At 33.8% G+C, this 72,089-nt stretch overlaps 5 protein-coding genes and 2 pseudogenes across 5 annotated transcripts in view; all 7 read right to left on the bottom strand.

Annotated features, from left to right (window-relative positions):
- Window positions 1–2,465: 2,465 nt before the first annotated feature.
- LOC145624064 (glutathione S-transferase-like) lies at window positions 2,466–4,352 on the bottom strand. Its single transcript, XM_081677001.1, has 3 exons — window positions 4,074–4,352; window positions 3,384–3,432; window positions 2,466–3,196 (listed from the first exon to the last, which is right to left on the bottom strand). The coding sequence occupies exons 1-3, from the start codon at window positions 4,218–4,220 to the stop codon at window positions 2,748–2,750; spliced, it is 645 nt and encodes a 214-aa protein (XP_081533127.1). The 5' UTR covers window positions 4,221–4,352; the 3' UTR covers window positions 2,466–2,747.
- A 4,623-nt stretch (window positions 4,353–8,975) lies between these two features.
- On the bottom strand, window positions 8,976–11,901 carry LOC145615052 (glutathione S-transferase-like; annotated as a pseudogene).
- Window positions 11,902–25,464: 13,563 nt separating this feature from the next.
- LOC145625250 (protein FAR-RED IMPAIRED RESPONSE 1-like) lies at window positions 25,465–27,659 on the bottom strand. Its single transcript, XM_081678316.1, has 2 exons — window positions 27,104–27,659; window positions 25,465–26,789 (listed from the first exon to the last, which is right to left on the bottom strand). The coding sequence occupies exons 1-2, from the start codon at window positions 27,657–27,659 to the stop codon at window positions 25,465–25,467; spliced, it is 1,881 nt and encodes a 626-aa protein (XP_081534442.1).
- A 3,978-nt stretch (window positions 27,660–31,637) lies between these two features.
- On the bottom strand, window positions 31,638–33,482 carry LOC145615041 (glutathione S-transferase-like). Its single transcript, XM_081670122.1, has 3 exons — window positions 33,199–33,482; window positions 33,064–33,112; window positions 31,638–32,194 (listed from the first exon to the last, which is right to left on the bottom strand). Exons 1-3 carry the CDS (start codon window positions 33,340–33,342, stop codon window positions 31,740–31,742), a joined length of 648 nt encoding a protein of 215 aa, XP_081526248.1. The 5' UTR covers window positions 33,343–33,482; the 3' UTR covers window positions 31,638–31,739.
- Window positions 33,483–35,076: 1,594 nt separating this feature from the next.
- Window positions 35,077–38,191, bottom strand: LOC145615029 (glutathione S-transferase pseudogene; annotated as a pseudogene).
- Window positions 38,192–42,840: 4,649 nt separating this feature from the next.
- LOC145625249 (uncharacterized) lies at window positions 42,841–44,764 on the bottom strand. Its single transcript, XM_081678315.1, has 4 exons — window positions 44,309–44,764; window positions 43,860–44,214; window positions 43,262–43,777; window positions 42,841–43,085 (listed from the first exon to the last, which is right to left on the bottom strand). Exons 1-4 carry the CDS (start codon window positions 44,762–44,764, stop codon window positions 42,841–42,843), a joined length of 1,572 nt encoding a protein of 523 aa, XP_081534441.1.
- A 23,441-nt stretch (window positions 44,765–68,205) lies between these two features.
- LOC145615020 (glutathione S-transferase-like) overlaps window positions 68,206–72,089 on the bottom strand; it is a 4,017-nt gene continuing 133 nt past the window's right edge. The window contains exons 1-3 of the mRNA XM_081670103.1: window positions 72,027–72,089; window positions 69,131–69,179; window positions 68,206–68,762 (exon numbers count right to left, since the gene is read on the bottom strand). The exon at window positions 72,027–72,089 is cut by the window's right edge and continues 133 nt beyond it. Coding sequence (XP_081526229.1) covers window positions 68,299–68,762; window positions 69,131–69,179; window positions 72,027–72,089 — 576 coding nt within the window. The 3' untranslated portion in view covers window positions 68,206–68,298. The remainder of the gene's footprint in view (window positions 68,763–69,130; window positions 69,180–72,026) is intronic.

The raw sequence follows: 72,089 nt of genomic DNA, 5'->3' as shown, positions 1-72,089 counted from the left end.
ACACTCTCAGTGGTACAAAATATAATTTTAGTGGTATTTAAAAAAAGGTTCAAATGTCTAATTAGGTTGTCAAATAATACCATTACATCTCAATTGTACAAAATACACTCCCAATGGTACTCAATGCGGTTTTAGTGGTACTTATAAAAATTCTCAGTGGTACAAAATATACTCTCAGTAGATGTGGTCCCAATTTTTTTTTTTTTGTCGTTTTTGCACGTGAAATCATTTCTGACTCCAAAAGTGGGCCCTACCTCACCTTTTTTTCACTCTCTCTATCTCTCTCTTCCTTTCTCCTTCTTGCTAGTACATTTGCTATATTATTTTATGTTGTGAGACATTTTATTTTGTCTCACAACCCTTGAAATATACTTCCTCCATTTTTTCCCTTTACAACATGGAATAATACTTCCTCCGTTACGCATTATGTGCAACATTTTTCATTTTGGGATGTTACAAGTTATGTGCAACAAAAAAAAAGTTTCCTTATATGGTAAATTTTTTTGAGTAAATTTACTAAAAAAACCCTTACTTTTTTTTTTACACAAAAAAAAAAAAAAAAACCCTTACTTCAATCCAATTAACACATTAACTACATGTTATTAACTTAATAACCTAACTTGATTAACCCTCAATAATAACACTAACACTCAATCTCTCTCCTCCCTCACAAGCACACCACCATATTTTCTATCTCAAGCCACCCTTACCTCCACTCTCTTTTCTCTAACAACCACCACTCCACCACCACCCTATTTTCTCTCTCCTCTCTTTCAAGCCACCCTCACCACCAATCTTCTCTCTCTTCTTTCACAATCACCACACCACCGCCACCATAAGATTGGGTCGCCGCTACTTCCTCCATTAAAGTTGCCGCCGCCACTTCCTCCTCCATTAAAGTCGTCGCCGTCACTTCCTCTTCCATTAAAGCTTAAAGTTGAGATTTTTATGGTAAAATATAACCTTGAAAACTCTATATCTAGAGTTTTCATGGTCAAATTTGACCAAATAAACCCCAAATTAGCGATGAGGAGGTAATACTTTCCAAATTAAGCTTTTTTTTCTTCATATTTTAGGGTGGTTGGTGTTAAACTAGTAAGCAATAAAACAGAAAATTACTTATCTCTTGATGCGTGAACCAAAGTGACAATAGCCGCGTCGTGGAAAACCACTGACCTAAAAGACGATTCCGCGCTACCTCCCGGTGCAGTAGACTATAAGCGGTCGCCCTCCAGGATAAGCACGGCGCCGGAGTTTATGTGCACTCACAAACCCGACTAGAACTCAGAATATTTGCCCAGAAAACAGAACAGAAGAAACTCGTGTTTAGATAATTTTAGAGAGGAGAGACAACTGAATGTGTTGTGTGTTTTTTACTGGAAAAAGCAACGAGTATATATAGGCAGTAGAAGGGAGACATGAAACGTAAAACGAGGTACGAATCTGGCTAAGAAAACGGCCAGATTCATTCAACCAGTCAACAACGGAAGCAAGAAACAAGGAATTAATTAGTCAGCTATAATCAAGGGATTAATGACTGACTTAATTCCGTAATCCCAACAGTCAGAAAAGAATATTTCCAACAGACAGAAAAGAATATTCCCAACAGACAAAAATAGAATATTCTGTTTAACAAGGAAAAGGAAATAAAATTTCTCCAAAAAGATAACAAGGACCCACGCCCGCGCATCGCATTCCCCAAGACCCAAGTCCCGAGGCCCGAGGCCGGCCCGGCTCGGCGCGCGCGTGTGTGTGTGTGTGTGGAGTAACACTTAACTCCCACTCACTCAACTAAGTAGTGTTAAGACACTACAATATAAAAACAAGGAAAAACCTTTCCCCTCAACCAATGTGGGATTTTCCCCTTTCATTTGTTTTTCTCTCTCTCTTGTTTTCCCCAACCCTCTTATTTTATATCAAGAACTTCCAACAGTTGGTAGTGATTTCGAGGAGAGGGGAGGGCGGTGGGTGGTTGTTGACTTCGAGCGGAGGGGAAGGTGAGTGGATGGTTGTGGGTTTTGGTGATTGGGGAGATGGTGGGACAGGTGGGTGGTTGGTGGTTGGCTGGGTGGGAGAGGGAAGGACCGAGGTTACGAGGTTGCGAGTTTGGTGGTTGCGCTGCTCGGTTCTAGGTAGGTGGTTGTAAGTCTGGTTGGTTTTGGATGGTTATGGGTCTGGGCGGTTGCAGGTCTGGGTGGTTTCGGGTCTGTGGGTGGTTGTGTGTCTGGTCGGTTTTGGTGGTTGTGGGTCTGGACAGGTTTGGGTGGTTGTGGGTCTAGTCTGGTGGTGGTGTACTGGTGGTGGTGTTCTTTTATGACTTTAATTATTTGAGCTTTCCTTAATTAATCCCCCTTAAAAGTTTCTTCTTGAAAAACGTGTAACCCATTTTGTTGCAAGGAAGTAATTTTTACCATTGATTACACGTATTAAACCTGACACAATGTATAAGTCTTTAAGAAATCAAATCAAAACAAACAACTAGAAGTATTGTAATATAAGTACTCAAATAACAAGACCATTGTGTAGGATGCATTCTCCTAATACAGTACATGATTATAATGCACAAAACTTTCATTTAGGGTCAACATTTTTATTTTCGACACCATTACCAAGAAAAAAAAATAAAGAACAAAATCTCATATAAAGTAACACACCAAGCATATAATTTAACATGGTACACATTACAACAATTATCACGTACATTAGGGAAAGATTAATTAAAATCGGGATAACATTAATCGTACATTTCAAGCTTGTTTCTGCAAAGCCATAACCTTTTCCCAAGCAGGCCTAGCTAAGATATCCTTGCACCAAGCACTCACGTGAGGACGTTCATCAAACAAATGCTTCAATTTTGTACCATTTAAGTATTGAAGTCCAGGCAAGTGATGAAGATCAGCTAAAGTGAACGAGTCACCAGCTAGGTACTTGGACTTAGCCAAACGTACCTCATAAACATCTAGGACCTTAGCCAACTTAGCCTCGTTCTCCTCGACAATAGCATTGTCAATTTCCATACCGAAAAAACCCTTGTAAACTAGCTCCCATGAGAGTTTGGTAGACACTGGATCAAATTGGTGAGCCTCGACCTCCATCCACACGGCTAAGTTAGCCATTTCCTTTTCTTGTTTTGATATAAGAGAGGTTCCTTTGCCTTCGTTGGTGTATGCAATATATTTTGTAATTGCCCTTGATTCTGTTTAAGATTATTTTTTAATTAATTCATTTTGATTACCAAAAAAAAAAAAAAAAAAAAAAGCAATCAAATTGTAAATGTAAATAAATTTGATCTTCTTACAATATTGCTTTTGGTCATTATTATTAATTTTTTTTTTTAGTAACCATTTAATAATTAAATTTTAGTTTAAGGTGTCTTAGCTTACCAAATAGCGTTAGATCTCCATCTTCAAAAGCTGGAATTTGTCCAAATGGCTGAAATTACAAGACAAAATAAAAACATTAAATTTGTTAGCAAAGAAACTAATCTAACTCTATAATGTATAGTGATACTTAATTTTATATCCTCCACATCCATTAGTTGATGGATCACAATTATAAGATAATGATATCACGCATATATCACGTTCTTTATTGAATATATAGTTTTTAAATTATAAAGTTGCATTTTTAATTATTTTGTACTTTACATACTATATTTATATCATATGCTACTACATATTAGACAATGTTTTTTTTTTCTTCCGGTAATAATAGTACTATAAAAAAATTCTTAATACGTTGCAATGGTGTGATATCCTTACAAACGACGACTATTCTAAAATCATCTATTCAACTCGATCTTATATCAAAATAAACCCTATAACCTTATAATTGTACGTAGTCCTAATATGTACATACACACATACAACTAGCTATGTTTTAGCATAAATAGATTGAATGGGATGGTGAATAATGATATACTTAGTATCAATTAATTAAAGAAAGTACACTCACTTTCGAGTAAGCAATAATGTAACTTAACTAAATCAAATAAATTTAAAATAGAAATGTATTCTAATAAAATGGACAAGCGATTCTATAATTTATAATAAGCTAATATTAATAAAACTTACGTTGATGGAAATAAAAGGTTCTTGCTTGTGAGCACCGGATCTCAAGTCGACGAGGACCAATTCGTACTCAAGCTCCTTCTCATGAATCGCGGCTAAAACTCGAAGAGTGGCGGTTGAGTGAGGGATCCCGTAAACCTTGACTCCCATGGCTATGGCTTAATTAGCTAGATAAAGAGAAAAGCAAATAGATGAAGTAGGCAATCAATAATTTTACTCAAAAAATTATCAATGAGATACTTTGAGTTGTTTAATTAGATGATGAAATCTCTTATATATTACGTAAACTATTTATAGTAGGAGTAATATTCCTTAATAGAAGAATTTGTCCATATAATAATAATATGTAACACCCCTTTTCTTGACTTTGACTCTTTGTTTTTTAAATTTAATTAAATTAAAAAATTAAAAATAAAAATAAAAAATTGGATGAGAATATTGACTTTCTTAACTACGTCTACAGTGACGTTCTATTCTTTGGGACTTTGGGTGGGGCTTCCAGTTGCCGTCCTAGCCGTTTTTCATTTAAATTAAAGTTTTCAAAAAATATTGTAATTCTGGTAATTTTTATTATATAATTGATTGGTTGTAATCGATGAACAAATGTATTTCTTATTTTGATCAAATGAGCAAATTAAATTAAATTTTCGAGTAAATGAGTAATGTAAACCCGAGTAGCTTATTTGTGTAAGATGGGAAAAACTTATTTACTCATTCTTGCTAGAGCAAAATTGATTTGTTGATTCGTGCATATAGAACAAAATGAGAAATTAGTTTAACCTTGTAACATACTCCCTTCGCCCCTTAATTAGATTCTACTTTTACCATTATTCCCCACTTATTTGAGAGAATTATGAATCTAATTAAGGGTCTGCTCACATTTACTGAACTGAGCTGAAGTGAACTGAATTGAACCGATTGGAGCTGAAATGAACTGAACTGATTGGAGCTGAACTGAACTGAACTGAGCTGAAATGAATGTCTTATGAGAGAGTGATATTAAGAGCTGAACTGAAATGAACTGAATTGATTTGAGCTGAACTGAACTGATTAGAATTGAACTGAATTGAACTGAACTGAAATTAAGTAAATGTGAACAGGAGGAAAAGGGGGAGTACAATTAATTGTATACTTGTATGTAAAGATTTTGAATAATATAACCTCAACTTTTTTTTTTTTTTTTTTTTTTATAATTTTGACTTAATTTTTTTTCCAGATATACTTCCTTCCTTTCAAATTAGATTACACACACTTTGACTTAATGCACTATTCAAATAACTTGCTTTGACTTTTTTTGTGATTCGTGTTGAATAAAATATAGTCATGTAGGGGTCTTATTAGATTCGTCTCAACATCAATTTTTTTTAAAAAATATATTTTATGTTTATGAGTATTTAAGGATATACACTTGCATTAGAAAGTGTGCACTTTGACCTAAATAAAATATGTCATCTAATATGAAACGGAGAAAGTATATATTATTTTAAAATTGCAAAAAATTGATATTATTCATCTTTGCCGGCAAACATTGATAATAAATTATTAATTACTAGTACATTTAATAATCATTCAACAAAACTACAAAAAGTAGGGGCCTTGTTCACTTTGTGGTTAAACTAAAATTATTTTTACTAAATTGAAATTATTTTAAATAAATCTAGCTAATTTAATTTTAGTTTTGCTAAACTGAAATTATTTTGATTGAATTGCAATTATTTTTTACCGAGTCCTTATTATATTTCTTTTGTATACTTAGCTTATTGATTTTTTACTAAACTAAACCTATTTATACTTACTAAACAAAACTTATTTTTACTTAATACTCCGTAGTAATTATTTGAAGTGAACAAGGTCCTAGCAGATAATTTTACAAAATTTTACTTACTACCTTTGTTTCATATTATGTGCAACATTAACTAAATACAGTTGCTATACACGCATTATGTGCAACAAATCCTTCCTTTTTATATTTTCAATATATTCTCTGTATCTCTCTTCATTACATGCATCTACATTAGGGGCAAAAGGGGTGCGGCACAACTTGGGTGACCGCACAAGCCCTCAAAATATTGGGGTCCCAAAATAAGATTAAATGTTATTATGATTACAAAGTTAAATAAAGATCTCCTTGGTTCACAAGTTGGACAAATTGGTTTTGAAGGAAAGTCACGGGTTCGATTTGCTTATTTTAGGAGTAACTTTATAACGAATGTACAATATATATTGTACATCCGATTTATTTAAAAGTTGTCTATTAATGTATCTTTGTTTCTCTCTCATTCTTATGTCTTTATTTTTCATAATTTTTTACATATAAACACCTAATTTTGCTAATACAATGATCATTTAAAGAATCTATAGGTAAGTATTATTTTTTTCCTTTTACTTTCTATTGTATCTTGCCTACAAACAGGGCCTGAGATTTTGGTGGCTTAAGGGCAAATAATAAAATGGGGCCCTTATAAGTTAATGCTTAAATTTATTAATTAATTGGAAAAAAATAATTCGGGTATGCGATAAAATTTTCGCAATACTTTTTTTAGATACAATACTATTTTTAATACAATAATAATACTTGTATATACAAATCATATACTTCGTATTACGCAACACTTTGTAAAGTACAGTACGGAGTATTATTTTACAAGTAAATTAAAACGTTTATACGGGAAAAAAAAAACATTCTTTTAATCAACAATATCACAATCTAATACGGAGTACTAATTAATTTATTAATTATTATTATTGTTAATCTATTTATCGATCTTATACAAGTATCACTTAATCAATTTATCTTCATCTAAGAAAAAATTTTCAATTTTAGATTTTAAAAAATGAGTTACTGGACATTAGTAAAAACAAAAAATTTGACGAAGTTAAAAAAAAAAAAAAAAAACTTCTGAATGATTGAATAAAGTAGTATATTAAAACTACTACGTAATTGACAAACTAGGAGTATATCTAACAATTAGATAATTCATATGATTTCATTTAAAGACTAAAACTAAATATTTAGGATACTTTCATGTAAATTTAATAATTCAATGCCTTAATTTTGGGAAAAATCAATGAACAACATTTGAAACAAAAAAATTAAATTAAACTAAAGAGCTTTTCAATGATTTAGGATAATTTGTCCCGTTGAAACCTATTGAGATTTGAAGCTAGAGAAGAACGTTTATAGGATTCATTTTTTTGGCAATTATAATTGGGAAAGAAGATGAAAAATTAGAAATATAAAAGTAATGATGGAGAATTGGAGATAAATAATTTCATAGAAGAAGGAAGGTTATACATTTTTTTTTTTTGGAAATTCAATATTATACGGATGAAATTGATATAAAGGGGAATGTAGGAAAGTTGGAATATTAAACTTCCAAAATTGAAGGTGATTATTTCTAGGAGAAGATTTACTCTAGACAGAAGTTTCAAGAAGTAGGTTTAATGATGCATTTATGTGATTAGCGTGTTACAGTACATAATTTATTTTGTTCCTGGGCTTGCATTAAAAAAATCTGGGCTTCAAATTTTGGAGCCCTGGGCGGCCGCCCCGGCTGCCCTGGGTCAGATACGGCTCTGCCTACAAATTTAATTATTTTTTTGGCAGGGTGTATAAATTTAATCAACAAAGTTATAAAAACAACGTGCTAACTTTTGATGATAATATCTTTTGCTATATGATTGAATTATTAAGATAATTGGCCTTGAAAGTACTTGTGAAAAAGTTAAGAGTTTTATTTCTTGTAATTTAACTTGTAATGTGACAATTGAAATTAATATTTATGAAGTGTACGTTGTTAAATCGAAACCGCTTTTTGAATTATGAAAAAGGGCCCAATTTTAAAAATTATACATGACCTCGAAATTCTTTGCCCCCCACTCCTAATCTATATCTCTCTCTCCATGTAACACTTACAAACAAATTATTCCTAAGATTTCGTGTTAAGGCTTTTAATGCACATAATGTGAAACAATGTTAGTAATTTATATATATTATTTTCTCTGTTCTTAATTGTTTGCTTCATGCCTATTTTCTACTTTATTAAATTTTGGTTCAATGAATCGATGAAAAATGAGATTAAAGAGAAAAGTGGCGAGTCTTAAATTTAAGTAACTTATGAGAGTAAAATTGTGATCTCATAAACATTTGTAGTAAAGCTTATTTGGAAAATAGGGAAAACAAATATACTCAATTTGGGGGTCAAATAAAGTTTATAGATAATGTTCAGATAGAAATTATATACTTGTATGCACCTAAATTGAAGGATTGGACATGATTCTAAGATTATCTACAAGCTAAAGTCTTAGATTTCAGATATATCATAGGACGTGTTCGGCGCTAGCTTTTGAGTAGCTTTTAGGTAGCTTTTAGTGGTTTGACCAAGTCAAATCACTACTTGACAAAAAATATGGGTGTTTGGCAAAGTAGTGGTTAAGATAGCTGTTAGTGGTGGATGTAGCTTTTATGAAAAGTTAGAAATAGTAGCTTTTGAAATTGGAGGTAGCTTTTGAGGTAGCTTTTGAAAATTTAATCTATAGTTCTAAAAATAAAATGTTTATTTTTATATGTAACAGCTAGTCAACCGCTACTTTACCGAACACTCATATGTAAATTATTTATCTTCACAGCTAACAGATTATTGACAGCTCACAGCTATATACACAGCTCACAGTTACTTCCACAACTACAGCTACCTTCACAGCTATATTTTGCCGAACATGCCCATAATCTATCTTCTAATATAATGCACTTAGAGCATGTTTGGTAAGGGTGTATAATTTTCCTTATTGGAAATGGATTCAATTAAATTAAAATAAACAAGCCAATATGACAAACATCAGATATAGGCTTGTTACTAAGAAAGAAAAACAGGGAAATTAAAAATGTTTATCACATCAATTCACAGTACATATATATACTACCTCTATTTCATATTATTTATAATTTTAGTATATTTTAAATTTAAATCTCATAAATAATACCTAAAAATTGCAAATAATATAAAACAGGAGTAGTAATAGATTTCTCGCTTTAGCTCCTTAAACTCGTTTCTGCAAGCTCAATAGTCTTCTTCCAAGCAGGTCTAGCCAAGATATCCGAACACCAAGCACTCACATGAGATCTCTCATCGAATAGTTTTTTGACTCGGGTGCTCATTAATCTATTCATTTGAGGCAAGTGATGAAGATCAGCTAAGGTGAATGTTTCACCAGCTAAGTACCTTGTTTGACTTAAACGAGCCTCGTATACATCAAGGACTTTAGCCAACTTCGCCTCGTTCTCCTCGACTATAGCCATGTCGGGTGGTTGCATTCCAAACATGCCCTTGAACACAAGCTCCCAAACGAGCTTGGTAGCAGTTGGATCAAATTGATGAGCCTCGACTTCCATCCAAACGGCTTGGATCGCCTTTTGTTTCATGTCTTGGCTTATCAATGTAGTTCCATTTGTTTCGTAGGTGTGTGTTATGTAATTTGTAATTGCTCTTGATTCTGAGGCATAATATTTTCTTGTTAAAACAGAACATTTTCAAAATAATGAATGAAGATTGATAAAAATTAGTTTTCACATGCATGTATATGAATTGGTGCAAAAATTAGCCATTGTCAAAGATTGTAGACTTCAAGCAAATTGATATACGAAGTACAAGTTTGTTTTGATCACCATAATAATTTAATTAAGGATTTTTTTTGAAAAACTTCTTTATGTATTTTTGAACTTTTGTGAAAACTACCTTATATAAAAATTGTTGTAAAAAACTACCTTATACAAACTAAATGTTATAAGTTGCTATCATATGCTTGATTTTGTTGGGTTAATCTCCCAAATCACATATTAGTAGTATTATTGTTTATTATATTGTAAAAGAAAATAATAATAAAATAAAAAAAAATAATAAGATGGAAAGTGACGTGTATATTTACCTTGGCCCTCCAAGGTGTTAAACTAGGAAAATAGGCCTTGACTTTTTGGTACTAGCATTAATATAGAGGCTCGGAGGGCAAGCATCTTTTGCCTATATAATTGGCAATTGACATATGTGCACAACAAGGGAGAAGTAAAGAAAACTTGGAGTGAAAAGAAATATTAGTGTGAGTGTATTGGTGTTGAAGAATACACAAACAAAAGTGTGACATGGAGTAATCGGTGTGAGTTAAACACAATAAGTGTGAGGGTGATTAGGATGATTAGTGGAAGTACCATTGTAAAGGGTACTAAGAGAGTAAGAGCCTCTTCTCATTGACTGAATTGAGCTGAAATGAACTAAACTGAACTTATTATAGATGAATTGAACTAAACTGAAATGAACTTATTAGAGATGAACTGAACTTATTAGAGCTGAACTGAACTGAAATGAAATGAATATTTTATAAGAGAAGGAAATTAGGAGCTGAACTGAACTGAACTTATTAGAGCTGAACTGAACTGAAAATAATCGTATCAGAACAAGCCCTAAGTAGCACTTTGTCCTAAACAGTAAACACATATTGTCTAATATTGTAGTTATAGTTATATCCTTGGTACTCCCAAAAATATTATAGTGTCGTTTCATCCCTTGATCTGAGATTGGAACCGTGATTTTTCCGTAGTTCAACAGGATTTTCCACGTAAAAATATTTTGTCTAATTTTTCTTTATTTTTGTACTTTATTTTCCTTTCGTCGTTATTATTTTTATCTGTTACTCGATTCCCAACATATTTGAAAATGAAAGAGAAGGATAATTAGGAGTTATATCGGGGCTATGAAGAAATTGGGTGGGAAAAGGAGAAAAAATGATTAAAAATGAGTCATTAAACTGTTATTCAATGCAATAATCCGGCAAAAGATAGCTTCTTACAACATTTAATGTTTATTAGGTAGTTTTTTACAACATCTAAATTTTATAAAATAGTTTCTTACAACATTTTTATAATAAGGTAGTTTTTTACAAAAAATTGAAATGTATAAGATAGTTTTTCACAAAAAGTCCTTTAGTTTAATGAACAACATATATAGCTAGAAATAACACAACCTTAATTCAATAGCAAATCAAGCTAGTAAACTCACCAAAAAGTTGGAGATCTCCATCTTCAAAAGCAGTACTTGACCAAATGGCTAGTATTATATGATAGTTAAAAAAAGAATGAGTTATAACACTTCTCATCGATTGTTAATGTATTATTTCAAGCACAAAAAGTAATATTTATCAATAAGTAAAAATTATAATAACTTGATATTATGAATACTACCTCCGATTTTTTTTTTAATTGCAACTTTGGAATATTTTATATCTTTCAACTAATACCCCAAAGTTGCAACTAATTAAAAAAAAAAAATCAGAGTTAGTATATGTAATTGGGACAAACTTAAAAAATCTTACGTGACTATATTGTTTTTCACTATGAATCATCAAATAGTTTCCCTTATGTTATTGATTATCAAGACTATCACATAACACCCATCAAATATATTATGTAATTCAGATCCTTTTTTTCATTTATAATAAAATTATTCCCTCAATCTCATAATATGATGTCTCATGTTTGTATTTCTATTTTGGGTCTCTCTGAGATGTGATTCATGTTTGCAATTTTTCTATTATTACTTACAATTTTTTTTTTTTTAATCCGACAATTTATTATTTGAAGCAAAGAAAACAAAATCAAAGCTCAATACACTAAGATCATAAATTATAAACTTACATTAAGGGCAAGATGAGGAGGTTGCTTGTGAGCACCAGATTCAAAGTCAACGTGAACAAATTCAAAGTCAAGCTCCTTTTCATAAGCAGCTGCCACGACTCGGAGGGTCGGGCTGGAGAGTGGGCTTCCATGAACCTTGACCACCATGGCTTACGCTAATTTGTTTGACTTTGATTGAACCAGTCAAAGGAGAGAGAAAGATAGGAGAAGATATGAATGAGTAGTCTTCGCCAATAATGTAGTGAAGTAGTGCGTGCTAGTCTTGCAAACATGGTCTTTTATTATGTAGTTACGTGGGATCATATTCGACCTACAAAATAGGATTTTTTGGAGTCGGTCTGGGCGCATAGCAACTATGGGTGAAGGAAGCATATAGGAGGGCAAAAGAGGAATAAACTCTTGTTTGCTGGAATAAAAAATCACATGCCTTGCACGTGCCTCCGTTATTTTTTGAATTGTAACGGGGCCTCGTTTTTGGCAATCTTACAAAGCAAGTGAAATTTAATTATCTCTCTCTGTTCTCGTCTTCCCTCTCTTCTCTCTCTCTCTCTCTTCACTTCATCTTCACTCCTCTCTCTGTCTTCTCATCTTCTCCAGTCCGACGAAGGGCGATCGTAGGGTTTTGGTGCTCAATTTACCGGCGCAGTGAAGTGTGGTTGTTTCCGGACAAAGAAGTTCCCAATTCAGAATTAAATTGTGTTGCTTGTAAAAGGTATGACAAAAATCTCGCTACTCGAATGACGAAGGATTATATGTGTTTGTAGATGTAATTTGAGTGGGTAATTAGTTAGAATTTCAATTAAATTGCGAATTTTTACTTAAATTAGGGTTACGGTGAAGTATAATTGATTCGATTTAGGGTTTATGTTAAAATAATTGAAATATCGTTTTTTTCTGGTGTGGTTATGTTGAAATTTGGTTATGTATTGAAAGTAGAGTAAGCAATTATGCGAGTTGGATTAAATGAATTATTTTAGTAGGGTTTTTTGCGAGTTGAATGTACTGAGTTCATGCAACTGTGGGCTGTTTGATTTAGCTTTGTTAGGGGTGGGTTGATGTAGGTTCTTATCAGTGTTTCTTTGTTTGATTCTGAATTATTTGTGGCATGTTAAACATACGGTTCTTTGGTTTTCGAGAGGATTTGATATTGTGTAATTATATGGATGGTCCCTGTAATTGTAACCATTTTATTGTGTGCTTGCATGATTTAATGAATAATTGAAAATCAAATATTGAAGTAAGTAATGGAAATATTTATTTGTTTATTTTTACATGTAATAAGAGTTAAATGCGTTATTGTTTAGGTTGTTTGGTTTTGGTATTTCATTATTGGTGAATGTGAAGTTATTTTGTGTTGATTAGGCCATTCAAAGATGGATTTTACAAGGCTTGTTGTTTTTTTTGGTTGATTGTGGTTCCAATTGGTCGCCTTATGTGTTTTTTATTACCTTGTTTGATACAATCATCCGTTGTTGGCATGTGATGGGGATATCAATTGGTGACTGTGTTGTGTTCTTTGTTTTTGGGGGTGTATGCTTTAGATTAATGAAGCCAGTATAATTTTGTGGTTAAAATGAATTTTGGTGATTTGAAATGTGGTTTTCTTTTGGTTGTCATTTAATTATATATTTTATCCTGGGATTCGTTTCTGGTTCTTTGGTGTTTCCTTTGATATTTATTTGGCACCAACTAGCCCTTTGTGTACTTTATCAGACTGTAGTGCTGTATGATTTTCACCCACGCATGGTCACTATGTTTAACTTTTGTCATCGGCTCTTGCATAATTCTGCATTCTTTTGTTTACCAATTTGGGTTAGATTGTGCAATTAGTAGTATTGATATTGGAAGGGGAATTTAAATTGTTTAATAATTATAAGGGTAGTCCTTGTAATTGAAATCAATATTTTGTGTGCATACATGCTTAATTTTTTTTTTTTTGTTTTTTTTTTTTTTTTTTTTTTTTTTTTTTGTGTATAGATGATGGATTGAAGACTAAGTAAGAGAAATAGTCATTGATTTATGCATGTGCTATTTGAATGTGGATATAGTATATGCTTTTCTTGTTGCAGTGTTTAGGTAGGTGTAGTTAAAGGTCCTTAATGTTATCCATGGCAGGATTCAAAGAAATGAAGCGGAAGCATGGATCTGATTTGGTCAAGGGAAAACAAGGAAATTCTGATGCTGATGAGATCTCTAAAAAGAAAAATATTGCGAAAGGGAAGAAGAAGATGAAGGCTTCTAATCCTGATTTTGAGCGTGAGGAACTAGAAGATACGGAGGAAGAGGGTACAGAAGAAAGTGGTTTTGGTACCTCTGGTGACTCTGGTTCTGAGTCAGGTGAGGATGACCATCCTGAGTCAGATGAGGTGGAGGAGGTTGATTCAAAAAAAGAGCTGTGGGAGACTTTGTTGGCGAAGTTGTTGGCAGACAAAATAACAACTGGAAAGCAGAAGGGAGGTCCTTCTGTTAAAAGTAAAGGAAAGCAGAAGCAAAAGGTATGGCTATATAACTATATTATGTTCCTTCTAAGGCTATGTCATGTTCCTTATAAGTACAGCTTGCATTGGTGATATTGAGTATATCAAGGATTAAATGTTTATAATGGTATTGTATGGGCAGGTAAAGAAGAGCAAGGGGGAGTTGGTGGTCGAGAAAGGGGAGGTGATTAAAACCCAATCAAGAAAAACGCAGAAGGTATGCTCATAGTTTTGTGTCATGTAACTTGTAGGTTTTTTTTTCTATCTTAATATAGGTGATTTGGGTGTAAATTAGTTAGTGGTTAAATTAGGCATCGTAAAAAGTAGTGACTGGATGTGGTTAATGGATGTGTTGAGCTTATTGTTTTTTCTTACCGCTGTAGGCCCTTAACCTGAATGGTGTGAAGGCTGTGTCTACTGTGGTTAGGTTGTTTGATTCTTCTAGGCAGAAGGTTGTGACGGAGATGGGTTTTGGAGGTTTGTTAAGCATTCCTCTAACGACTTTGCCACGCAAATTTTCATATTGGTTGTTGACAAGGGTATTAGGTGATGGCTCCATAGCATTTGGAGATAACTATGTGCAATCCATGAGTCCTGTTTCAATTCAATGTGTAATGGGAATTCCAATGGGGTCCAAGGCAGTCCCTACTACTATTCCTGATGATGATCCGGTGAAGCAGGCAGAAGTGATGATATTAAGGGGGCTGTATGCCAAAGGAGAAAGTGTTTCACTTGCCAATGCATTGGGAGCATTGATTGTTAGGGATAAGGATGGGTATGTGCTGCCTCTGCCAGATGCAGAGAAGCCTAATTTCAAGGTTGCTTTTCTTATTGTGATACTGGGTTACTTGTTGTGTGCTACGACAAACACAACAAATCTGGGAGTAAAGCTATATCCAGCTTTACTTACTTATGATGAATCGTCGGAGTATGACTGGTGCACTTTTGTGCATATGTGGATGTGTAATGCTGCAAGGAATTTCCAGAAGAAATTTGTTGAGGATGGATATGTTGCTGGATCAGGCGGATGCATTTTGTTCGTCTTGGTAAGTAATGTCTGTTGCATAAATTGAGTTGTTATGTTAAATTGAGTTGTTAGTTTAAATTGAGTTGTTAGTCTTTAGTTGGTATTGTGTTAGTTTGGGTTGCATTTGAGTGTCTTGTCTTGGACTGATTGAAATATTCTTCATCTTTGTGTCCATTATACAGATTTGTTATCTTGATCACCTTAGTCGTGTTCCTGAGTCATGGGGTATGAGACCGAGGTTGAAGGCTTGGTCGCAGGAAAAAATTAATGCAACTATAAAAGATGACAAAAAAACACGAAAGGGGGACTATGGACGGCTCCTGGTGAGTTATTTCGTTTTTGTATTGTTTCGGGTTATTATTTCAGATTCAAGTTAAGTGAAGAGTGTTAACATTCTGTGGTTTTATTTTGTAGTCGCTGGATGTTGCTTATGGAGAACCACATCCATTGGACAGTCGGGATGTCCCTTCAGATGGCTGTTATTTGGATCAGGTTGCTCAGCAGGTACGACTTACTAATTCTTGTTATGTCTAAATTATTTGTATAATAGGTGATAAGAATTTATATGTGAATGCAAAGTTTGAGTTTCATGTGTTTTACTTGTGTTCCTCGTTAGGTGATTGATAAGGTAACTCCATAGCTACTGGCTGTTATAGACAGCAAGTGTGATGAGGTCCTCCGTCAGTTCTATGGGATGATGTGTATGGGTATTGATCGTGCAAAAGGCACAAGAAAAGCAAACATGCCCAAGGAAGTTGTTAGGGAAGTAACAAATCCTGTTGGTGAGGAGAGTGCTGGTGGAACGGTTGTTGCTGGATCGATATCAATCATCGATTCAACAACAGTAGAGGAGGGGCTTCCTGGGAAGGAAGTCGTTGGGGCAGAAGCCAAGGGTGGTGTTGATAGGGCAGAAGCCATGGGAGGTCTTGATGGGGCAGGAGCCAAGGAGGGTGTTATTGGGGCAGAAGCCAAGGAGGGTTTGGGAGCCATGGAGGGGCCAGAGTTTAAAAGCGCTTCCGAAGCAGAATTGGAAGATGAAAAAAATGACGACATGGAGCCTGGACCACAAATAGTTGTGGGGTTGTTAGGAACTAGGGGAACAACTGTTTTGGTTGATGCTCAGTGTACTTCTGCAAGCTACTCTTCATGTGATGAGGAAGATGATTGTGATGGGATTGGGGAGAAAAGTGGTGACAAGAGGGTGGTGAAGCCTACACAGGCAGCCTTGTTTAGCAACGCGGCAAAGAGTAGGAGGCATACATCGTGCGAGGCACGTTTGATCAAGTTTGTTAAGGACTGGAAGCTTCAGAAGGATCCACTCAGGTAATTGAGTACCCCTTCATGATGTTCAAATTATAACTGATGTCCATTTTCTTAATCGCAAATGTTAATCAATCATTCTAATCATATTATCTGCTTATTTGATGTTATGTTGGTGATTCTTAGCCCTGGTACTGTGTTGATAAAGTGTGATCACCAAGAGGCGAGCCAGAGGGATTGCTATGAAGTGGTGCACTATAAGTCGCGGGTTTCAACAGATTATGTTAGAATGGCCAGCGTCCTATACAACAAGCAATGGGCCACCAGGGACTTTGTCAACAGAAGAAAGCGTATTATTCTTGATCCAAGCTATTCGGTACGTTTTAAATAGGTTGTTTTACTGTTAATCATACATAGCAGCAAGTACACTTGAATGTTGTTAATGGTTATTGCAAAAAATTTGTAGAATCGATTAATGTTGAATGAAGGAAAAGAAGAGCACATTGCTGACAAGTATTGCAAACTTCTTCTTAGCTATAAGCTACCGCAGATTCAAGCGGTAAGTTATATACTTTGATAAATTCATTATGTTGTTTCAGGAACATATTCTAAACTTGGTTATGGCGTACTTGTCGTATTAGGTCTTCGTCCCTGTGCTGGAAGTTCCCAAGGATTCCCCAGACGAGTCCCATTGGTGGTGCTTGGCTTTGGATATGAAGGGTCAACAGTTGTGGATGATAGATTCTTTGTACCCTGATCCATTCACCAAACATGCTGAAGTGTTTGAACTTCTGGTAGATTAATATAGAGTGTGTCGAGTTATTGTGCTTGCTCTTTGACGGTACAGTATTGGCTTAATGTTTTTTTCTATAACTATACAGGTTAGTGGTCTCGACGCACTGTTTGAAATTTGTGATCCTCAGTGGACAAGTGGTCAGCTAAAATCGTGGACACGATGCACTGTTGAGGTCCTTGAGCCCCGGGATAAGTAAGCACTTCTTTAATTATTTGGTTAGTAGTGTAAAAGTTTGAGATTGTTGTGTGTGTTGATTTTGGTCCTCCATTGGTGCAGCACATACTGTGGAGTGTTTATGCTGGCATGTATTAAGTTCTTTGCCAGAAGATTCACCACTAAATTTGGAGTGGTAAGTCGCGTATGTTTATACATTGGTGTTGTTGTTGGGTTAGCTTTTGTGAAAAGTTGTTTAATGGGTGTGATCTTACATTGCAGGGGAGGATCACGCCTGCTCGAGAGAATCTGTTTCTGGACGACGTGCAGTGTGAATGCAACGAGCTCAAAGACGTCCTGGGGGATTTGACCGCTGGTTCTAGGATGTCAACGCGGAATCATTGACGATTCAGTCAACTTTGTGATGATTTATTATATTTTTTGAAGTGTTGGTAAACATTAGCTGTAATTATTTTGGGAGGTCTGATGGATAGTTAGTAGTGCACATTTCCTCTTTCTGGTGGTACAATTAGTGGGTTTGGTACCATTTTTGAGTACTTGTATGCTATTCGTTGTTATTTGCTTCCAATGGTATTTTACAAGTCCCAAAGGTACACTCGAAAGCTGTTTTGTGAAATTATGCTATGAATGGTGCACTGCATGTGAATCATCAATGTGATCACTTCAAATTGGTACAATATTGGTGGAATTTGGTAATGAATGGTAATCAATGGACAATAAAAGTACCACTGGGAAATTGAATCTACAAAATGCTACAGAATGCACCACACTCTATAAGTAGGGCTGTAGGGGACAGAGCTGTCTTGTCATAACAAACACAAGCACTCTGGGAATGTTACAAAATGTACCATCTTAAATAATTTATATACTAACGGGAGTTAAAAGTACCACTGAAAAATTTTGCAACAAAATGCTTTGCGAATGGACTTCAGGATTAAAATTACAACATTAAAGGGAGTAATTATTTGCAGTTATTATCCAACTACCAATCTCACACTTACCCCTTGGTAAAAGTACAAGATTAATTGCGTGGTGAGTGGATGAAAACCAGTGGTACATTATTATATAAGATAGTAGTAAGTCACAAAGTAGGTGGGAAATCACTTATTGTTTCTTTAGAGTATGAATAAACGATCACAAAGGACTATTTTGATCATACACCCCTTTCTTCTTGAGTGTATACACTAGTAGTATTATGGGGGGAAATAGGAGCAAGAGGGTGGTAGCTAAGAAGGTGAGGGATGCAAACAAAGGGGTTTCTCATAAGACCCCAAAGGGACTTATGAAGCGGTTGGAATTTATGAAAAAAAAATGGATATCATGATCCAAATGGTGTCGTTCGAGACTTCTTTCTACCTAAAAGAGGTAGAGAGATGATGTTCTTGCACCAATCGGCGACGATAGCCCGTGGTGGGCTTCAAAATCCCGTAACTGGGATCGATTTCCATCCCGAGTTCCCATTCCTATCGCCTTTCAAAATAGGAGGTACTGCACACTTTCGGAAAGAGGCATATTGTTTCATGCACTACCTAGTAGATGCTCACAAGATTGCGGTTAGTGTCAACCTCCGAGAATTCAATGAGTTACTGATTGATTGTGGGCGTTCTCCATGGTACTGTCGCCATTGGATTCGATTTTGGGAGCTCTTTATGTCCTACTATGATTAGGCTACTAATCTGGAGTACATGCTCAACAACCACTGTAAGGAAGGTGAGACATTTTGCCTTCTACTACTTGGCCATGATTTCACGTCCGACTATGACAAAGACGTGGTTCATGTCACTGTAGAGTGGATGAATTTCTCTCAAGAGGATCCTTATGATATCAACCACTCCAGTGAGGAGCAATGCATGTACTTTAGGAGCAAGATGTTGGCTGAAAATGGGTACGATGAGATGCAACACCTTGATCTCATTACTAGGGAGCCTTTTGACTATGAAGACTACCCACAATGGTATGTCAATAGGTTGAAGGAGGCAAAGCAAAGGTATGACAACAAGGTCAACCCGGATTCCGGATCTTTTTGGGACGGACATGCGCCTGACTACAATGACCCCTACGTGGATCCGTGGGAAGGATACCAAGATTTCGGGTTAGACGATGACTGATTGCTGCTAGGTTATTCATTTCCGGGTTACTCCTGCTACTTGTCTGCTTTTTATTATGTTGTTTTTTATATTGATGTTCATGTAACGTTGTTAGGCATGTTTTATGTATCATCCAACGTGAGGTGGTACAATCTCTCCTTTCTTTTCATGACATTATGTACTATTTTATATTCAGTAGCACATTTACCTCTGCATAGATGTACCTTTACAAATCTTATGTGCTTTCAATACGCTAGGACTAACAACATGCTAAAAAACCGGTTGCCCATGTTGTAGGACACCCAAGTCATCAAGTAACGAGGTAATCACATTTTTGTACGCATAATTCTAAATAGACTTTGTTTGTGGTACATTTTGGGGTTCTTGTTTGTACCATTGATGGTACAACGCTAAGTTATTGTAGTTACTTGGTAGTTAGTGGGACATATTTGTATATATATTAGACAGTGGTACAATATTTTGACATGTACATACATGAATGTACCACTTATTAAGTTGTTCATGATATTTTACCTTTACTCATCTTTAACTTAAGGATTAAATAAGTTAATTTACTACTACAAATGCCTCACTAGGAAATGATTGTTAAATAAGTTAATTTACTACTACATAAGATGTCCAAACATTTGATCCTTAACCAAAAGAAATACATGACCTGCTTAAAGTAGAACCCAAAATAAAACAAGAGCTAGTACCCAAAGACAACTTCAACCAGGATCACCTACACATCAAAGGTCCTTCTCGAACTGTTCGTGGTGCGACCCATCAAAAGCCAAGCCTGAAGCGAACCAGTGGGTGTTTATGTCAGGCTCCTCGTCTGAGCTGGTTGGGTCGTTGTTCAGTTGTGGTTGCTGCTGGGGTGGGATGTAAGTCCATGTTGGTGGTGGCGGCTTCCAATTTAAAAATATTTTTGTTAATATAACTTAAAAACACCGTAATTAGTTAAAAGTAAGAAGTTGTACGAACTATGTGAAGCTAATAGAGGACATACCCGAAAAACGGCATCCAAAACCATTCCCTCCGGCCTTGTTGATGTGTACGAGAAACTAGCAGTAAGTGCCCTTGGCCTCCAGAACACCAAAACTCCCCCTGGGTTGTTGTCTAGACCTGCTGCCTCAACTTCATAGTCACCTGGGATATCACCAAACAGCTCTGTCTTCGCGTAGTGGTTGCCTACACGAGCTTCCAATATGATTAGTAAAATTGGGTTAAAATGATGATGCAGGGTTGTGAAGTTACGAAAAAACGAAGGCCTTGTGCATCCTCTGGCATTCCAACACAAAGAGAACGAGCCAATCTGTATGGTAGTCTCGTAGCTACGGCTTGAGGCCAGATACTCTCCTGTGTAACTGACAAGGTTGTATCTCTTTCTGATAGGCAGAATTTGGTGGATCTTGGGCTTAATTGTGCAACCAGATATGTTGAGCCTCATGTGGGTATGTTTGTCAACGTTCTTCCATACGTGGAGCGTATCCGTGTATGACCCAACAAATATATTACGCCACATCATAGGGAAGGCATATATGGGTGCCTCGAATATGTTCAGAACGGGCTCCAAATCAATTGCTTCAGCCAATTCACAGGGTATCGTGCGTAACGAAGAAGAGGAATAGAAGGCTTGGAGCAGCCAAAATATCAATACAACAGCTCCTTCATTGTAGCAGCCCACTAAATCCTCTACTAGCGGTAAATGACCAAGTACAGGGCTACCGTCTTCGAGAAGCATGAATTGAGTTGGGGAGCTCATTCCTTGTAGCAGCCGTGCCCTCAAATTTTGGATAGGGTGGAAAGAACCACTCACTAAGTGGTCAGTTGTCTTGAAATAATTCACAAGATTTAAGTTCACCTCGTTGTATTCCCGCTCCGATTTCTGGAAGTACATTATGGGCGAATGTGGGTGGGGAACGTCATGAACAAATGAAACAGGAAGTGGATGAAAGCTTTCCATTATTGTGAAGAAAGGTTGGAAGATGGAGAATTAATTACTTTAGAGAATTGGTTGGAGCCCTAGTACTCTCTTATTCTACTAAATTCAAGTTCGTGGGAGGGAAAGGAAAATGAAAATGCAATTTTCAAAATTTGCCACCATTTACCGTGGTAAACCTAGTACAGTAGCCTCACTAGGTGAAGGACTAGGCCACAGAGATGTCTTGTCAAAAGAAGCACTAACTAGAAGAAAATGGTATATGTATGTACCATTGCCCAACTGAGTAGTTTAGTGGTACATTTTGTAAAGTTAAATGTACCATTTAGTTAACCTTAAACCAAATGTACTTCAATGTTCAAATAAATATGAAATTTGCACCATTAATAATATAAATGGTACATTGAAAAAGCCAAATGGATGGTTTTTTTCCAGATGGTACAAATAATGTAATTGAATATAGATGAAAAACCGACCAAAAAACAGAAGCCAGAACTAAAGAAAGTGTTCATAATAATTACCATCATCACAGTTAATCACATGTAATATAATTACAGTGCACAAAAAGCTAAACTGTGATTGAGTACTTAAAACAGAAGCCAAAACTAAACTAAGTGTTCAAAAGCAGCGTGATTAAACAAAGTGTTCATCTTCAAACATATCAAACCAAAGAAAGAGATACTAAGCCAATTACATAAGAAGAGTAAAGCATTGAAATGAGAAATTAGTTAAAAAATTAGTTTCCCTCTTAATGGTACCCTAACAAAATATCGGTGTACCATATCGTACAGAATGGTACGATACTGACCGTTAAATGTACCACTTGTTAAGTGGTTATGGTTAGGCTCATTGAGATTAGGGTGAATACAACATGTTTAGGGTATTATTTAGAGACCTTATTGCCCCTAAACATGTTTATAGGAGTAGGGTATAACATCGAAGCACTAAAATTGGATTCCGATAAGTGACAAGCATAGGGTGCGTACTAGCTGAATAACTACCTACACAAGGGTTGATGGAAGTGTATGTTGTCTTACAAAGTAACTCAATACAAGGATAAGATAGTGATTTCGATTTGTATTTGTTTCGATTTAAGGTAGACGTAACTCCATCCTCTACCGAACCACCAAGGACTCGTAACGCCATAATATATACTACATAAACCTCTAAACCATGGAATACTCAAGGTTTTTTTGTGCACTTCGCGATTTAAAGCACACTAACTCACTACTCAAAGGGCCTGCAATTTCTACCATTATATTAAACAGTGGTACAAAAAATCATATATTTTACACCATTAATACTGAAGTGGTACAATATAGAATCAAGTGGTACCCTAAACGTGTTTCCCTCTTAATGGTACCCTAACAAAATATCGGTGTACCATATCGTACAGAATGGTACGATACTGACCGTTAAATGTACCACTTGTTAAGTGGTTATGGTTAGGCTCATTGAGATTAAGGTGAATACAACATGTTTAGGGTATTATTTAGAGACCTTATTGCCCCTAAACATGTTTATAGGAGTAGGGTATAACATCGAAGCACTAAAATTGGATTCCGATAAGCGACAAGCATAGGGTGCGTACTAGCTGAATAACTACCTACACAAGGGTTGATGGAAGTGTATGTTTTCTTACAAAGTAACTCAATACAAGGATAAGATAGTGATTTCGATTCGTATATGTTTCAATTTAAGGTAGACGTAACTCCATCCTCTACCAAACCACCAAGGACTCGTAACGCCATAATATATACTACATAAACCTCTAAACCATGGAATACTCAAGGTTTTTTTTGTGCACTTCACAATTTTAACCACACTAACTCACTACTCAAAGGGCCTGCAATTTCTACCATTTTATTAGACAGTGGTACAAAAAATCATATATTTTACACCATTAATACTGAAGTGGTACAATATAGAATCAAGTGGTACCCTAAACGTGTACCACTGGTTAATATGGAATTAGTGGGGTGAGAATGTGAGCTAAGTTTAAAAAAATATAGGAAGGGAACTAGTTTTGTGGGAGGGAAAAGTTAAATTTGAATATTTGATCCTATTTACCATGTTACCGTGGTAATCCTACTACTGTAGGTGACAGCGTGACGCAATAGGTGCAGCACTAGGCCAGAGAACTGTCTTGTCAAAAGAAACACTAAATCGAATACAATGGTACATATATGTACCATTGACTAACTAACTGGTTTTATTTGTACCACTATATGGTCTTCATAGGTATCATTGTGACAAAGCTAAACTACCCAAGTGTGCACTCCCTCTTAATGTGAAGATTGAATTTCATTTGGTGGAACACACATACAAGTGCATTGAAGGACTCTCAGTGGTACAAATCATATGGTAACATGTACCACTATTAACAGGTTAATAACCATTTGCATTACAACGGTACCTTTACTAGTGTTAATGGCATCCATTGTGTAAAAGCATATAAACTCGAATAGTAAAGGGATGTTAACTAATTGTGCCCTTGCATTGATTATGAATTTATATGCCACATTCAAAACACATGTTACGTCACACAATACATCGCTGAAGTTATCAGTTGTTACGAGTAATTAACAATATCAATTACTCGTAATAACTATTTTGCATACAGCCTACACAAGTACGCAGACTAGGTAGCTAACTCATAAAAACTTTGTAAACAATGTCAGTTGTAACAAAAGAGATTACGTTGCGTATGATAAGTACGTTATACATAAAAACATTACTCAACAGCGTCCAAAGGTTTGTCCATACATTATGCTATTTTGGGAAACGTACTTAGAACTCACTAGTTTTTTGGGCCAAGTAATTAAAAATCAGAAGCTATTTTGGAAATTTACTTAAGACTCACTAGATAATTATAACTTTGCACAGTGGTACCCTAGACTTTGCCCTCATAAATGGTACGTCTTATAATTCTATAATGTGCCATTAAATATTCAGTGGTACAATAGGTGAAAATCAAAGTACCAATTATGTAGTACCTTAATCCCTTTGTTTGTTGTGTCAAGTAAGAGATTGAGGAAGTCATAACTATGAAGGCATTGTTGATGTATTAAGCCCGCAAGTGCATACAAATGATATATTGTACTAAGAGTTGATATATTAAGTCTATAATTGGATCAATACTACGAATAGTCTTTTTACTTTGTAAAGCATGTATTCCAAATGGTTGCCATTACAATTATGAAGATCCCTATAGACGGTATATGAATGATTATGCGCGGTACCCGTATGATATACGACCAACGAATAATCACTACATGAGTAAAAGAACCACTTTTATATATGATATAAGACATTTAAAATCTTATATCACTACATGAATGCTTTCCATACATTTTAAATGTCTTTCCTTTCTTTGTCTACTATGGAATCCTAATTCACGTTACGTACCGCTATGCCTGCAGCGAAACAATCCTTTATTTGTTGTGGTAAATTATATAACTTAATTATACCACCTTGTTATGAACGGTACATCTTGTTGTCGATTCTGTTTTTTTTTTTTTTTTTTTTTTTTTTTGAAAGAAGTTGTCGATTCTTATATCACTACATGACTGCTTTCCACATTTTAAATGCCTTTCATTTCTTGTCCTTCGACATTTTAAGTGTCTTTCTTTTTTTGTCCTACTATGGAATCCTACTTCAATCATGTTATTTTTGTTAGTCGCCATTGAATATATTGATATCATTAAACATAGAGTAGTACCCTTGGAACTACTAAGTGGTACTTTTATGTGTGCTCATTATAAGCAAAATAGATGCCAGTGGTACTTTTATGTGTACCAATTATATTCAAAATAGATGCCAGGGATACATTTGATATGCTACTAGTTGTGCTGTTAAATTGTACCAATTGCTAAATTGTACCGTTGTTACAAAGCAGCGCAAATAATATAGTTATACGTAGTAAAAAGTTTGAAAAGAATAGATTAATTGTGAATGGATCCAGATGTGCCAGGAGTGAGGCCAAGGAGAGAAGCAAACACTCCACCAGAGTGTCCTCCCCTAACCGTAGTAAAGTATCCTAACGACCCATCCAAATCCCTCATTTGTATTCCCCCGACAGATCGAATATACTCACTGGTTCCTAATGATATGCTGGTTGGGGTCTGACCAGCTTTCTTCCGAGCATCATTTTTCGCCTTATTAGCAGCCCTTTCTTTTCCTTTCTTCTCTGTGCAGGACGGGTATCTAACACTTGTAGTGCGATGTGCTTTCTTCTTGGGTAAGGGTGGATCCTTAATCCTACCTGGGGCAGATCCTTCGTAGCTTCCTTGGAATCCACTAACTGGAGTAGTGTTGTTATTACGAATTCCTGATGCCACTGTCATTGGTGTGTTTGTCCCCTCGGGCCCCTTGTTCTGTGCCACAGAAGACGGCGTTCGGGCAACACCATGTACACCTTCATCCTCACTAGGACCATTCTCATTCCCTCCTGCAAGCTGCCTTTTCGCAACCATTGCTAGAACTTCATCCACTCTCAGATCCATGAGCTGCAACATCTCTTTGACAGCCTGCACTTCCTCCTTACAAATGGAAGCCTTAGAGCAAATAGGTTCGTACGTCCCCATAAGATTGTGATAATTCCTCACTTCATCACTAGTCAATGGATCATGGTAAGCAACTTTTACTCGTGTGTGTTTCTGTTGTACGTCCTTCCTCCAACGACGGAGTACATACTTCTCAGGAACAACAGTTACTCCATTAAGGTCATACACAAGAATCATATGTCGACAAATGATCCCATGACACTCAAAGTGTTTACAGTCACATGCAACTTCATACGTACTACTATCATATACAACCCGGTAGCATCTACGAATCTTTGTCACTTCATCCTTCTTCGCATTTTTAGGCTTGATCCAAACACGGTCTTCGATAATAAACTCAATTAGATTAGTACCAATTTCATACTGATCTAGGGGACGAACATACAACATCTTCTTGCACTGTCCCTGCACTTCTTTGAATTTTGCATCCGTATAGCATTTTTGAAACAACACCTCCGCTGGGAAGTCAGTCACTAAATGCCTCTCATACCGTTGTATGTTCGAGTCTGCCATTCTTTCGGCCTCGACCCTTACTGTCATAGCATTGCAATACCGAATAACAAACTGAGACAACGTTGTCTGCTTGTCAACATACCCTTTAAAAAAATGATTGAAACTCTCTGAACGTTGAGTCGTTTTCATCCCAGCCCAGAATAAATGTTTCAAATACGCGGGAATCCACATTACTCGTTCCTCATAGAGCCCTATTCAATATAACTGCAATTATTAGTTTCATCCAATATACACTAGTTTACGACAAATACTAAGTGACACAAACAAAGACAGCTACAAAAGCTTCTGCTACCTGTACGTACTAATTGCAGTGGTACATTAAAATTGTTAGTGGCAAAACAAAAATAACCATTGGAACAATGCTACTACTTAGTGGTACATAACGCACAGACCAATATATTTACTCAAATATTCAGATCATCAACACCCCAAAAACACATACAAAATCATGAGTAACTTTACTAAGAAACGATAAAGTATAAACCATTGAGTGAAAGAAACTAACCCTCTAGCCAAGCATTGTCTTGTAGCTCGTAATGCTGAATTGCATCACACCATCGAGCTTCAAATTCATCAGCATCTAAACTACCGTATATGAGGCTATCAAAGTCACCCTTTAAAACTTCGTAATCATCATCACGCTTCACATACTTACCAAATTTCTGCAGGATGTGCCATATGCACCACCTATGGGTCGTTTCAGCCATTGTACAATGCATAGCTTTCCTAATTGCCGGATCTTGATCCGTCAGAATAGCTGTAGGGGCTTTACCGCCCATACAATGCAGCCATGTCCTCATCACCCACTCATACGTTTCTGCTGTCTCTCGAGAGATCAATGCACAACCAAACAATATACTCTGTCCGTGGTGATTCACACCAAGAAATACAACAAAGGGCAAATGGAATTTGTTAGTCAAGTACGTACTATCAAAACAGACAACATCGCCAAACTTCTCATAGGCAGCTCTGCTCCTCGCATCCACCCATACAACATCTTGTAAGGAACCATCCTTCCCAAACCTACACAGATGGAAAAAATTTTGATTATCTGCACTCATTTTGTTGAATTACTCAATCATCCCATTTGCATCACCCTCGGTAAGCTCCAGCCTCTTTTTCTCCTCCTCAGCCACTGCATTCGTCAAGTCTTTTTGAGTAAAAGTCAACTGATCCACTCCATTCACCTGCCTACCAAAACAACCGTACATCTGGGAAACCTTCACCCTTGACTTCTTCGCAGAAACCACCTGTTTCACCAAGTGCTTATGTTTGGTAACCAAATCGTGCTTCCTGTACATGGAAACATCCTTGGACTTTCCTGGTGTAACTGGATGACCAGTGTGCTCCAAGTTCACCCTACGAACAACCCAATTCCCTTCTGCATTAACACTTGCATACAACTCCACCTCACATCCACACTTTTTTGTTTTCCTTTGTACAACTGTCTCCTCGTCCTGAATCAAACCTTCCTTCAGTGGATCAACTTTACGCTTCCTAGAAGGTCTTCCGTAACAGTCACAGGTCCACTTAGCATTCCTCCGCTGCTTACAACACTTTCCAGTACCCAATTTCTTCTTCACCTTCACCCATCCAGAAGCAGCCCTCACTATTCCAAACCCCTTTTGCCTAGCATAGCTCCCAAAGTAAGTATCTAACTCATCCCAGCTACCAAATACCATGCCCAAAATTGGGGGTGGTATTTCCTCTTCAACACCGAACACAGTTTGCACCATTTGCCTGCCCTTCTTTGGTGTTGTGAACCCTTCACCATCAACTACGTTTTCACCATGAACTGACTCATAATCTGACCCCAGATTTTCTCCACCATGAACTGACTCATAATCTGACACCTGATTTTCTCCATCATCTCCTTCTCCCATTTCATTCTCCTCCTCCTCCTCCTCATCCCATTCTGTAAATGCATCCTCACTCCCTAACCCCTCATCATACACATATACATCATCCTCACTATCATCTCCAACTGTCTCAAAACCAACCTACAACACATATACATCCACATCTCATTGTAGTGGATCATTATAGAACCAAACAAGACAATATAACCAACAAAAATATCATGCATTCTGCCCATATTCGAAATCACACAACCCACAAAACCAAAATTTTAGAACAAATGCCATCACAAAATACATAAAAAAGGAAAAATCAACATTAATATACATCTACTCCATCAATTGAAACTACATTAGCCTACCATCAATTGCAAACAACAACAACAAAAACGATTACAATTGAAAAACAAACTAACCCCTACTCCAAATTCATTACCCACATTACAATATACACAATACTTACTCAGTTAAATACTACCCCTACCAATAACCCCCAACATGATTACTCAATTTCAAAATACTCAATACAAACCCTAACCTCTCCTTACCCAAGCTTTACTTTTTAAATTTCACAATTGCTTTCATTCATTACCCCATTCTCGCTAAGAAACTAACAACAACGCTTTAGAATACATAACTTGCCATCTCAGAGTCGAATCTCAGCTCCCTTGCGCAACCATGCCCATCTTCTCCATCTTCCCGAATTGCTTCCGCCAGATCGACACCCAAAATATCTTCTACCCGATTTCTCATTCTACTAATCCACTGCTGCACTTACGAATTCACAATTTGACAAAAAAAAATTTGTCTTGCTGAGCTACATTCTTCGTCTCCATTGATGAAGAGCTTCCATTTTTTTTTAATAAAATTAACTGACATGCAAGTCATTTTTACCTTAGTGAAAATGTTTTCCCGATTCTTCTTTTCACTCCCCGTTACACTTCAGTTGTCCCGTTATACTAATGGCCCACTTGCATGATATAAAGTTACAGCTAATTACAAAATTGTCATCCTATATGTTCCTTCACCCATAGGTGCTATGCGCCAAGACTTAACCGATTTTTTGTAAATTATTACCCTAAAATTTAACATGTGTTGAAATAACCACACATTTTTATTAAAATTAAAAATAACCACCCATATTTTATAAAATTGTAGGTTTTACCACCCCTATCTATACTCCGGTCAATTTTCCGAGCATGTGCCCCACAATTTCATTATGAAAAACCCTAATTTTCAATTCAAGTTATATAATTGAATGAATTAAACAACGATAACATCATTAAATTCCTAATAAAACACATTCCAATTCTACTTCATTAAAACATTGCAAAATAACTATATAAAAAAAAATTAAGTGCGATCTTCAATTACCTTGTTGTACAAATTGGTGTAAAAAATTTTAAGTGCGTTCTTCAAAGGATTCGCTTGTCAATTTGCAAAATTTGGAGTAAAAATTGGTAGAAATTATGGGAAAAATGAAGATTTTAAGTTTAAGAGTATTTCGTGAAACAAGGGAGGAAATAAATCGAGAAACAACTTTTATAAAAATAAAAACAGCCGTTATGTGGGGCCCATGCTCAAAAAACTGGTCGGAGTATAGGTCGGGTGGTAAAATCTACATTTTTTGTAAAATATGGGTGGTTAATTTTAATTTCAAAAAAAATGGGTGGTTATTTCAATACAGGGTACATTTTGGGGTGGTAATTTACAAAAAATCCTACAAAATAACATAAAATGTAATTTTGTACACTTAAGGATCTGTTCACTTCAGTTCATTTTAGCTTCAATCACTTCACTTCACTTCAGTTCAGCTCCTAATTTCCTTCTCTCATAAGATATTCATTTCAATTCAGTTCAGTTCATTTCAGCTCCAATCAATTCAGTTCAGTTCAGCTCAATTCAGTAAATGTGAATAGGCCCTTAGTTGATTGCTTGGTCCAAGACATTTTTCTTAACTAAAAATCAATGAATTTAGTAATTTAAGGGGTTTTTTTTTTTTTTTTATAGAAAATTTGTAATTTACTTCATTACAAAATTATGTTATCAATCTATTATTACTTTCAAATTACCTTATTTCTACTTATACTAACATCAATATTAAGGCATAAAGGGTAATTCTCAAAAGAACTTAACTTTTATTTTTATGCTTATTTGTAACACAACATACATTGCACCACATATGCAATGGGCCAATGGCATATAGTCTTCTTATGAAAATGAAATTTATTTAATAGATTAAGAATAAAAGCCTAAAGTAATTTCAATAGTTAAAACTGTTATGAAGATTGCAACAAAAAAGAATTAAACTCAACATACAGTATCTTAAATTTACATGAGTCACTAACGATGAACTAGGTTAGCTAGGCCAGAGAAGAGAAGAGAATTATTAATCTTTCGGATCGTAAATAAATTAGACAAATTACTAAATAGTCACTACTCGCTAGACAACTTGTACAGTACTTTCACAATTTAATTTATACAAAAAAAGGCCAAATTAAAATCTTTTACCTCAGTAAATTAGTTCTAGTTGTTGAAAGCTTTACAACATTACAGCAGTAGATAATTAATTGAACACTGTTATTTTATTTATTCGTTGATGGATTAGTTGATTGATTAACGTAATATTTTTTTCACCACTACCGACATTTTCAACAACTTTAAATTATGCTTGAAAAAATATACTTGGACAAGCTAAGCTACTTGTCAATTTCTACCATTTATTAATGTTTCTAAAATTTCTAGTATATTAGGACTGCAAAACAAGTGGTAACAAACTAACAACTAAAGGGAGTGCACGACTTGACTCACTATTTTTCGTTTAAGTAATTGTACAAGTTTGCACAATAATGGTTATTGGCTCAAATTAACTTTTTTATTTCTTAATTTTTGTCGCTATATGAACTATGAAGTCAATGGAACACACATATCTTAGGTCATATATTATTCAATTACAATAATAATTACTCGTTTCATCACAGACATATAGACGTTATAGGTTCATGTAAAAAATTTAAAATTAATAAAATTTAGGTTTATAATATCGCTAGTAAGACCAAGCTTAATTTATTACGTAGTAATATTATTAATCTATAATAAAATAGTAATATGCTAGATTTTCAATATACTTTTATTAATAATGATAAATTCAACTCACGATCACAACTGCGTTACACAACACTAGTAAAACACCAAAATAACATAATATAAGAATACAAGATTGGACATGGTACAACCAACCATTACAAAGCTAATATTGATGAGGTTGGTGACAATAAGTTAAAATTAATTAAGATCATTTTGCATGGCCCAAGCCTTTACCCAAGCAGGCCTAGCCAAGATATCCTTGCACCAAGCGCTAACATGAGGGCGTTCATCGACCAATTGCTTCATTTTATTAAGCATCATGTATTTAAGTGCAGGCAAATGATGAAGATCAGCCAAAGTGAATGAATCGCCGGCTAGGTACTTTGTCGTTGCTAATCGTGCCTCGTAAACGTCTAGGACCTTAGCCAACTTAGCTCCGTACTCTTCAACAACCGTGTTGTCGGTTTCCATGCCCAAGTAAAGCTTGTAACCTAGCTCATAGTTGAGTTTAGTGGCTACTGGATCGAATTGGTGAGCCTCGACTTCCATCCATACGGCAAAGTCAGCGATTTGCTTTGCATCTTTGTTTGAAAATAGAGAAGTTCCGTTTCCTTCATAGTTGAATGCTATGTATTTTGAAATTGCCCTCGATTCTGTTTAAACATAGGTAATTAAATACTTTATTACAAAATGAATTTTCTAACGTGAGTTCATGGATATATAATATGATAGAGAATATCCATAGAATATTCTTCTCCTAAGTTTAGGATATATATTTCATATGACAAATCTTTATAATATTTTAGGACTGTCAATGTAATTCTATAAATATTGATATTAATGAAAATCACTTTGATTCAAGAGTATATATTATCTGACATAATAATACTTAAATTTCATGGGGAATGACAATGTTTGTTTAGTTAACGATCATCAATACTTCCTTCGTGTTTTAATAAGTGTTATACTTACCAAATACTTCCTTCGTGTTTTAATAAGTGTTATACTTACCAAATTCGACTGTGCGTGTTTTTGGCAAAAAGCTACAATAAAATATTATATATCTCTCTTCTCACGGTTCTTATCCAAATCACTACTATTTTTTATTGGAAAATGTCATACATAACCCTTAGGATTACATATAAGCATTAAATTTACACTTGAAAATTGTAAAAAGTTAAGAAATCATCAAAATACAAACACTAATAACACTGATTTACGCATGTTTTTGTCGTGAATTCCTAATTTTATACAATTTTCAATAGTATATTTAATGCTTATATATAGCCCTTAGGACTACATACAACATTATCCTTTTTTATTATATTTTTTCTCTCACATTCATTACTTTTCAATAAAGTATTAACCCCACTTCAAATACCTCACTTATCTTTTATTTTATGTAAATAATATCTAAAATTATGTGCCGGTCAAACTGTAACACTTCAAAAAAAAAAAAAAAAAAAAAAAAAAAAAAAAAAAAAAAAAAAAAAACAACGCGGAGGGAGTATGTATATCTTACCAAATAAGTTTAGATCTCCATCTTCAAATGCCGGAACTTGACCAAAAGGCTAAAGTTACAACACAAAATAAAAGAATTGAAATAATCAGAAAGCTCCTTTGCAAAGAAGAAAGAAAACATCGATAAGTTGCTTACGTTAAGAGAAAGAAAAGGTTGTTGCTTGTGAGCACCAGATTTCATGTCAATGGGAACTAACTCGAAATCGATTTCCTTTTCATGAAGAGTCGCCAAAACACGAAGGGTTGCACCGTGAGGGATTCCATGAACCTTGATTCCCATGTCTATGCCTTAAACTTTAATGTACGAGAGAATACTCTAAGAGATGAATTAAGTTGGCTATATATGAAAGTGGTTGTTAACAATGAAATCTCATCTATTATACTAAGTAGAATATTTAAAGTGTGAGCTGAAGTAGTCCCACTGATAACTTTCGTTATCATTTCCAATTAAATAAGTTTGTTTACTTTGAATTTTTTGATTTTAAATTAACAATAATTGGTGTAGATCTTGAACTTATCTCCCTTAACTACGTAATTGATGATGTAATGTATTATCGTCTTTGGGACTTGGTTCCGCGGAATTGTCTAGAGGCATAACCGCATAACATTATTATTGTACGAGATGATATCAACACCGATATGAATAAGTTCGTTAGCCGAATCAAAACTTTATATTGGATCTATTTAAATATTGGCTCGTTATCTTTTGACCTATTTTGCCATCCACATGGAGATTTGCTTCCGACCACGTGGACACTTATCGCCCACTTGACCAAGCAACCACATGAACCGACACGTGACACCTTTTTAGGACTTCAATAAATACCTCAATAAATTTCAATTTCAAGGTACAATTTTCTTAATTGAAACATTCTGAAACCACCTTTATGCATGCTCTTATCATCTATTTACTTACTTTAGCATCAAAGTGGTTATTCTCTGAAAAACCCCCCGAAGCCAGGTAATCAATGCTCATTGTGCAAATCTATAAATCTATAAATATTACTAAAGGAACAACCGCTGATATCATCATTTTTTTCAAATTGTACATGTGTCAGCTTCTCCTTCATTTTGTTCTCGCCTAAACTTTTTTTTTTCCTTTCATATTTGTTTTTAAAAAATCTATTGATTGCAAAGTATTTTAATGCAATACAATAAACTTTTTAGTTTTCAATTTTTCATTATAAGAACCTTTTAAAAATCTTAAGGAAAACAAATATAACCTTTTATATATGTGATTATCCCATCTAATTTCAAAGTTCGCTAATTTTTAATGTACACGTGAATTTTCTTTTGTTCACAGTATTTTAATATTTGTAGTTTGGTTTATGTTAATAATACTGTATGTAATACAAAAATTTTACATATTTTAACTAATATGTGTTTGAAATTTACACAATTATAATATTCGTGCATCGCACGGGAATTAATATAGTATTTAATTAATACAACCACCAACCACCAACCCCCAACCCCGCCCTCTTTCACTAAAAGTTGTCTTCATGTAAACCATATTCAAGTCAACTAATAACTACAAATTGCTTTCATGGATTGGCCTACTGTCGTGGTTTACATGATTGTACTAAGATTTACAACTTAATATTTCATACCGGCCTTAAAGCACATTCCTTTAATTAATAATTGCAACATTTCCAAATGATCTAACACAATTATTTTGAAGGAAAAAGAGAAAGATAATAAACGTACAATTATGGATTACACCCTTCATTTCTTTCTTTTACGAACTGAGGGATTTTTTTTCTTATTAATTTTTTTTAAAAATAAATTTGCATAAAAAATTTTTAATTCACACACACCTTTCGTTGAACATACATTACATACCCTATCGTTTATATATTGAATTTGTAATAATTTTGCATAAAAAATTAATTAAAAAAAAAATCTACTACGTATATAGATTTATAAAACCAATAGATTTCAACTTACAATCATAACCTCGGTACACAATCAATAAAACATCAAATTAAAACAATTTAAGAACGAACTTTTTAGTTCAACTTCTTTTATGCAAAGCCCAAACTTTTTGCCAAGCAGGCCTAGCCAAGATATCCTTACACCAAGCACTAACATGAGGGCGTTCATCGATCAATTGCTTCACTTTTGTACGCATCATGTAATTAAGTGAAGGCAAATGATGAAGATCAGCCAATGTGAAACATTCACCAGCTAGATACTTCGACGTTGCCAAACGAGCTTCATAAACGTCGAGGATCTTAGCAAACTTGGGTTCATTCTCCTCAACAATCGCGTTGTCTGTTTCCTTCCCGAAATAACCTTGTAAAGAAGCTCATGAATGAGTTTACTAACTATAGGATCGAATTGGTGAGCCTCGACTTCCATCCACACGGTCATGTTTGCCATTTGGTTTTTGTGTTTGTTTATAAGAGAAGCTCCTTTGCCTTCGTAGGTGTGTGCTATGTATTTTGTAATTGCCCTTGATTCTGTTTAATGTTAGTGAAGTTTTAATCAAAGTTACATAAATAACATAACCTTATGCCTGTTCTGATTTACTGAACTGAACTGATTGGAGCTAAACTGAACTGAACTAAATATTTTATGAGGGAAACAAAATTAAAAAATGAACTGAATTGAATTAAACTAAACTAAACTGAGATGAAAATAAGCCGAAGAGAATAGACCGTTAATCACAAGATCAGAATGTTACTATTGTGTGTTGCTCAATTTAATAAGTGACATATCCATATATTACTCTTTATTGATGCGCTATATTAATAAACATATATTTTTCTAAAAAATTATAAGGTATTCAATTTGCGTGATTATAATGATACAAAATAGATGTACCTCATACAACTTGAAATAAACTTATTCAACTACACTTGCAATAAAAATATGCATGTTGACTTATTTAATTTTATGTTTCGCAAATCAAGAAATTAGGGTGGTGATGAATAAATAAATTAATGTTATTTACTTAAAGTGCATTATTTCTTACCAAATAGCTTGAGATCTCCATCTTCAAATGCTGGAACTTGACCAAATGGCTAAAACAACAAGAGAAAAAGAAGAATTTATATATATATATATATATATATATATATATATATATATATATATATATATATGTGCAGCAAGCCACATGGTGCGGCACGGTTACTTGTATTTTAGGGTTACTTGTATTCAAGAGTTACTTGTATGGGTTACTTGTAGGGTGTTACTTGTATTATGAGGTTACTTGTATCGTGGGGTTACTTGTATGTGTTACTTGGATTCTGAGTAACTCCTACAAGTAACTCTAGACCAAAATCTCATACCAAACCAGTAACACCCTACAAGTAACCCTTGATCAAAACCAATAACACCCATACAAATAACTCTAGAATACAAGTAACACCTACAAGTAACTTGGCAAAACCAGTAAACACCCTACAAGTAACCCCGACCAAAACCAGTAACACCCATACAAGTAACCCCAGAATACAAATAACACCTACAAATAACCAGTAACACCCTATAAGTAACCCCGACTAAACCAGTAACACCCATACAAGTAACCCCAGAATACAAGTAACACATACAAGTAACCCCTGACAAAACCAGTAACACCCTACAAGTAACCCTTGCCGCACCATGTGGCCAGCCACATACAAAAAATTGTAATATATATATAAAAGCAAAACAACAACGAGCCTTAAGTTTTATGCATGAAATCTTTGCTGAAGGACTCTGATGAAACTCTAGACAAATGGAATTACAGGGATTCTTTATTTTTAAATAAATACCCTCATTTTACAATAAAATTCTATAATATATGGTGGTAACTGAAAGCAATTTTAACAAGTGAGCCAAATTCTCCTTAGTAAGACCCTGTTCATTTCAGCTTAAAAAAATAATATTAAGTAAAAATAATTTCAATTCAGTAAAAATAAGTTTAGTTAAGTAATTAAGTTAAGTCTATTAATAAAAAAAAGTAATTAAGTTAAGTTTAGTAAAAATAATATCAGTTCAGTTCAACTCTTTTCAGTTCAGTAAAAATCGGTAACTTTAAAGAAGAAATATAATAGAAATTCAGTTAAATTAATTTCAGTTCAGTAAAATTAATTTCAATTCAGTAAAAATCATTTCAGTTCAGCAAAAATAATTTAAGTTTAGTAAATTTAATTTTAGTTCAGCAAAAATAAGGTGAAGGGAACAAAGTCTAACATAGTTTAATTCAAGGTATAAATATCAAAACATTTGAAAGGAAATTATATTGAAATCTTGTTGTAGAGTAATAAGCTTTACGGAAGATAGATAGAGAATAATAAATCTTTTAATTCTGGGTAATGCTATAGAGCTGCGTATAAACATTTAGGGGGCGTTTGGTTCACAGAGTGGTATGGGGTTGGAATCAGGAATGAGGTTAAGGTGGTATCGGGTTGGAACTTGATACTTAATACCATGTGTTTGGTTTAATTCTGGAATGGAATATCTCACTTTTTTCTCCTTTTATTTGATACCTAAGGGAATGGAATGAGCCAAACCCACCTCCCCCCCCCCCCCCCAAAGGTTTCTAAACCCCATACCTCATGGGTTTGAGGTATGGGTTTGAAATTCATATTTTTGACAACCAAACATATGGTATGGGTTTTAGTCATTCTAAACCCATACCTCATACCTATATTTCGTGAACCAAACGCCCCCTTAATATATTTCTTTTTGTAGTATTAAGTTGGGAATTTATCGACAATTTACGAGTAAATCAGTGTAATAAATGTTTATCTATAGTAAATTCTTTCCATTTTAAACTTTTTACATGCAATCCTTATGGCTGCATATATCTTTTTTCTTTAATTAAATACAATTGGTCCCACATAAAGAAGTAACGAAAATAATAACAGAAATATACATAAAATTGTCAATAAAAGAAATAAAGTTAAAATGCAAAACGGAGATAATATGATAAAATGCTTACATTAAGAGAAAGAAAAGGTTCTTGTTTAATAGCACCGGATCTCATGTCAACTAGAAACAATTCGTAATCGATCTCCATTTCTTGTAGAGTCGCCAAAACACGAAGGGTGGCACCGTGAGGGATCCCATGAACCTTGATTCCCATGTCTATGCTAAGCTTAATTGTTGGCTATAAGAGTGGTTAACTCAGAAACAAATAAAAGACACTTTGGTTGTTTAGTTGATGAAATTCCATCTATTATGAGTAGAATATTTATAGCAAGAACTAAATCAAATTAATACTATATATTTAGTGTTATTTAGTCGGTGGAAAATTTTGTTGTAACACCCTTAACAGTCTGTAATGATGTTGCACTGTGTTTGGGGTTTGGTTTGATGAGTTTTATATGTAGCACGATTAGCACGGTATAATACTTATTAAGTTATTATTATTAACATACCACGATATTTTGGTATTGACAATTGACTCTTCATCTGCAAATACTTTGTCAATTACTATATCTACTAGATGAAGCCCGCGGTTTGTTAGTATTTATTTAAAAAAATATTTTTCATATTTATGTGATTTTTGTTACTACGTATTATATTAGCTTTAAAATATTAGATAAAATTTCTAATCTCAAAAGATAATATTTTGTATTTAATTAATTTAAATTTTAAAATTTCATTCGTCAATTTTGCTAACGTGGCATTTGAATTATTTAATTGTAAAATAAATTAATAATCTCTTATTTAATTGGCTACAACTTAAATTCAAAATTCTACATGGCGCGCTAAGAAAAATAAATCCTACGTGGCTCTCTAAAAACTCGAGGAAAAACTCTTCTTTATATATATATATATTAGATTTTCTCCCTTTTTCCGTATTTTTTTTTAAGAAGGATACATAAATTACAATTATACGTACCTATCTTCTTTAAAAAATTAATAGTATTGGAGCAAAGAGAGCAAAAGATATGTTTCTCGGTTGGTTTGTAGCTTTTCTAGAGTATATATGATAAGTTTATAGTTTGCCAACTCGTAAGTTGTGGAGTAGACTTTTTATGTTTAGATTCATTATTTGACTTTCTACTCTTTCTCCTTGATTCCTTATTGATCTTTGGTTATTCTTATGTAGCTCTATTACTCAAATGGTTGTTTATCGTGATTAAATCATTTTCATTATTCTGACTAAATCTCTCATTTAACGGTAACATTTGACTTTTCATACTCTTTGCAGTGGCAATATATGGCTTAAAATCTTTTCAGAAAAAACATACTTCGTACTAGCTATTACATTCATACCCAAAATTACATACACACACACTATACATATCAAATTCGTGTATATATATATATATATATATATATATATATATATATATATATATATATATATATATATATATATATATATAAAATAGAGAGAGAGAGGCTCTCGTGAGAAATTTTCTTATATGAGAACACTCTTTATGTTTTAAATTTTTTCTCGTATGTTCTAAACTTTTACTTACATGTTCTAAATTTAAAATCAGTTTTCATTAAGTATGAATTCTCACATATGAACCTATTCTCACCGGATCCCTCCCCTATATATTGGGAGATGCTCATGTGAGAACACCTCTCTTATGTGAGAAAACTTTATATGTGAGAACACCTCTTTTATGTGAGAAAACTTTATATGTGAGGACAAATCTATGTTCTAATATGTTAAGGTAGATGTTCTGAAAATAATTTAATCCCATCATCTTCAACGACCTCAACACTCTCTCCTCTCCTCACCAATACTATCAAATCTTTAGTTCTTCTATCACCACCACCGTCTGTTCCATAGCCTTTATGCCGTCACCTCCACCACTATTATCACTCTTTCTCTTCTTCCCGACATCATGGACAACACTCTCTCTCCTCTCCACTCCTCTCCACGACGACCACCATCACCACATGCTCAAGAATTTCATGTGTTTTGTATCAACTTTTGAACAATTGTAGTCAAGAATTTAAGTTGTGAAGCTTAATCAAAGGTAAATCAAGCTTAATTGACAGTTTAATATGTGAAATCAAAATTTTTTTTCATCCAAATCAATCAAATTGGGCAAATTATAGAGTTTGAAATTTCAAGGAATTTTAATTGAATATAAGAAACTAAACAACAATTCATATATTTTTGTTACCTTGGAAATCAAGAATAAACTGATTTCGAATCAATTCGTTGTAAAAATCGAATTTCAATTCGTGTTTTATATTAACGAATTATGTTATAAAAAATTTAAGTATGCTCTAAAAAATGTTACATATGTTCTAAAATATGTTGCATATGTTCTAAAAAATATTGCATATATGTTCATATTTGTTTTTGAGTTCAAGGTCTTAAAATTTGAGTATCATGTTCCAATTAAAACTATATTTAAGCTAAGTTTATTCTTCTAAAAACTATTACATATGTTAAGAATCATTGGATCTAGGTTCTAAATTTCTAGGCATTTTGTTCTAAACGCTATGCTACAACATGTTAAGTATGATGTTCTAAATTTTTACTCACATGTTCAAATTCTTAAATCAGATGTTCTAAATTATTACTCATATGTTCTAAATTTTAATTTGAGACACATGTTCTAAATTTTTACTCGTATGTTCTAAATTTTTACTCACATGTTCTAAATTTAAAATCAGTTCTCATATAAGTATGAATTCTCACATATGGGTCTATTCACACCGGATCCCTCCCTTATATATATATATATATATATATATAGGGACGTATCATTGAAAAGGCTTAATGGGGCTTGGCCCCTAATGGGTTTAGGGAAAAAATTGAATATGAAAAGGCTTAAAGGCCCATTAAATACACTCTATTATCAAAGAAAGCAACTCAAATAAATAGGAGTACTACCCCAATTCCCAACAAAACACTGACAACCCCACCACCCACAAAGCCCGCCCTCTCTCTCTTGCAATCCACTATTCCATTCTGCCATCAAACCACCAATTTAATGAACTAAAGTATATGCACTTTTTCTAAGGGAGCACAATTAAAAGGCTAAAAACAAATATTAATGATTTATTCTATATAACGGAGTATTAAATTAATGAATAACTATGGTATGTATTATTAAATTTGTTAATAACTTTCATATGCTTATTTTATTATATTGTTGTTTTAAATGTAAAATTATGTTAGAAATTATTGGCCCCCAAAAGAAAAACTTTCAAGATCTGTCATTGTATATACATATATAATACAATCACCAACCCCTTCCTCTTTTCATTTTCATACATGGCCTCAAAAGTTGTCTTCATGCAAACCAATTCAAGTCAACTAAATACAAATTGTTTCATGGCTTGGCCTATTGTGGTGGTTTACATGCTTAAGCAAATTGACTTTTATCACCAATCACCGCCAACTAACGGATTCCATCTATAAATCTGTTAGTGGGGCCTACCATGTCCACGTGTCACCATATTATTGTGTAATAAAAAACCCAATAATATGGTGACACGTGGACATGGTAGGCCACACTAACGGATTTATGGACGGAATATGTTAGTTGGAGGTGATTGGTGGTAAAAGCCAATTTTTTTTTTTATGAGGTGGTAAAATAAAACTTTTTTTTTTTTATGGAGGTGGTAAAAGTCAAAATAACCTTAATTTAACATTGCTTTTAACTATCCCCAATTTAACTTCAGACGTGCCCAATATTTTAATTTTATTATGAAGAGCTAGCATATATAATGTAGATATCCCCATATGATATTTGGGTGTACCCAAATATCGAATTTCATTGGTCGTTCAGAACAATTAACAAAGACAAGACTTGACTACAATATAGATCACGTGTATAAAATATTTACCTTTAAGGGTATAAAAAAGAATGGGAAATTCTACATTATAACCCGCTAATTTTCAAAATTCTACGATGTGCCCTTAGATTTTTAAACTTCTACACTGTAACCCCAAGGTACAATTCGTAACCACGTTGTAACCTTGCCGTCAAGTCTCCGTTAACAGTGTTCCGTTTTTTTTTTTTATTAACCTATTGTTTAGAGTTAGTTGTTATGTTTGGGGGGGGGGGAATTTTCCCTCCAAAAACCAACAGCTCTCCCCTCCCCCTTATATTCCCCCCCTTTCCCTAATTTTTAGGGTTTCAATTTATCTTTTCTTCTTTTCCAACCATGTCATCTTCAAGTTCTCGAAGCTCCTTCCCCTCGAATTCGCCTTGTTCATTGGACTTTGTCAGCCCACGATGTTGGTGCAGGCCACAGAAGCTTGCGAAGTTGAAGATCTCAAGCACAATTCGCAATCCAAGGAAAGCATTTTTCAAGTGCAATGATTGTGGATTCTTCAAGTGGCTGGACGAAACAGATATTTTGGGGCTTGATGCTTTGATGAATTGCAACAATGGGATAGAGTCAGTGGTTTTGAAATTGACAGATTTTATGTCTTATTTTAGGGAAGTAGTAAAAGTTGGAATTTTTATGTATGTTTTGCTTGTTGTGATTGTGTTGTTAAAAAATGGGACAACTTAATTGTAATTGTAATTGCCTTAAATTGCGGCTTATTGTAACCCAAGTTAATTCTATGAAATGAAGCCTTATTTTGGTCACTCTGTTTTTTTGTTACTCTGTTTATGTTTCACAACAGTTGTTTATAATGAATAACCAAATTCAATAAAAGCAAAGGGGTGGCTAAGCATTTATAAATAAACACCAAACATTGTTTACAAAAAATTCCCCCATCAAGTAGCTAAGTACTGCAGTTTGTAGTCAAAAAAAGAGTAACCCCATTTACATTTAATCCATAACCATTATAATCATGGGTGTACCAAAATAATTACAAAAGTACTGCAACTTCAAATACATCCATTTATAGCATGGAAAGCCTGTTCTGAATTTTCTGCCTCTTTGGACTAATGCTCTGGTGAATGTCTCTGGTTGGTGGTTGCTGAGTAGAAGCAGAAACTTGTGCAGTTGATGTTCTACTGCTCTGTCTTGTTGGCTGGCTGGAACTTGCTCTTGGAGTAGGGATCCTCCCACTTTGCCTAGGATGTGGCTGGCTTGTACATGGATTATGCACTGGCTGATTTGACCTCTCCTTTATATCAGTTTGGCCTGATGTACAACTGTTGATCATAAGGTCAATCAAGTTGGTGTCAGCTTGCTGGGTTGAAGATTGTGCTCTTGTGGATCCTTTTCCTTTAGCAGTCTTGGTGGGTGCCTTCCCTTGTTGCTGCAACAACTCTTTCTTAGTTTCCCCTCCCTTGCATGTTAGAGTATTGTGCCCATACTGACTGCACTTGCTGCATCTAACAGTGGCACTTCTCTTTCCTTTCCTCTGTTCTCCCTCCTCCCTTCTTCTATTCCTGGAGGGTCTGCCAACACTTCTCTTGATTGGTGGTGGAACAGTTTTGGGTTATCCATCTCTGACCATTGTTCTTGATCTGGAAGTGGTAAAATGTTGTCTCTGTAAGTAGCCCTGTACCTAGCCACTGAGTACCATTCACTGACACAGTCAGTTGGTTCCTTTCCATCATGTAGCAGAGCTCTCATTCCATGCCTACATGGAATACCAGTTATTTGCCATCTACCACATACACAAGTTCTTGATTTCAGTGAGACATGGAGCATGCTTTTCCCATCTGAGATCTCATACTCCCCCCTTCTAGCTGGGTATGCATGGCAGGATCTGGATTCTTTGATTAGAACTCTAACCCTCTCTCTAATGTTAGGACAAACACCTTCCACCCATTGATCACTTATTTGTTGCCTTGTAGCATGCCTCACCATAGCTATTCTCCTCACACCTGCATTCATAAATAATTCAGTTGCATCTAAGTAAATCATGCAAATGTTAAAAATAAAACCAATATGTTCAAACATGATTACCTTCCAATAATGTTAGGATTGGATATGCTCTGTCCACACTAATTGTGCTGTTGAAACTTTCAACAAAATTGTTGGTATTTTCATCAGAGCATAATTGGGGATCAAATTTCCACCTTGTCCATCTTTGTAGTGGGCCAACTTCCCTGAACCACTTCACTGCACCTAAACCAGCAACTGGCTGAAGCTTGATCAGTGCCTTCCTAAAGCTGAACTCAGAGTATGCATTTGTGACTGACCAGAATAGCTTATGCATTAACATCCCAGGGTAGTCTGACTTGAAATTCTTGCACAAATGCCTTGCACAATATCTCCTAGGGACTTTTGGCCACACATCATCCAATGAGGGATCAATACCCTTGCATTGACAAAAAAATAAGCCTCACCAGTTAGTATAACATTAACATATACATATATAAGCACCTGACATTATGTACAAAAAAGATGGTCACCTTTTGTCTATCTGACATTATGGTCCAGTCATTTCTACCAGACTCTGTAAGGATAGTCTTCAAGTGGTGGAAAAACCAACACCAACTTGATTTGTTCTCTGAGTCCACCACTGCAACAACAACAGGGAAGATCTCATTGTTTGCATCCAATGAGACAGATGACAACAACACCCCACCATAATTCCCTTTCAGGTGGCATCCATCCACACCTACCAAACCTCTACACCCTTGCACTAGTCCCTTGAACTGATCTGCAAAACTGATGAAAATTGAGTTGAATTGCAGAGGGTGCTCAGGCTGCTGCAATACTTTCCAAGTGCAGAAAGCAACAGATTCTGGGTTCCTCTCCTTCAACAGATAGCAATAGTCAAGAAACTTACTGTAGGAATCATCATGACCACCTTGTATCATTCCCATAGCAATCCATTTCATCTTGTAGATAGTGGATGTAGCCATCTTAATTCCATATCTCTCCCATAGCAGCTCATTCAGTGCTTTTCCTTTGATCAGGACAAGCTCTAATTTCCTCCAGAAGTTTCTTAGCTGCTAACTCACAGTTAGCCATAGGATTGTTGATAAGGTTCAAGTCACACACATGTTTGTTCTTGATACTCTTAACAGCCCAGGTGTGTCCATCAGGGAGAATGCTTGCATGAATTCTCCAGCTACACCTTATGTCAGCACACTCTGCAGTGTACCTATCACACTCTGCTTTCCTCACCACTAGTGAAAAACCTTCCTAGAAGCAGTAATCTCTAAGGGTATCCTTAAAATGCTCCCTGTCAACAAACAACTGCCAACTCCTAATCCTTATCTTTCCTAGCTCAACATCATCATAAAGTTCACCATTTTTGTAAACCTTACCCAAATACCCCTCATCCTCAAATTCCTTCTCATGTGACTTAAAGGGTTCCCAATTCCCATCAACAAAATTTTGGTCCTCCAAATCCCCCAAATTCTCTTCAACTTCATCCACATCACCCCCACTGTCACTTGCATCATCCTCTTCAGAATTTTGGGGTTGGTACTCTCCTTTAGAATCAGAACTAGGCTCACTATCTTTCCCCTCATAACACACATTAGGATCCCTAGTCCTGCATCCAACCCTTGCACTCTCAACTATGGGTGTGACCTGTGATTGCTGGGTTGGTACAACCTTAATGCCTTTCAACCTAGCTGTACTACTAGCCAATTTATTGCCATGAGGGAAAATTATAGCTTTAGATCTAACTCTTTGCTTCTGTGGTAAACATGAATGGTTTGTGTCACTAGTTGAAAGTGAAGTTTGACTTTGATTCAGAAGCAACCTAGGGCTCCTCCTAGTTTGAGTTAGAGAAGAAAGTTGGGATTAAGAGGAAGCTGCAAGTGATATATAGGGTGGAGACAAGGGTATTTCTTCCAATAACCTAGGTAATCTCCTACCACCACTATTGACATGGATGGACTGGTTTTGTAGAGGGGAGTTATGAACAGGGGAGAGATGTGGAGGGGAATCAGGTTGTGTAATTCTTGGGCTCTTTCTCTTAACTAGAAGATTTGATGTTGGTGGCTTGGTTGAAAGAACAGAAGGACCACCTTTTTTTACAGCAATTGTACCAACAGATGGGCCAGCTTGTATAGAGTGTGAGTGGGATGGGATATGAGGTTGATTTTGGGTATCAACAGAAGAGTGGGGTGGGCCATGATGTTGAATTAGTGGATCAGGTAGTGGGCCTGGACATATTTGGGCCTGTGGCTTAGGGTGCACTTGTTGGGATTTAACAGTTCTGGCCAAATTCCATATAAATGTAGGCTTACTCAAACACCCAACCCAAAGACCAATCTCTTTACTCTCAAATTTTTCAAACATCTTCATCAATGTACCATCATCAACCAAATCAAATGCTTTCTCATTACGACAGTAGTGCAACCCAGGATATTCAGGCAACTCATAACCTCTCCTACCAAATTCCTCACACATATCATTTATCACATCAATTAACAAACACTTATCTATATCATCAATCCTTACATCAACACAATGTTCACAATAATGAATTTTCAATATTCTCTCCTCCTCCATCTGCAAAGTTTAATCCAAAACCAAACAACAATCAAACACCCATTCACTACAGTCTACATCAGATACAACCACATGCATACACAACTTTTTACCAGAATTAAACTCAATAATGCCAAATACCCAGAAAACTAAACAACTCAGCAACATTTTGCATATTTGACCAAAATTGTTTACAATTATGCCACAAAACCAACAAATAATAACAAATAATAAACAAATTTATCAACTTTATGCAATCAACATCACAATCCAACCATTTTTCAACAACAAATAGCCACAATTCGCAAAATTTAAACTTCGAGAGCCAATACACATACCTTGAACGATGACTAATGTCGCACACAATTTCGCACCAGAAAACCCTAGCTTCGTCGCTTCAAATCGCACCAACAACAGCTTGAAAATTCGTCCTTTTGATTTCGCAATTTAGGGTTTCAGATCATTTTTTTTGTGGAGAAGCAATGAAACAGGGAGTTAGTCTAGGAGGGAATTAATTTTGAAGAGAGAGAAAATGGCAGTACAAAGGCAGAGTTAGGTGACGTCTTAAATTCCCACCTAACGTCCGTCATAAATGCACCATGACGTGGGTTACTGTACAGTACCTAAATGTACCTTGGGGTTACAGTGTCGAAGTTTGAAAATGTAAGGGCACAACATAGAATTTTGAAAAGTAGTGGGTTATAATGTAGAATTTCCCAAAAAGAATTTAATTTGGAAGCTACTAGAAGTTGTGCATTTCCTTCGAACTAGGGAAGTACCTACAGAGTATGGACTCAAAACTCCAACATGACTATAGGGTCTAAAAACCCTTAACTTTTGAAAAGAATCTGCCGATTGTTGAAAGTTTGGATGATTACTCTTCTGTAGAAAGCAAACTCATATAAAGCGTAAATACCTTAACATCTTATTTGGATATCTCGGCCAATTTTATTTTAGGCATGCCCAAAATTTGACTTTTATTCGTCTACCAATACGATTTACAAAGATAAGATTTGATTGACGCATAGATCGATTGAAAGGTACTTATGTTATAAATACAGGGTTATTTTGGATAATAGTTATGAGGTTTAACGAAACGATGTTTTATTTTGGCAAACCTAGACAAAGTGATTTAATTCTTGGTTAAATACAAAATACATAAGTATAGTATTATTTCGGATAATCACATTTGACCTTGTATAAATCTTATCTAGATTACTAGCCACAATTCACATTATATGTTGTTCTCTTCTTCTGAAAGACCCAACTTCCAAACCCACCAGCTCCACTTTCCTTCTTTGACTTCCAACTACCAACAGCTTCATGCCTGCGGCTTGCCTTCCTTTCAGTCTTCCAAGAGCTAGAAACACTATCTCCATTGGATTTACCCAATGCACCAACCACAAGGGCTTATTACAATTTTCATTGCAAGAACTCCACCCATCAACACTACTTCCATTGTTCTTATAGGGTCCTGTAGGGAATATTTCAAGTCATCCCACAATTGAGCTCCACTGTGATCATACACTTAAGCATGGTGGCGTCAAAAGGGAAGGAATTGAAGCTAGAGTAAAAGAGTTGCCAACAATTTTTAGGAACTTATAAACCGTTCACGGGGTGAAGGTTGCACCCCTTCACGATCCAGGAGATCGTTAACTCCAATAGGTCTAGAACCATGACTGGAAGTTCGGGGATGAAGGTACAAATCCAACCTAAAAGAGACTGAACCTGCCCTAGAAATAGGCCCCTACTTTATTCTTCTCGTATTCATGTGAGCTTTTTGACTAACATACAATCAATAAGTTTACCCTAAACATGTTTATCTATGTTGGTTGAATATTAATTCACTAATAAAACTATTATTGGCGATCACTTAAATTATAATCATGTTAGCCTAAACAAGATTATTAATTATCTTATAAAGCGTGATTATAAGTACAAATTTCCTTTAAACATGCATAAAATGCGTGATCAAGCAATAACAATAATAATATCAAGCAACATAATAATAATAATCATAATTGAAATAATCATGTTAAAAATAAAACATACTATTAAGAGCAAGATCTTAGGCATAGTACTAACGAGATTAATAACAAAACCTAGCATGTCACTAAACCATAAAAATCAAAGCTTTATCCCTAACATGATACTAACATGATATAAGGAAAGGAAGCATCATAATAATCACAAATGATATTAGAAATATTAATTTAACCCTAAACATGATACTAGGAAACAATAAAACATCCTAACATGATACTAGGGATCAAAATAACAATCTAAGCATGATTTCTATATCAAAATATCAATAAAACAATTAAAGTACTTACTTTGATGCCTCGTAACTCTTTCTAATAACAAAATACACGCGTTAGTAAGTTCAAGGAAAAATAATAAACAAAACAATTAAATTAAATAATTGAAATATGGATTTGGGACCAAACCCTCAGAAATATCAAACCTTTCAAGTCTAGGGCGAAAACAACTTTGAACTTTGCTAGGTATTTCTAAACCTAATGTTTGAAGAATTTTGAGAGAGGGAAGGTTTAGAAAAAGAAGAGAGAGAAAGATTCTAGCTTTTAGAGAGAGAGGGAGAGATAATTTTAGATGTAGATCATTTTAAAACAAGAAGATACGACCCCCATTTATAGGAAAAATAGCACGGGATCGACGAAAATCATATTCGGAATAAAATATCTCCTGTCGCAAACGACAGGAGTTAGCACCAGACGACAAGCTCGTCGCCAGGTGACGAAGGCCAGCGCCTCTGTCGTCTCGCGCTGGTCCAAATATCAATGCGCTTTTCCACGCGTAATTACCTTTAACACCGGTTACAGGTAATTATGCGTCCGAGCAGTTTTTGAAATCAGATTTAATATATTTTATTCTAAATAAATCATCTTTAAAATATAATTAATAGGCCCTCCTCTAGATCATCGGGCCACCTTTGAAAATCATTGGGCCTAATCTAATTTAATCCATAATTTCCTCATAATTCATCGGAATTGGGCTTATAATATATCATTAGAAAGCTCTTTCCGAGCCCAATCCAACTACACTATTATTGGACCTTTATCATGGACCAAACCCAATTGGATTGTCTATTTTCATAAATATGAGTAAGAAAAGAAAAATTTTTGAAAATAGAAAGAGAAATGTTTTAATAAAAACATCCTCATCATTAGACTTTTCACACTTTCACTTTGTTCGATAATCAAGCGGCGTGAAAGGTATTCATCACTGAGTTTGGTTTTAAAGAGACACATTTGGGTGTCTACAAGTCCAAAAACCCTTTAATTTGGATAAGAATTCGCTGATTGGTGACAATTTAGGTGATAACTTTTCTGTAGAAAACAAACCTATATAAAGTGTAAATACATTAACATCTCTTTTAGATATCTCCAATTTAACTTCAGGCGTGCCCATTATTTGAATTTTATTACGTAAAGCTAGCATAATAATTTAAATTTCGCATTTAGATATCCATAGTTATTATTTAGGCATACAAAAACATCAAACTTCATTATTTAATTTGGGCAATTGAGAAAGACAAAACTTGACTAGAATATAGAATATATTCCTTGGTCATTATCATTGATTGCCTTAGAATACATATAACTTATATGCCTAACAAGAGGCTTGACTCGATCTAGGCTACAAAATAGGAAGCAATATACAAAACGTACACTTAACAGAAGACTATAAATTAGGAAGCTATTTATCTACTTTGACTAAATATATAATATACAATATAATTAATACTTGCACAACGGGAAATATTTGGTAATCTATTATTACAAAATTGATTTCTTTTTTCCACCATTTATTTCAAAAATACTTTTTCAAAAAAAAAATAAAAAATTATTTTCCAAATTATAAACTAATCTACGAATTAAAGTAGAATGAAGAACACAAAATCTGTTGATGTACAGAAATACAAGATACAATTAGCCGAATAAATCAAGCAAATTGAAACTACAACGAAATTGAAGCATTATTTGTGGAAAACTTAACAATAATCTAATACAACAATGAAACCTAAATTTCATCAAATTGAAAAAAATAAACAACAAAAAATTAGGGGAAAATCGAAAGCCTATCACACAAATCAACGGGTGAATTATTAATTGACAAAATCTTTCGCTCCTTGCAGCTTATAACTTGGATTAGATTGCTGCCATTGCAACCCAAAAATTGAGAATTGTGCTCTCCTTCACCTTAGAAGTGTAATTTCATATAGTAGAGGAGGGAGATGCAGAGCACGAAGAGAGAGAGAGAGAGAGAGAGAGAGAGAGAGGGGGGGGAAAAGAGCACGTCAAAACTATAAAGAGAAAGAGCTAATGTCGGTATTTTTGAGGTGTGGGATTTCAATATGCAACACGGTTTCTTTTTGTTAAAAAAAAAAAAAAGAATCCTTCCCTATTTTTATTATACTCTAATATTTATCTCACTGAAGTTTTTATTTTTTATTTTTAATATAGTAGGATTTAGATTTTGGAGGATCCTCATTTAAAGAGACATTACAATTATAATAGATTACATATTTATACTTTAAGATGACCAAATATGAGGCCATTTATTTCAAAGCCCATTATATATTGCTTTAGATATATTGCTTTATACATCAAATGCATTGTTTATCTTTGAATTTATAATTCTCATACTTTCCATCCTTTATATCACCATCGATGTGGGACATCACACAATAGAACTAATATTAAGCATACGTTTTTTCTTTTTTTAAAAAAAAACACCTTACAAATTTGCATGGACCATTTTATCATCATAATTGATTAAATTGAATAACCCTTGTGCCTTTTCTTCTCATGCAATAATGACATTTTACAACCATTCTATTACATCACATTGTTCAAATTTTTTTTTAAAACTTTATTTACTGATATAATGGTAAGACAGTACAATGCGTATTGATTATGGATCGGTGTGATCAAACTATAAATTTTTTTTACTAGTCAAGCATTTAATAAATTTCTATTTATTAAATATGTGATACATTGATTAAAGTAACATGTGTATTTTATAGGTAACATAAATTCCAATTGTACTTATGAATTTCTACACCCTATATAATTAGAGAGACATAAGATGTATAACACTGTTCAAGTTTTTTTTTTAATCCTTTTAACTCCTAATGGATTGTTAAGACAGTAAATGTTAATGATAGCCTAGTGTGAATATCTATAATAATTATAGACTAGTCAAGCATTCAATTCAAATTTTTCTAGCAAAAAATGTGATACATTATTGATGTAAGTACATGTTTTAAGAGTATCCTATATATGTTTACTAATGTACTTCTTTTGAAACATGACATTGCATGTATAATGAGTCCATAATTTTAAATTATATGCAAATCCAATAAGAACTTCTTGATTCTAAATATTTGATAAATAATTGATGATTCATTTATTTAATTATGCATGCAAAACTAGCAATGTTTTTTTTTTTTTACAGGACCTCCTAATCTTTATTTGGGTATTCTCAGTACAATAGGGTATTGATAATGGAAATCTTAATATATTCAATATTAATATATTAATATATTCAATTACTCTAAGAACCTGTTATCTTAAGCTTAATTTCGGTTTAGTTCAGTTCAGTTCAGCTCAGCTCAGCTCAGTTCACTTCACTTCATCTCAGTTCAGTTCAGCTCAGTTCAATTCAGTTTAGCTTAGTTCAATTCAGTTTAGCTTAGTTCAATTCAGTTTAGGTCATGATTTCCTTCTTTTATAAATAATTTAGTTCAGCTATGTTTAGTTCACTTCAGTTCAATTTACTTTAATTTAGTTTAGTTCAATACAGTCCAGTTCAGTTCAGCTCAGTTCAGTTCAGTTTAGTCCAGCGCAGCTTAGAAAATAAGAATATGCCTAAAGAAATGTTGCCTTTTCAATTACAGTTTAGGGTTAGGGGTTTAGGGTTTAGAATTTAGGATGAATCAACTCTTTATTGAGGATTTTACTCTTTAGAGTTAATCAACTCTTTGATGAAGGTTTTTGGAATATGTAACAGAATTTCAATTTGCAAGTATGTATTATTTTATAACTTTTCCTATTTTTACATATTATTTATTTATGTTAATGAGATTATGCACACACCGTACTATATTTATGTTCTTTTCACATGCGAAATAATATGTTCCTTGTAAATAAAATCAAATTAAATGAGGGTATAAAAATAATCTAAATATTATATACAAATATAAATAAATTTGTATCTTGTATTTCCTTTAATTATAATTCCGTATTTTGTATTTTTAAGAAACATCCATATAAAAATTATGTATTTATACGTTTAAATAAATCCTTATATCTGTATTGCCTTTAAATATTGAGTATTAAACCCTTATTTAATTTGATTTTATAATCCGTATAAAAAATCGTATAAAAATCCGTAAAATAGTATGTATTTATACATATAAATATATCATGTATTTCCTCTGAATATAATTTCGTATATTTTGTATTTTTAAGAAAATTATGAATTGTGTATTTATAAAATAATTCTGTATTTTCCTTTAAAGAGTAAAAAATTCGTATTGTGTATTTATACAAATTTATGAATTAATTGTGATATTTTATATAAGGATAAGAATACATTTTCAGATTGAAAATTTATTTACTAACATAATTGTAACAACTAAATTTAATAAAATATCCTATAATATCTTTACCTAGAAAAACGCCCCATAATTTTGTAACAAATATTTAGCATTACACGTATAAGGAATAATTAGATGTCTTTTGTAAATATTTTTTCTTTGTAAACGCCCAATAATAAGATTGATTTTCCTTATTAACATTGACTAAGTAAATAAAAGATATTTACAAAATAGCAGAAAGAATAATTAGATACTCTATGTTGAAGCTAATAATAATAATAATAATAATAATAATAATAATAATAATAATAATAATAATAATAATAATAATAAGGAAACAAAACAACTATTTACATTAGATTGCACTGACAAAATAAACGTACATACCACTACTTAAATACTTAATAGAAGATAAACAACTAAGGGCCTGTTCATATTTACTTTTTTCAGTTCAATTCAGTTCAGTTCAGTTCAGCTCCAGTCAGTTCAGTTCAGTTCGACTCTAATCAGTTCAGTTTAGTTCAGTTCAGTTCAGTTCAGCTCAGTTGTTAATTTTTTTGTTTTAGATGTTTTAGCATATTACAACAACGACAATAATAATAATAAAAACAATAATAACAACAACAACAACAACAACAACAACAACAACAACAACAACAACAACAACAACAACAACAACAACAACAACAACAACAATAATAATATGTAATCATCGTACATAGTATGATCTTCTGTTGGTCCCATGACTTCAACTTGGTGCGTGAATGGAATCCCTAGTTTATGTAAACGAACAAAATTGTGTAGAGTACAACAAGCAACGATTGACTACAATAATATATTGAAGAATACTTTTTATTTTTATATATATATTTAAAATATAATACACAAAAATTTAATAATTTTAAATATAATAATTTAAAATACAGAGTTATTTTTAAAACACTTTTATATTTTTCCCAATCCACTATATATATTATCATTAATTTTCATAAACATTTTCATATATTTTTATGCATTTTAATTTTTCATTTTAGTTCAGTTCAGTTCAGTTCAGCTCCAATCAGTTCAGTTCAGTTCAGCTCCAATCAGTTCAATTCAGTTCAGTTCAGTTTAATTCAGCTCATTTTAGTAAATATGAACAAGCCCTAAAGCAATAATTTAGGGATAATGATCACATTATCATACTAAATGCCTAAATAATATCTCCACTAACAACATAACTTCTAGCATAACCACTACTACTACTGACAATCTATGGCCTTGTTTGGTAAAGAGCTTTTTGAAAAGCTTTTAACTTATTGAGCAATATTAGAGGTTTGACCAATTTAAAAAGCTAATTTGGATGTTTGGTAAATAACTTATTAAAAGTGCTTTTTGGTTCCAAAAAGCTGTTTTTGAAAAAGCTCATTTTAAGAGCTTTTTACAATTAGCTTATTGAAGAATTAGCTTTTGGGTATTAAATACATTGAAACAGCTAATAATAAACAACTATTTACCAAACACTTTTACACAATCAGCTATCTACAACTAGCTAGTCAAATAAGCTAATATACCCAATTAGTCAAACCAGTTAATATAATCAGTTATACAAATCAGCTAAAAGCTAATTACCAAACAGAGCCTATAAATAAAACTAAAGTAGCGACCGCTGACATCATACTATTTTAAAATAAGACACATGTCATGTTGTCATTAAATATTTTCCCTCCAAAAATACAAATAATGTCACCGTTTTGTATTTTTATTTTATTTTATTAAAAATTCTGGTCAATAACATTATTATTAGTATCAAATTTTGAAAATGGATCAATTCTATTTAACAATAATAATTTAATTTGTCTTCCTCATATACTATTTTATCATTCAATTTTTTTATGTGCTTTTTTTTATATATATTTTATGTTTCGTATTTTAATAATAATTTTGTTTTAATTTTGGTATGAAAAAATTATTAAATTAAAAAAATTTATTTGATCAAATCGTGCATCTCACGAGACTAATCTAGTTATTATCAATTAAAAAACAAACTCCCTTGGTTCCTAATCCTAAACCACTAACGGTCTAACGGCAATATCCTAGCTAAGGAATAGGAAATAATAACTACTACTATTTTGAAGCAATAATACACCAACGAACACTCTAATTATTCCTTAATATTACACGTATAAGGAAGTAGGGTAGGGTTTTTTTTTTTATTTCTGAAAAACGCACCTAATATAGAATTTAGAAAAAAAAATAATGTTATTCATCTTCAATCTATAGTCATCTTCAAGCTTAACATTTAACAATGGCGCGCGGACTGCTATTTAAAAAAAATGAAAAAACAATTGCAGATTAATCATAAAGTGATCAAAACAAAAATTGAAAAAACAATTGCAGATGAATCATGTAATTAATATTCTTAAAATCCTATATTAGGTCCATTGACTTTGTACTCCAAGAATAAAGGGAGAAAAGGCCAACGAACAAATCAATATATGAAGTCAAAATTTTATTATATGATGATCAATTTAAACATGAAAATAAACAAAATATAAGAATTTAATTAATTTGAACCAGAAGAATGAATGTTGTAGGTTGAACATGAAGGTTTTTGATGATAGAGGTTGAAGATGAATATAAGATACTTTTATTCAATTCTATAAAAGAAACAAAAAGGGAAAAAAAAAAAAAAAAGCTTTTGAACAAATTAATTCAACCAAACAAGAATTAATGAATTGATGACTGTTTAATGACTTGATGACTAGACTTGATGATTGTTTAATGACTTAATGACTAGACTTGATGATTGTTTAATGACTTAATGACTAGACTTGATGACTGTTTAATGACTTAATGACTAGACTTGATGATTGTTTAATGATTTGATGACTGTATTAATGACTTGATGACTGTTTTGTTGAGGTATCGAATTGGACGTCTAGGATTAGTCAATTAACTAATAAACGGATGACACTTAATCTCTTATTGTAGTCGACCATAGTCGCCCGTAGTTGACCGTAGTCGACGACTACGGTAGTATTTTTATAAATTCATACATACTTCCTCCGTTTCTTAAATTTTTTTAGAAAAAATGAAGATAGGGTTGGTGTGGCTTTCCCTCAGTCTATCTCACCGTAGTTTTTTTAATTTGTCTTTTTCTTTGGGACCTAGTCTCTTGTCTTCACCAAAAAAAAAAAAAAAAAACAATACTATTTTTTCTTATGTACTTTATTATTAATCATTATTTTTTTAATAATCTTGCATACAAAATTATTAATTCATACGTATCTTTCGCTGAACATACAATGGCATATAGGTTATATACTTTAAATAATTTTACATAAAAAATTATTAACACATACATATAAATTACAAAAAAAAAAAAAAAAAAAAAAAAAAAAAAAAAAGTTTTATTAGTGATATAGATTTCAACTCACAACTTCAACCTCGGTACAAAAAATTAGTAAATACCAACTTAAAATATTTAAAAACATTAATTCAACCTCTTTTCTTGCAATGCCTAAACCTTTTCCTTCCCAAGCAGACCTAGCCAAGATATTCTTACACCAAGCACTAACATGAGCAATAAGGGTATGTTCTCTTCAACTTATTTTCAGTTCAGTTCAGTTTATTTCAGTTCAGTTAGGTTCCAATCACTTCACTTCAGTTCAGTTCAGTTCCTAATTTCTCTTCTCTTTATAAAATATTTAGTTCGGTTCAATTCAGCTTCAATCAGTTCAGTTCAGTTGAGTTCAGCCAAGTTCAGTAAATCAGAACAGGCCCTAAGTCTATTGTGCACCTTGGTGCATCTAAAATGCTGGACCACAGGCGATTATTCAAATTTTTTTTACTAAATATTCAAAAGTATAGGCGTGGTGCAACATTTCATTTTTTTTAACTAAATGTTCAAATTTGAAATTGTTCAGATTTTTTTATTAAATGTTCAAAAGTATAATGTTCAGATTTTTTTACTAATTGTTCGGATTTTTTTACTAAATGTTCAAAATGGAACACACATAGCTTAGGTCATATATTATTCAATTACAATAATAACTACTCATTTCATCATAGACATATAGAAGTTATAGGTTCATGTATAATATTTAAAATTAATAAAATTCATGTTTAAAATATCGCTAGTAAGACTAAGCTTTATTACGGAGTACTTATAAATCTATAATAAAACTGTAATATGCTAGATATTTTCAATATACTTTTATTAATAGCTTTAGATCTCCATCTTCAAATGTTGGAATTTGACCAAATGGCTAAAATTACAATACATAAAATGAGTAAGTAAAAATAAATTAGGAAACTTCTCTGGAAATGCAAAACAATGACTATTCTAATTGACTATTTAACCTATAAGGCTTAAAAAAAAAATAAAAAAAAAAAAAAAAAATAAAGGCTACTTACGTTAAGAGAAAGAAAAGGTTGTTGCTTGTGAGCACCAATTTTCATGTTAATGGGAACTAAATCAAAATCGATTTCCTTTTCATGAAGAGTGGCCAAAACACAAAGGTTTTCACTATTGGTGATAAGCATGATGCTAGTATTGCCACCTCAAAGTATCTTGCTCCTAACACTGCAATACAGCATGAAGCAATCATGGAAGTGGCACGGGCTCTTTCCTCACAAGTTATTACAGCCATTCTGGAAGCTTCTACATGATTCCAGATTCTCCTATAAGCTTCTCCTCAAAGGGTTAGTTGTAGCTTCCAGCTCAACATTCTTCTCTAATAGAATTCTATTATAATAGAATTCTATTATAACAGAATTCTGTTATGCATTGTAACAATATTTTGTATTGAAATATTTCTGTATAAATAGAGATTTAGGGCTGTAATATCATTATTCAATCATTAATAAAATTCTATATTCTCAAAACTCTTTCTCTCTCAAACTCTTCTATCTAAATCCTCCGAGTTTTTATGCTGAAATTCTTAAGAGAAATCTACTAGATTGCAGATTTCATCATGGTATCAGAGCTCTGAATTTCTGGATCTTCATTACTTTTGATCGATTTTTCTTGAGTTCTCCTCTCAATTTTTCGTTAATTGAGGTATTGCTTTCTTTGTTTGATTTTTTCTGCAATTTGATGTTGCCAATTCTTCTGCAATTCTTGCATATTTCTGCAATTTGTTGATACTTCAAGAGATTTCTAAATCTAGTTGTGGCGTTAAGTTGATTTACACTTCAATTGGTTGTTGTTTGCTTCTGCATATTCATTTTACTGGAAATTGTTGCGTAATTTCTGCAAAATTCTCTATGAGTTTGAACAATGCTGGTTCTTCATATATGCCTTTACCTGTTGGTCAATATCCTTCCTCTCCTTATTACATTCATCCTTCTGACATGAATTCGATGCAATTTGTTACTGATAAGATCAATGGGGAAGGATTCACCGATTGGAAGAGGAGCATGACTATTACTCTCTCAGCAGAGAACAAATTAGGTTTTGTAACTGGTGTGATTGCTAAACCTAGTCTTGAGAATGTATCCTTCAAACAATAGGAGAAATGCAATGATATTATACTTTCTTGGATTCTTTATAATCTAGACACCACTATATCTCGTAGTGTTCTCTATTTCAATACTAGTGATGAGATATGGAAGGACCTCGAGGATAGATATTGATACACATCTGGACCTCATTTGTACTCAATTGAACAACAACTATCAGAAGCAAACCAAGGTGTTGAGTCAATAGCAGAATTCTTCACTAAGATGAAAATGCTATGGGATGAGTTGAATGTTGTTAGTCCTCTCCATGCATGTACTTGTAACCAGTGTACCTATAACTTGACACAGAAAATTTTCAAGCTACAGCTAGATCAGAGGCTGATGTAATTTCTTATGAAGCTCAGTGAGCAATATGCTGCTATTCGTGGTAATATCTTGATGATGAATCCTTTACCTCATCTAAGTCAGGCTTATAGGCTTCTTATTTAGGAAGAAAGGTACATGGAACTGAGTAATATACACAGTGCTAATCAAGGATCTAATGGTTCTATGGAATTTGCAACAACTAGAAGATTTGGTGATAGGCTGCTGAACAAAGGTTACAGGCCTCAAGACTTCAAGTATGACAATCAAAGTAACTCTAATACTTGAGTTATGGGTGGAAACAAGAAATCTACATTCTGCAATCATTACAATTGACCAGGTCATTCAGTTGACACTTGCTGGAAGTTACATGGCTATCCAGATGAGTTTAAGAAGAATGTTTGGCAGATTGGGAGAAATGTTGCTACAGCTGCTCAGCAAAATGAGAATGATGCAATAGCTGGGACTGAGAATCATAATGAATAGGTTGCTGGACCTATTATCACTGTGGATCAATACAATCATCTGATTGGTTTGTTAAACAAGCAAAACAATGATTCTCTTTCTATTCCAACATCTACACTTGACGTTGATGCTCAGGCAAATTTGGCAGGTAAATTCTGTCTTTCCACTATTTTAAATGTTGGCTGGTTGATTGATAGTGGTGCTACTGACCATATATTCACCGATCTGAGTATGTTTACTTCTTATAAGAAGTTAGCTGGTATAAACAACACTATAACCATACCTGATGGTAGTAAAGTGGATGTGTTGCATATTGGAATAGTCTGTGTCAATAATTCTATATTCTTGACTGATGTGCTACATGTTTCTGCATTCAAATTCAATTTACTGTATGTTCACAAATTATGCAAGGATTTGAACTGTACAGTCACATTGACTCAGAATACATGTCTTGTTCATGGCCTTTCACAGAGTTCAATTCATCTTTATAATCTGCATGCTGGTCTATATTGTGTGGAAGAGAAGAAGTTGCCTACCAGTAGTGTTCTACCTAGTTGTGTTTCTAAGAGTTGTAATAATACTAGATGGGATAAAACTAGTAATACCAATAAGATAGCTAAGCTGTGGCATCTTAGGTTAAGTCATTTACCATTTCATTCTTTTAAACATATCTTGCCATGGCATGTCAAAGATTGTACTGACCATGTCTTGTGTAAAATTTGTCCTGCTGCTAAGCAAGTTAGAAAATCTTTTCCTATCAGTTCAATACAAACTTGTAAACATTTTGAGTTGATTCATATTGATGTATGGGGTCCATATAAAGACCAAACATATAATGGATACAATCAGTTTTTGACTACAGTTGATGATTTTACAAGGTATACATGGGTTCATTTGCTCAAATTTAAAAGTGATGTTGTTAATGTCATGATTAATTTTGCTGAGTATGTTCACACACAATTTAACTCCAAAATTTTATGTGTGAGGTCCGATAATGCCCTGGAGTTAACAAAAGGTCAAATGAAACAATTCTACATCAGACATGGAATTGTTCATCAGACAAGCTGCTCTGACACTCCTCAGCAAAATGGGGTGGTAAAACGCAAACACAGACAGCTCGCAGATCTCTCAATTTTCAATCTAAACTTCCTAAAAGATTTTGGGGAGAGATAGTTCTGTGTGCTGCTTAACTAAAAAATAGAATGCCTCTGAAGTATATAAACTATTCAACACCTTACCAGAAACTTCACAATAAAAAAGCTTCTACTAATCATTTTAAAAGCTTCGAACGCCTTTGTTTTTTCTCTACATCTGATCCGTGCCATTTATGGCACCTTTAGGCTATGTTTTCTTTATATTTCTACGCTCGTTTTTAGTCATTTATGTCGTGTTTTTAGGGAATAATGCTTGATTTGCGTGTTTGTGTGTTAGTTTAGAGAAATGCGTGCTTTTAGTGGTTTTCTTATTATTTTATTCATTTCTCGGCTTTTTCCCTCGCTTCTCCGTTTGTTTGACTTGTTTTGTAGGTGTGTCGAGCTTCCCGGGATTTAATCATCAAGGAGGGAGCTCAAGTGCATTCAAGGAATTTAACGGAGCCAAGTTAGGGAAGCCAAGCACGCAAGTCAAGCCAATCCAAGAAACAAAGGAAAATGAAGGCTTACAAAGTATCAAAAAGGACCTTTATGCATTGTTTCGGACATATCTCGAGTTCTACAGATGGGATTGAGGTGATTCAAGTTGGGTTGGAAACAAGACTTGAAGAGCTTTCCAATGATAGGTCGCACGCCTTCATACAATTCCTAGATCGTGAGTTACAGCCTTCCAAAGTTGGCCCTGCAAATCTGTCGTAACCCATTTATGCCATTTTGGGCAGTAACTCTCCGCGGGCTGGCCGCGGGCTCCCCGCGGGCGCGGACCTTGGACCCGCAGGAGCGGCCGATTTCTTCGAAGGCGCGGACTTCTGGGTATTTTACGATTATTAAGCTTCTTTTCTCCTTTTGTTTATAGTTTGTTTTTGGGGGTTTTTATTATCATTCATTCACATAATTCTTAGTCTTAGAATAGTTTTCTCTCTTAGGTTGGGAGCTTCTCTCTCTAGATTAGTCTCGATTAGGAGTAGTTTTAGAGAGAGAAAGTGAAGGATTTCAATGGTGATTGAGAGATTGAAGATACAAGGGTGACAAATGTGTTAAAGATCTTCTCTATTATCAATGAGCATTCTTAACTCTATCTCACCTTATTGCTTTGTTTAATTTCATGTTTGTTTGGTTTAATTTTGATGTTTGATGCTTGATTAGTATAATTGTTCTTGATATTTTGTTGATTCTTGATTTCCATAGTTGTTAGTTGATGGATGATGATTCTTGAATAGTTGTTTGGCTAGGAATTGGGTGAAACTTGTATGAATGATTAATTGTGATTAATTTGGGAATTGTGTTGATTGATTGTTGAGATTAAAGTGATTAGTGAAGGTTTGCATGTGTGTAATTCAATTAGGCCTTGAGAATTATGCTAGATTGCATTGTAATTGCTAATGACATGAACAATTGATTTAGGAATTGCAATTATCGATTGGTTTTGATTGTGATTCTCTTAGTTTGTTATTCATAGTGAACCCTAGCTTAACAATTAGGATATAGCTCTTTGATTCCTATTGATTGCTCTTATCATTAGTCCTCACAACCTTTGATTGGCATGCTCTTCCCAAGTTGTGAAATTGACATGATTACTTGTTGATCCCCGTTCCTAGTGTTTTATTTCCTTGGTTACTTGTTTTGTTAGTTGTTAGTATTCTCTCTTACCTTCGTCTTCGACTTAGCTTAGGCGCATAATTGAAAGTGCTTGAACATTACCGTTCCTTTGGGTTCGACCCTTGGCTTTCCTCTATACTCGTATTAGGGTTTGTTAAGTGTTTATAAATTTAGTTTGACCGAGGGAAGATTAGATAACGACCTAGTTTTCCCCTCGTCAACATCAAAGGTTAATAGAAGCAAATTTGATGCTAGAGCCTCACTTGGTGTTTTCATTGGGTATCCTTCACATCAGAATGGTTACAAATTACTTGATCTAAAAACTTACAAGATCATAGTCACAAGAGATGTCACCTTTCATGAACATCACTTTCCTTTTCATTTCAATGACACAAACCATATTACCCCTACCATTTTTCTCCCTAAACACACATCTAATTCTGTAGATAATTTTGTGCCCTCAGATATTTTCTCACCACCTTTAGTTCCAAATCCTGATAGTCCTCAAAATCAAAATATCTCCCCTCTTCTTCTCAAACTCAGACTGTTACCTCTGAGGACTCTTCTGCAGATGCTGTTTCAAACACCACTCCTCCTTCTCGTTCTCCTCCTTCATCTACACCCTCTTAACTTCCTCTTATATTGCCTTCCAAACAGTCTGCCAAAATTTCTAGACCACCCATCTAGATGAAGGATTACAAGTGCTACTCCACTTAGAAGCACTGGTGTAATTTGGTGTCTTTTGATCCCTTACCTGTTGTTTCCAGAATTAATCTTGTGCACACTTCTCATTTAATTGGGCATGTTTCCTATCTAGAAGCTTCTCAAGACCATAATTGAGTTCAAGCAATGCAGAAGGAAACAGCTTTAGAAGCAAATGCAACTTGGGATATTGTATCCCTGCCTCCCTCTAAGAAGGCAATAGGGTGCAAATGGGTATACAAATTGAAGCTAAAGGCTGATGGTACCTTAGAGAGATACAAGGCTATACTTGTTGCTAAAGGGTTTACTCAAAAATATGGTGTGGATTTTGAAGAAACTTTTTCACCAGTTGTGAATATGTCTACAATCAGGTGCATTCGATCCCTTACTACTGCTTTTAAATGGCCTCTGCATCAATTAGACATTAACAATGTCTTCCTACTACATGGAGATTTGAAGGAAGAAGTCTACATGAAAATGCCTCAGCGTATTCCAAACCCAGAAAATAAAGTCTGCAAGCTCGAAAAATCCCTTTATGAATTAAAATAGGCATCCAGGCAATGGTTCTCTAAGCTCCATAATGAACTGATTTAGCAGGGCTATTCTCAATCAAATAATGATTATTCTTTATTTCTAAAAAGGAGTGTAGGGTATCTAACAATTGTTGTTGTTTATGTGGATGATATAATCATCACAGGGGATGATACTGATGAAATTCTCAGATTAAAGAAGCATCTTGATGATACTTTTAGTATCAAGGATCTTGGGATGCTTAGTTACTTTCTTGGCATTGAAGTGACACATCTGCTAGATGGAATTGTGTTGACACAGAAGAAATTCACTAAAGAATTACTTTCTTTTTGTGAAATGGATGCTTCAAGGACAGCCTCAACACCATTGCCTATAAATCTAAAGCTGCTTGAAGATTATGGTGATTTCTGTCCTGATCCAGCTCTCTACAGGTCACTAGTTGGGAAATTGAATTTCCTTACTCATACTAGGCCTGATCTATCATATGTTGTTTAGACACTAAGTCAGTTTATGCATAAGCCTAGGAAGCCTCACATAGATGCTTTGCATCATGTTCTCAAGTATAGCAGACTCTATTGGCCAAGGTATTCTGCTACAGGGTTCTAACTACTTGACTCTTAGAGCTTATTCTGATTCTGATTGGGCCAGTTGTCCTAATTCTAGACGCTCAGTTACTGGATACATTATGCTATTTGGAGGATCTACAATATCTTGGAAATCCAAGAAACAAGGAACGGTTTCTAAGTCTTTTTCAGAGGCTGAATATAGAGCCCTTTCATCTGCTGCCTTAGAAGTAGCTTGGCAAGTTAGGTTGCTTGAAGAACTTGGAGTAAAAAATCTCAAGCCCGTCACTCTATATTGTGATAACCAATCTTCTATACACATAGCAAAGAACCCTGTGCATCATGAATGCACAAAGCACATAGAAATTGATGTGCATTTTACAAGGGATAAAGTCCTAGATGGTCTTTTAGAGCTACACTACTTGCCTTCTCATCAGCAACTAGCTGATGTACTCACTAAGGCCATTTTTGGACTGCAGTTTAAGTTTTTGTTGTCCAAGCTTGGTATGACTGATACCTCAGCCACCCCTAGCTTGAGGGTTGCACTATTAATGATAAGCATGCTGCTAGTATTGCGACCTTGGAGTATCTTGCTCCTAACACTACAATACAGCATGAAGCAATCATGGAAGTGGCACGGGCTCTTTCCTCACAAGTTATTACAGCCATTCTGGAAGCTTCTACATGATTCCAAACTCTCCTACAAGCTTCTCCTCAGAGTTAGTTACAGCTGCCAGCTCAGCATTCTTCTCTAACAGAATTCTATTATAACAGAATTCTATTATGCATTGTAACAATGTTTTGTATTAAAATATTTATGTATAAATAGAGATTTAGGGCTACAATATCATTATTCAATCATGAATAAAATTCTACATTATTAAAACTCTTTCTCTCTCTAACTCTTCTCTCTAAATCCTCTGAGTTTTTCTGCTGAAATACTTAAGAGAAATCTGCTAGATTGCAGATTTCATCATGTACCGTGAGGGATTCCATGAACCTTGATTCCCATGTCTATGCTTTAAACTTTAATGTACGAGAATACTCTAAGAGATGAATGAAGTTGTCTATAAAAGTGGTTGACTTAATTGGATGAAATCTCATCTATACTAAGTAGAATATTTATAGTGTGAGCTGAATTAGTCCCATTAAGGTAACTTTCGTTATCTTTTCCAATTAAATGAGTTTGTTTACTTTGAATTTATGATTTTAAATTAACAATAATTGATGAGATCTTGAACTTGATTACATCTGTAATGATGTAATGTACATAGTGCTGTCAAATTTCAAATCGAAACCATTTAACTGCCCGAAACCAACCGACCCAAATGAGAACCGAACCGATTAAAAACCGATTTTTTAAAACCGAAAACTGACACGAACAGTATTTAAGTAAACCCAAAACCGAACCGATCCGAATAATGTCAAACTGTATAAGAACCGAACCCGTTAACAAACTGAACCGATTCTAAACCAAGCTAGAATCAAACCGAACTGAAAAAGAATTGAACCGTTTCCAACCCGAAACAGTTTGAATTGAGGTAAAAATCGTTTACACTGAATTGTTAACAAACTTCAACTCGTTTGCACCAAACCATTTATAAACCGAACCACTTACAAATCGAACCGTCTATAAATCAAACTGTAATTTCCATGTCACAACAACTCATCAAATCATGATTATGACATATCAATTAGATGATTAAATTGTTTTAAAAAAAAAATTAGATGATTAAATAAGAAGCAGCTAATAACCTGATAATAAAACAATAATAATTCATTAATACACTAAACTTTTATAATTTACCTCGTAATAAACTAGTAAGATCAGTATGACTAAACTTCAAAATAACATGATATGTATTTATAAAATCAATGAGAATTTGTATATAATATAATGCCTAAATATGAAGTGATGAAGTCTCGGCTTGATATAAAACTTGTTAACTAGCAAAAGGTTAGCAAGTACTATCAAATTTCAAACCAAAATCGTTTAACTGCCTGAATCCAAACGACCCGATAAAAACCGACTTTTTGAAATAAAAAACCATAATTTAGTAAATGCAAAATGGAACTGATCCGAATAACGTTAAACCGTATAAGAGCCGAACTCGTTAACAAACCGAACCAGTTATAAACCAAACTAAAATAAAACTGAATCAAAAAGGAACTGAACCGTTTCTAACTCGAAACCGTTTTCAATCCAAAACTATTTTAACCGGTATAAAAACCGTTTACATCAAACCGTTAACAAACCGCAACCCGTCTGCACCGAACCGTTTTATACCCGAACCGTTTACAACCCGAACCAAATTAAAACCGCTCAAGAATAAACCGAAACCAAATCGAATCGATTATTAATGAAACCAAACTGAAACCGACCCGTAAGCCACTTGAACCAATTTCAAACCGACCAAATTTCAAATCGAACCGAAACTGAACTGTCAAACCGATTTGACAGTACTAAATGTACGTGCCTGGGATTTAGTTCGACGAAATTCCCTAAAGGCAAAATATGTATATATTCTTCACCGTTATGAAAATCTATAACTATAACTAAATAAAAAACCGCTTACATCACTTGTGTACATATGTCATTTTATCATTAAAAAATTTCCCTCCAATTTGCTTATGACATCATCATTTTTTTTTTCCTATTTTTGTCTTTCGAAATTCAAGATTGGAAAAAATAATACTTAAAAATAAATAAAAGTGTGAACATCAATTAATCAAAAACATATTAATGATTTTTCTCTTTAAAAAACCCTCATTTTGTGGTTAATTATTTACACTCTCTTATTGATTTTTTTTTTAATTCTAATTAAATCGTGCATCGCACGAGTACAAATCTATTTTATATGGTAGCACGACTACTATGTACAGCGCTGTGATACTTTGTTACTAAGTATTTAAAGGCGGAATATTCTTCACCGTTATGAAAATTGGTCTATACTTCCTTAAAAAATATTAAAAAAAAAAATAAAAATAATTTGTCTATACCGATGTGGTACTTTGTTACTAAGTATTTAAGTTTCTCATGTTTGTCGGTAAATATAGTCAGTTATAGATACTACTAGATGAAGCCCGTGCGATGCATGATTTTTTTGATTTTTTTAAAAATAATTTTTTCATATATATATATTTATGTGCTAAAATTTGTTTTATATTTAGATACAATTCCTGATATCAATAGATAATATTTTATATTTAATTAATTTAAATTAAAAAATCTCATTCGCCAATTTTGCTTACGTGTCATTAAATTATTTAAGTCTAAAAAAATTAATAATCTCGTATTTAATTGGCTACCACTAAGATTTATTATCCTACATGGCGCACTGAAAAAAAATTAAATCCTACGTGGCTCTCTAAAAACACTGAAAAAAACTCCCCTTTATATATATATTAGATTATATTATATTTTATTAAAATAGACAAAGTATAATACAATGATGATATTTTGAATATTTATATCTTTATTATTATCCAATAAAAAAATAAAACATTTCATAAATTACATTTTCTAATTCAGAATATAAATAATACAACCACCAACCCCCTCCCCTCCTTCACCTTCTCCCTTTCATTTTCATACATGGCCTCAATAGTTGTCTTCATCATGAAGACTTCATGTAATCTAATTCAAGTCAACTAACTACAAAAGTACAAATTGCTTTCATGACTAGGCCTATTGTCGTGGTTTATTACATGATTGTGCTAAGATTAATATTTCATACCTTAGGGCACATTTCTATAAATCACAAATCATAAGCAATGGCATGCATCATTTCTAATTAATCTAACACTTTAATTAAGAAAGGGGAAAGAGAATGATAAATGGATAATTACGGATTACACAATACCTTTTTTTTTTCTTCATTCACACTTCCTCCGTTTATTAATTCTTTTTAATAAGTTTGCCAAGTTCTCATTATTAATTTATACGTACCTTTCGCTGAACATACAATAAGGTACCGTTTATCATTTTAATAACTTTGCATAAAAAACTATTAATTCTGATAGAGAATATCCATAGAATATTCTCATCCTAGGTTTAGGATATATTTTGTATAAGATTATCTTTGATATCTGTACATATCTTATAGTTAAAAAAAAAAAAAAAAATTCTATATGTGTGTTTGCGGAAGCATAAAAAAAAACTTTGAATATCCCGCCGGTGGGTTTAATTTTCTAACCCACCGGCAGGGTGAGAATTTTTGTATATGATCCCAAGATCTAACCTAAGCTCTGATACCATGTCAGATAATATAAACTCCTTGATAGAGTGATTTCCATTGATCAATATTTATAGGGTTACAATGAGAAACCTAATCATATTAGGTAACTATAAGATATGTACAGATATCAAAGATAATCTTATACAAAATATATCCTAAACCTAGGATGAGAATATTCTATGGATATTCTCTATCACTTACATATAAATTTTTCAACTCACAATCACATACACAATTATTAAAATACCAACTTATAATAATTTTAAAACCTTAGTTTAACCCCTTCAATCTCTTATCTTGCAAATCCCAAACCTTTTCCCAAGCAGGCCTAGTCAAGACATCCTTACACCAAGCACTAACATGAGGGCATTCATCGATCAATTGCTTCACTTTTGTACGCATTAAGTATTGAAGGGCAGGCATATGATGAAGATCAGCAAATGTGAAACATTCACCAGCTGGGTACTTGGACATTGCTAGCCGTGCCTCATACACGTCAAGGACCTTAGCCAACTTAGCTTCATTCTCCTCAACAATCGTGTTGTCAGTTTCCTTGCCAAAAAAATCGGTATAAAAAAGCTCATGAATGAGTTTAGTGGCTATAGGATCGAATCGCTGAGCCTCAACTTCCATCCACACGGCTATGTTTGCCATTTGGTTTTTGTCTTTGTTTATAAGAGAAGTTCCTTTGCCTTCATAGGCGTGTGCTATGTATTTTGTAATTGCTCTTGATTCTGTTTAATATTAGTGAAGATTTAATCAAAATTACATAAATGACATAACCTAACTAATCACAAGTTCACAATATCACAACGCTCATAATTCATGTTATTGAAAGTTGTTCAATCACGCTAGTGGCGGATCCATAAATTTCTCTAAGTGGAAGCATTATATTACTCCGTGATAAGTATGGAGTATAAAGTTTTAAAATAATAAGTCATTCAATTCGACTGAAAATAATAATTAAAAAAAATGGATATATGTATTTCACACAGCTTGAGATTAAACTCTTCAACCACTAGAGTACTAGACCACTTGCAAAGTTGCAATCAAAATATTACATGTTGATGACCTATTTAATTTAAGGTGCATCATATCTTACCAAATAGCTTGAGATCTCCATCTTCAAATGCTGGAACTTGACCAAATGGCTGAAATAACACGACAAAAAAAAAAAAAAAAAAAAAAAAAAAAAAAAAAAGAATTTAAAAGATCGATGTAAGCTATAATCTCCTTGTTATTCCAAAAAAAAAAAAAAAAAGCTATAATCTCCTTTGCAAAGTAAAAAAAAAAGCCTCACCGTGTGTTTGGATAGAGAAAGAGGAAGGAAAAGACGGGGAGGGAGGGGAGGGGAGGGGATGGAAGAATAATGAGTTTCCTTTCTAAATTTCTCCATTATTGTTGGAGAGATCAATTTCTTACAACTTAGTTCCTCCATTTCTCTCCCCTCCGATTTCCATCATTTCTCATTTGTTATCCAAATGAAAGATAATAATACATCTCTTCATTTTCCTTCCCTTGTTTTCCCTCTATTTCCTTCAATTTAAACAAAGTATTGAATTTGATGCATGAAATCATTAATGAAGGTCAATTTTCACATTTACGAATGATATATGGAAAGTAATGAAATCTACGATGTCTCTCTAAGAAATACTATATATGATTAGACTCTAGATAAGTGGGATCGATTAAATTAAAGGGATCGATTAAATTAAAGGGATCTCCATCTCCAAATACCTTCAATTTACAATATATATTAATATTCAAATTATAAAATGTAAGAATCTATGTTAACTAGTAACACATTTACCAAGTGAGTCCAGCTTTAATGATAATTCTAAGTTAAGGCAAAAGTATAAAGGAAAATTTGTTAAAAATAATCACAACTTTCACATATTTGCTTGAAATAATCCCAACATTGGATTATTTTTAAATAATCCCAACTTTGTGGTGTATTCGCTTTCTTTGGGGCCCTAACCGGTTATTAACCTATTATAACAGGTTATTGGGACATGTGACATAATGTGATTTGTTAATTTTTTTTTTACATAAAAATAAGTTTAAATTAAAAAATAAAAACTCAGCCACTAATGCCACCCTTTCTTCACCACGTACTGCCGCCACCACACTCTCCCATGACCATCACAAACACCCTCTTCCTCCCCTTCCACAACACCTCCGGCCACCATATCCTCCCTATCCCCTTCTCCTTATGCAGCCACACCACGTCACCACCCAAATCCCCTCCCAGCCAGCGATCGACACTTTTCCCTCCCCTTGCTACCTAGCCCAAAACCTTATGCCTCCCCTTTGCCAACCAGAAACCACCACCTTCCCCTTACCCAGCCTCGAAATCGTCGCACCTTGATACTATCCTCTCTCACTTTCCTCAGCCACGAAATTACGCCCTCCGATCCCGTCAATTAACCACCGCCCTTATTCTTTATCTCTCCCTCTCCATTAATTACCTTTCGGTGCAGAGAGGGGGAAAGGGAGAGAGGAGGTGGTTTGACTAGGAGATTTGGTGGTTGGGATAGAGGCAAAGGGCGGTGGTGAGTATTGGTGGCCGCGTGGGAGAGGGGGTCTGGCCGTAGTAGGCTGGTGGCAGGCCGACGACGGTGGTTGCGTTGTTGTCGTGGGTTGGGAGTTTTGTTTTTTTTTAACTTTTTTTAATTTCTTTAATATATTTTTTACCATTAACACGATGACACGTGTCAATTAACATTAAAAAAAATAAAATTTACTTGTTTAATAAGTTACCGGTCACATGGGCCTGTTTTGAGTGAATACACCCCAAAGTTGGAATTATTTAAAAATAATCTAACGTTAGAATTATTTAGAGCGAATACATGAAATTTGAGATTATGTTTTAACAAATTTTCCAAATATAAAAACATTTTAAATAAGAAAAAAATACTCCGATCAATCTTTGTCCTAAATAGTTCGAATAGTTATTCAACTCATCCAAACTACTAGTTTGAAAGCTTTCTATTGGAAAAGGTCAACTCTGCTATTATTTTTTTTTTACGAGAAAAAAAAAAAAAAAAAAAAATTCTCTCTTTCCATTATCAAAAAATTAAAGTATCACACTCTCCATCACATTCAACTACTAAATAAAAAATAATAAAACTTGATTTATTTTATTACATCTACTTCTTTAACAAAAAAACAAGGCACCACTTTCTTCTAATTCATTTTAACTATACTTAATAACGTCTCAACAAATTATTATCAACTTAAACTCTATGCTCAATAAAGGGTTCGAACTATTTTCAGAAAAATGGAGTATAATGTATATCATTCTTTGCATTAAATCATACTGAAATCTTTTGATTAGTAATTACAGTTTTGATATATAAAACAATTATGGAAAATAACTTAAATAAAAATAACACCTTTGTTTCTTATAACTTGCAAGAGTGAAAGAGGTATTATTTCTGTGACATAAAAACTTCCTTAATTTGTTGTAAATAATAAGAAACAGATGTACTTATTTATTTGTAGTGCCTTACTGGCTTGTATTTAATAGATGAAACAAGACACACGCTTCTTTTTTTTTTTTACCTCTTTATTCAAATGTTATTGCTACAAAAAACTAACGAGAGATGAAAATGAGGATTATGCATAAAAGTACTTTTACTCAAATTACTCTATAAAAAGAAGATAGAAAATAAGATCTTGATCTTTTGAGCTTCTAAGCAGAGCAGAGCAAAACCGAGCAGATTATTAATACTTAGCAGAACATGTCTCAGTAGAACAGAACCAACAGAGTTCAATAGAACATGGTTTAACAGAGCAAAATAGATTTTAACGCAGCAGAGCAAACCACAACAGCTCAAAGAACAGGGCCTAGAGATTTGTTAAATACAATTGAATCCACATAGTGTAATAGTATATGATTAAAAAAAAAAAAATAAAAAAAAAATAAAATAGTTATAAAAAAATACGGATAGTAAGTCAAACTTAGAAAAACGGAGGTAATATGATAAGATGCTTACACTAAGAGAAAGAAAAGGTTGTTGTTTAATAGCACCAGATCTCATGTCAACTAGAAACAATTC

This window comes from Chenopodium album, chromosome 3 (genome assembly GCF_948465745.1).
Source record: "Chenopodium album chromosome 3, dcCheAlbu1.1, whole genome shotgun sequence".
NCBI classification, from domain to species: domain Eukaryota; kingdom Viridiplantae; phylum Streptophyta; class Magnoliopsida; order Caryophyllales; family Amaranthaceae; genus Chenopodium; species Chenopodium album.
Note: the sequence above shows the minus strand (reverse complement) of the source record. Positions and strands in the feature narration are given on the sequence as shown.

What these genes read in the sequence shown, in the direction of transcription:
- LOC145624064 (XM_081677001.1), bottom strand. Translation starts at nt 4,220, where the DNA reads ATGGGAGTCAAGGTTTACGGGATCCCTCACTCAACCGCCACTCTTCGA. An exon ending in AACCTTTTATTTCCATCAAC is followed by an intron (nt 3,433 to 4,073) that starts GTAAGTTTTATT and finishes TTGTAATTTCAG; the next exon opens with CCATTTGGACAAATTCCAGC. An exon ending in TGGAGATCTAACGCTATTTG is followed by an intron (nt 3,197 to 3,383) that starts GTAAGCTAAGAC and finishes AATCTTAAACAG; the next exon opens with AATCAAGGGCAATTACAAAA.
- LOC145615041 (XM_081670122.1), bottom strand. Translation starts at nt 33,342, where the DNA reads ATGGGAATCAAGGTTCATGGAATCCCTCACGGTGCAACCCTTCGTGTT. An exon ending in AACCTTTTCTTTCTCTTAAC is followed by an intron (nt 33,113 to 33,198) that starts GTAAGCAACTTA and finishes TTGTAACTTTAG; the next exon opens with CCTTTTGGTCAAGTTCCGGC. An exon ending in TGGAGATCTAAACTTATTTG is followed by an intron (nt 32,195 to 33,063) that starts GTAAGATATACA and finishes ATGTTTAAACAG; the next exon opens with AATCGAGGGCAATTTCAAAA.
- LOC145625249 (XM_081678315.1), bottom strand. Translation starts at nt 44,764, where the DNA reads ATGGCTACATCCACTATCTACAAGATGAAATGGATTGCTATGGGAATG. An exon ending in AATCCTAACATTATTGGAAG is followed by an intron (nt 43,778 to 43,859) that starts GTAATCATGTTT and finishes TTATGAATGCAG; the next exon opens with GTGTGAGGAGAATAGCTATG. An exon ending in AGATGCAGCAAGTGCAGTCA is followed by an intron (nt 43,086 to 43,261) that starts GTATGGGCACAA and finishes GTTGTACATCAG; the next exon opens with GCCAAACTGATATAAAGGAG.
- LOC145625250 (XM_081678316.1), bottom strand. Translation starts at nt 27,659, where the DNA reads ATGAGTGCAGATAATCAAAATTTTTTCCATCTGTGTAGGTTTGGGAAG. An exon ending in AGACAATGCTTGGCTAGAGG is followed by an intron (nt 26,790 to 27,103) that starts GTTAGTTTCTTT and finishes TATATTGAATAG; the next exon opens with GGCTCTATGAGGAACGAGTA.